Source organism: Moschus berezovskii, chromosome 8 (assembly GCF_049115385.1).
Source record: "Moschus berezovskii isolate FMDL1 chromosome 8, NW_MosBer_1.0, whole genome shotgun sequence".
Taxonomy (NCBI): domain Eukaryota; kingdom Metazoa; phylum Chordata; class Mammalia; order Artiodactyla; family Moschidae; genus Moschus; species Moschus berezovskii.
Window position 1 is genome coordinate 47821143 of NC_142467.1, and position 72089 is coordinate 47893231.

Consider the following 72089-nt stretch of genomic DNA (forward strand, 5'->3'; position numbering starts at 1 on the left):
GAACTGCTGTACACCAAACACTATGCTTAACTATTTATACCCATTTTGCATTTAATCCTCACAACAATGCTCGTGAGTCAGGAATTGTTAATCCCATTTTGGTCTTAACTGGTATCTCAGTGGAAAAGAATCTACCGGTCAAGCAGGAGATGTGGGTTGAATCCTTGAGTTAGGAAGACTCCCTGGAAAAGGAAATGGCAACCCACTCCAGTATTCTTGCCTGGGAAATCCCATGGACAGAGGATACTGGTGGGCTACAGTTCATGGGATCACAAAAGAGTTGGACATGACTTAGCAAATGATCACACATGCAATCCCATTTACTGATATGAAATTGATGTTTAGATAGGGTACATAACTTTCCCAATGTAATATAGATTCAAGCAGCAAAGTTAAATCTAGGTCTGCCTAACCACAGAACCCTGGTTCTTCTCACTATACTACTGACCAGTTCAGTATCATCAATGAAAAAACAAAACCTATGAAAGAAACATGAGACCGGAAGACCAGAAAGAAACTTGGAGAAAACCTGATCATCACAAATAAGACTCTAGTGTCACACAAGCTGAAAGCTTCCTGTCCTTCCAACTTTCTTCCCTCCTCCTTCCTTCCTTCAGGAATGTATCCATCCATTTAACCAGGCTTGACTGAGTGTGCTTTTATGTGGCAATGCTGTCCTAGCCACGGAAGTGGAATAATGAGTAAGAAAGAGTGCCCTGTCATTATTAATCTTAATGTATTTATTGGGAAGACTTACAGCTTCTTTATTACTGAAGTATGTGTGTGTGTGTGTGTGTGTGTTAGTGGCTCGGTCGTGTCCAACTCTTTGTGACTCCATGGACTGTAGACCACCAGGTTCCTCTGTCCATGAAATTCTCCAGGCAAGAATATTGGAGTGGGTTGCCATTTCCTTCTCCAGGGGATCTTCCCAACCCAGGGATCAAACCCAGGTCTCCTGCATTGCAGGCAGATGCTTTACCATCTGAGATACTAGGGAAGCCCCATGGCTGACAAGTAATAAACTACAAAAATCTCTTGGGAGCTACAAAGTATTTTCCCAAAGTATTGTGAGAACTACAAAAGCCTTTTGAATAGGTGATATAGAATAATCCATATTTTTCTGCATAAGGACATGGAAGTCAGTTCAGTTCAGTCGCTCAGTCGTGTCTGACTCTCTGCGACCCCATGAATCACAGCACACCAGGCCTCCCTGTCCATCACCAACTCCCGGAGTTCACTCAAACTCATGTCCACAGAGTTGGTGATGCCATCCAGCCATCTCATTCTCGGTCATCCCCTTCTCTTCCCTCCCTCAACCTTTCCCAGCATCAGAGTCTTTTCCAGTGAGTCAACTCGTCGCATGAGGTGGCCAAAGTATTGCAGCTTAGTACACATATATAAAATAACTTGGCCAAGGACCCATTATGCTAAACCTCCCTGAGATGGTGGAACTGGTATTATATACAGGTCTTCAAGTCACTGGGATTAGGACGGCTAATCAACATTAAACATTCAAACAACTAAGATTATGGCACCCAGTCCCATCACTTCATGGCAAATAGATGGGGAAACAACGGAAACAGTGACAGACTTTATTTTCTTGGCTTCCACCATCACTGCAGATGGTGACTGCAGCCACAAAATAAAAAGATGCCTGCTCCTTGGAAGAAAAGCTATGATATACCTAGACAGTGTATTAAAAAGTAGAGACATCACTGCCAACAGAGGTCCATATAGTCAGAGATATAGTTTTCCAGTAGTCATGTATGGAAGTGAAAATTGGACCATAAAGAAGGCTGAGTGCCAAAGAATTGATGCTTTTGAATTCTAGAGCCAGAGAAGACTCTTGTGAGTCCCTTGGATGGCAAGGAAATCAAACCAGTCAGTCCTAAAGGAAATCAGTGCTGACTATTCACTGGAATGACTGATGCTGAAGCTCCAGTACTTTGGTCATCTGATGGGGAGAGTCAGCTCATTAGAAAAGACCCTGATGCTTGGAAAGAGTGAGAGCAAGAGGACAAGGGAGCAACAGAGGATGACATGGTTACACGTGATCAGTGACTCAATGCACATGGGTTTGAGTGGACTTTGGGAGATAGTGAAGGATAGGAAGGGCGTGCTGCATTCCACGGGGTTGCAAAGAGTTGGACATGACTTAGCAACTGAATAACAACAACTTAACTCTTCCCCATTTTCTTCTCTGGTCTAGATCAAGACTTTTTATTGAAACGAATGGCTGGAGAGCCTGAGGGCAAACTAAGGAAGAGTATAGGTTATGTTGAAAAGTTCTGGCACTCTTAGTTTACATTTCTTTCCATTTGGACTGCTGTTCATACTGCTCTTCACAGCTTGCTCTGTTAAGCCTGGAAAAGACTCCTTCTGTGGTATTACAATCCCCTCTCTCCTTGGTTTTGGTATTTGGCCCTGAGGACAGGCACCAGATTAATTTAAAAAGCAGGTTAATCTGTGAATTGTGTGTATGTTAGAGGTGGAGAGGGAAAGAGATGGAGGAGCAGAGGGATACCAAGACAGGGAGAGAACAAACTTGGTTAGAAGTTGAAGTACAAAGAAACTATCAGTTTTAATTTTAACCTGGGCAAGTGACTCCCCCTTTCTGCCCTTCAGTCATTTCTGCCCTTCAGTCCTTTCTGCATAAAATAAAGCTATGGGGGAAAAAAAAGAAACAACACTATACACAAGATAATCCCCAAGTGTCTTTCACTCTGAGAGTCAACTGTTCAATATTCACTCTGTAAGAAACAACCCACTTCTTCCTGTATCACCACAGGCACTGCTAATCACTTGGTGCAGAAATGCATGGAGAAGTTAGAAGAACCCAACAAGCCCTGCCAGCTCAATGGGACCTCCTCCCCCATCATCATGCCATGCCCAAGATCCTCCTCCAGAGATCATGCCTAAGTTCACAGGATTGTTCCAATGAAAAAAGAACTAGCGAAGTTATTTGGTCTGGTGTTCCTCACACTTTAATATACTCCTGGGAGTCCTGCTGAAATGCACTCTCTGATTGAGGAAGTCTGAGCTGGAACCCGAATTCTGCAAGTCTAATAAGCTCCCATGTGACACTCACGCTGCTGGTCTGTGGAGGACACTCTGAAAAGTAAAAAACTCATTCATCCTTGTCTGATTTATAATCTTTACCAGCACTTCTGAGAGGTCTCTAGGCTACTTTGAATGTCTTCTCTGCTAGGAAAGTCCCTGCCTCTCAGACAGTTTCCTTTATTTGTATTCAGAGAATTCAAAGAACCATTAGAAATCTCTTCATTATTTAACTTACTACATACCTGCTTGTAGCATCATTATTTGGGTCAAAGAAGCACCATGGGAAATGTTTATCTTCCACATGACAATCTTCCAAAGTGCTCTCTCCTCCAGAACCAATCCTCCTGGGGGCTTTGTCACTTTGATGATTTCTAATCTCCTTACTACTTTGGTTGTCCTCATCTGACTCCTCAAAATTCTATTTACTGGAATGTTGCCTTTTAGTCTGTTTCTATGGTATTATCAAAAATCTTCTTTGCTATTTATTACTTATGTTGGGCAAGTTGTGTGAAAAGGTGTTTCAAAGAAAAAAATGGAGACCATTAAACATGAAAAGATAGTCAAATTTAAACTAAAAATTAAATAATACTGTACCCCTAAAAAGGAAACTTTGCTGATGTTTAGTGTTGGCAAGGTTTGGGCGGGGGGGTGGAGCATACAGACTTCCAGTCTCCTCAGTGGGACTATAACTCTGAAGAGCTTTGGGGAAGGATGAAAATGTGAAAGTTAACTCTTTTTTTAGTCTCTCTAACACCAGGTTTACAAAGAAGTCACAAAAGGAAGTTACAAAGATGTATATTTCAGGTCAATTACTTTTAATTCTATCTTTTTGACCCAGGAATTTTACTTATCCAGTTATTGCAAATGTTTTCATCCTACTCAGCTCTTCATCCTACATTTGACAATATGACTATTATTACTGTGATGACTTCTTCTACAACGAATATGAATAACTAAAACTTATTTAGCACTTACCATGTGCCGGGTACCTATGTCAACTCACAATAACTTTGAAGTAGATACTATTATGGTTTGAATTTCTACAGAGGTGTAAACAGTGACTCAGAAAGGTTAAGGATTTTCTTAAGGTCACACAGACAGGAAGAGGTGGCCATTTAGTCCTATTGACATTCTTCTCTATTTATATCTCTCCCGTCATCTCCACTGCCATCATCTAAGTCCTAGTGAATGTGATCTCTTGCTTGTATTACAAGAAACAAGAAAAGTCTGTATCCACTCATATTCCTCATCTCCATCCATTTTCCTAAAACAGTCAAAAGAGATCTTTCTGAAGATCATATCATTCTCCTGCCTAAAACTGCCACTGGCTTCTTCAGTAGCAAACTGAAATAAAATCAAAGAAAGCACTTGGCATGGTCTACACTTGTCCCTGCATGGTCCCATCTCACAGCATGACTCCCCTGATTCAGAGGCCCCCTCAACCCCTCCTCTAAGGAAGTACTAGACTGCTCTCCTCCCACCACAGGATATTTTCACATGCTCTTTGCTTGGCTTGGCATGCTGTTCTCCCAACTCCCACCCTAAACACTTCCTTCTAGTTGTTTTCATCTCTCAGGTCTTAGATCTAGATCACATCTTATAGTATTCTTAATAAAGCACCTCTCTTATGCAACCCATTCAAGCTAGCTTTAGAAAAGGCAGAGGAACCAGAGATCAAATTGCCAACATCCATAGGATCATCGAAAAAGCAAGAGTTCCAGAAAAACATCTATTTCCGCTTTATTGACTATGCCAAAGCCTTTGACTGTGTGGACCACAATAAACTGTGGAACATTCTGAAAGAGATGGGAATACCAGACCACCTTACCTGCCTCCTGAGAAACCTGTATGCAGGTCAGGAAGCAACAGTTAGAACTGGACATGGAACAACAGACTGGTTCCAAATAGGAAAAGCAGTATGTCAAGCCTGCATATTGTCACCCTGCTTATTTAACTTATATGCAGAGTACATCATGAGAAACGCTGGGCTGGAGGAAGCACAAGCTGGAATCAAGATTGCCAGGAGAAATATCAATAACCTCAGATATGCAGATGATACTACCCTTATGGCAGAAAATGAAGAAGAACTAAAGAGCCTCCTGATGAAAGTGAAAGAGTAGAGTGAAAAAGATGACTTAAAGCTCAACATTCAGAAAACTAAGAACATGGCATTCGGTCCCATCACTTCATGGCAAATAGATAGGGAGAAACAGAGGAAAGAGTGGCTGACTTTATTTTTCTGGGTTCCAAAATCACTGCAGATGGTGATTGCAGCCATGAAGTTAAAAGATGCTTACTCCTTGTAAGGAAAGTTATGACCAACCTAGACAGCATGTTGAAAATCAGAGACATTACTTTGCCACCAAAGGTCTGTCTAGTCAGTTCAGTTCAGTTCAGTCACTCATTCATGTCTGACTCTTTGAGACCCCATGAACCGCAGCCTGCCAGGCCTCCCTGTTCATCACCAACTCCCGGAGTCCACCCAAACCCATGTCCATTGAGTCGGTGATGCCATTCAACCATCTCATCCTCTGTCATCCCTTCTCCTCCTGCCATCAATCCTTCCCAGCATCAGGGTCTTTTCCAATGAGTCAGCTCTTCTCATCAGGTGGCCAAAGTATTAGAGTTCCAGCTTCAACATCAGTCCTTGCAATGAACACCCAGGACTGATCTCCTTTAGGATTGACTGGTTGGATCTCCTTGCAGTCCAAGGGACTCTCAAGAGTCTTCTCAAACACCACAGTTCAAAAGCATCAATTCTTCGGCACTCAGCTTTCTTCACAGTCCAACTCTCACATCCATACATGATCACTGGAAAAACCATAGCCTTGACTAGACAGACCTTTGTCGACAAAGTAATGTCTCTGCTTTTTAATATGCTGTCTAGGTTGGTCATAACTTTCCTTCCAAGGAGTAAGTGCCTTTTAATTTCATGGCTGCAGTCACCATCTACTCAAGGTTATGGTTTTTCCAGTGGTCACGTATGGATGTGAGAGTTGGACTGTGAAGAAAGCTGAGTGCCAAAGAATTGATGCTTTTGAACTGTGGTGTTGGAGAAGACTCTTGAGAGTCCCTTGGACTGCAAGGAGCTTCAATCTGTCCATCCTAAAGGAGATCAGTCCTGGGTGTTCATTGGAAGGACTGATACTGAAGCTGAAACTCCAATACTTTGGCCACCTCATGCAACGAGTTGACTCATTGGAAGCAAATCAAAACCACAATGAAATACCATTTCACACCAGTCAGAATGGCTGCTATCCAAAAGTCTACATGCAATAAATGCTGGAGAGGGTGTGGAGAGAAGGGAACCCTCTTACACTGTTGGTGGGAATGCAAACTAGTACAGCCACTATGGAGAACAGTGTGGAGATTCCTCAAAAAACTGGAAATAGAACTGCCATATGATCCAGCAATCGCACTCCTGGGCATACACACCGAGGAAACCAGAATTGAAAGACACACATGTACTCCAATGTTCATTGCAGCACTGTTTATAATAGCCAGGACATGGAAGCAACCTAGATGTCCATCTGCAGACGAATGGATAAGAAAGCATTGGTACATATACACAATGGAGTATTACTCAGCCATTAAAAAGAATGCATTTGAACCAGTTCTAATGAGGTGGATGAAACTAGAGCCTATTATACAGAGTGAAGTAAGCCAGAAAGAAAAACACCAATACAATATACTAACGCATATATATGGAATTTAGAAAGATGCAAACGATAACCATGTATACGAGACAGCAAAAGAGACAGAGATGTATAAAACAGTCTTTGGGACTCTCTGGGAGAGGGTGAGGGCGGGATGGTTTGGGAGAATGGCATTGAAACATGTATATTATTATATGTGAAACGAATCGCCAGTTCAGGGTCGATGCATGTTACAGGATGCTCGGGGCTGGTATGCGAGGATGACCCAGGGAGGATAAGGGGAGGAGGGAGGTAAGAGGGGGGAGGAGGGAGGTGGGAGGGGGGTTCTGGAGGGGGAACTCATGTACACCCGGGGTGGATTCATGTCAGTGTATGGCAAAACCAGCCAATATAATATTGTAAAATAATTAGCCCTCAATAAAAATTAAAAAGAAAAAAAAGCAGAGACATTGCTTTGCCAACAACAACAAAAAGACTCTGATGCTTGGAAAGATTGGGGGCAGGAGGAGAAGGGGACGACAGAGGATGAGATGGTTGGATGGCATCACCGACTCAATGGACGTGGGTTTGGGTGGACTCCGGGAGTTGCTGATGGACAGGGAGGCCTGGTGTGCTGCGGTTCATGGGATCACAGAGCTGGACACAACTGAGCAACTGAACTGAACTGAACTTATGCAACCCTGCAATGATTTTGCACTATTTATGAGATTACTTGATTAGTCTGTCTCTTTAACTAGATCACCAAAAACCCTGTATAGTTTTATTCAAAATACTTCCCACACTGACAAGGACACTGAATGGTGTTATCTACAAGTGCATGCTTACATGTTCAATAGTGTCCAACTCTTCGCAACCCTATGGACTGTGTAGCGCAATTGATTCCTCTGTCCATGGGATTCTCCAGGCAAGAATACTGGACTGGGTTGCCATTTCCTTTTCCAGGGGATCTTCCTGACCCAGGGATCGAACCCATGTCTTCTGCATCTCCTGCATTGGCAGGTGGATTATTTACCACTGATCCACCTGAGAAACTGTATCTACAAGTAGCCCTGTTATACAAAGAGCACTAACATGGAAAATTGCCATTTACTTTAATTTATGGGCCAATTTATAACAGAAAATCTAGGTATTCTCCTACGTGGAAGTTTGACAGGTTCTAATAATGTGAGCGCTTAAAATTTAATGTTTTAACTTAAATCAGAGGTCCTTTAAAATGTGAATCCCAGAACTGAGTACATGTCAGCTATGAACTGACCTCCATGTGACTATGTTGGGTCCATAGGAATACTCTGTTTAAAAGTAGATATCCCAGAAATACATGGCTCAGTAGTTCACATGAGAATAAAATAGCATTTGTTGCATGATAATTCTGACTCATGAATAAGGCAAAAGCAATGGGTTAGGTCCTGTTCAGGTCCTTGCACTAATGATAATTAACTATGTGAATTCATGAGGCATTTAACCTCTCTAAATCCTGGATTTTCTTGCCTGTAAAATGGGAGTAATAAAAGTACCTCTTCATTGGGTTGTCTCAAGGATTGTATTAGAGGATTCAAGTAAAGCTCTTAGCTCAGTTCCTGGCACCTAGTTAACATTCTATCATGGAAGCTGGCAATGCAGCTGATGCTACTGCTGCTCCCCATAAGGAGGATGAGGCTGAGGAGAAGGATATTTTCCCTCAAAAAGATGAGAAATTTAAAGAAATAATATGACTTTAGCAATTTCAGGGCAGGACATTTAGCCAGTAGGGCTTTTCTCTACTTGTGAATCACACCACATAGTCTGAGGTTGACTTCCATTGAGTCCCCTTCTGATCTGCAGAGAAAACTATTCCAGGTGACACCTTCATAAAGAGGTAATTACTAAACCCTCCGTTTGTTAGTGGTTTAAGCACCCTTAGTCATTTTCTCTTTCCAATTAATATAAGTCATTGAGACTGAAGCTGAAACTAACTTTATTTCCATCAGATAGTTTAGAAAGAAATTAACAGCTACCATGATTCTCTTCTGGATACATAGCATCTCCTGCCACAGAAGCCCTCACTGACCTTCTGGGATATTATGAATCCAGAGAAGCCTTTGTGAAAATTAGGATAAATCAAGGTTCTCTTCTTCTTTCTGTCCTATAAAACTACCAAAGTGCAGACCCACTGGGCTTTGTAAACAAAGGACAAGATTAGTCACCAAAGGTAAAAAGGACTACCATATTTGCAAAATGCCATAAGTATTACAGAATATTAAGGCTTTAGGGGTCTTAGCCTTGGTGATAAGGCAACTCATACCTTGAGAGATTTAGTAACTTATTTACAGATAATTGAAGACAGAGTCAAGACCATGATGAAAACATTCAGACATCTAGAAGTAATTATAAAATGGACTACAATGATTATATAAGGCAGCATAGATATGGTAAAAAATGAGATGTCAGGTCACCAGATAGAATCTCAAAATCATTTCTTTTTTTTGTGTGTGTGTGATTTATAATTTTATTTTCATTTAGTTTATGTGAAACATCTGGAATATGTAATAACATAAATTACGATTGTAATAATACATTTACAAAGTAATACATTACAAAATGCAATTGTAATAATAAAATTACAATTGGCTCAAGTGTGAAGGCAGCAGCCAAACAAATCTGTGCAGGTAAAGGAGTGATTGATAGTGTCAAGAACTCCATCCTGAAGAGGAGTAAGCTCACTTTGAGCACCATGTGATTAACTAAGTGAGTATTTACTGAGTGATTAGTCTGTCCACAGCATTATGTTAAATACTAGTAATACTATCATTAGTAAGACCTGGGTCCTGCCCTTTGATATATGCTTGAATATAACACTGTAAACCTGGGGTTTTCTATAAAGAGTCTGTTACAGACTGAGTTTTATCCATTCCAAAATCCACATGTTGTCTAACAACGTGGATGAAAGTGGAGCCTATTATACAGAGTGAAGTCAGAATGAAAAATACCAATACAGTATGCTGATGCATATATATATGGAATTTAGAAAGATGGTAATGATGACCCTATATGTGAGACAGCAAAAGAGGCACAGATGTATAGAACAGTCTTTTGGACTCTTTGGGAGAAGGCGAGATCTTCTGTGGGAAGATCTGAGAGAATAGCATTTAAACATGTATATTATCATATGTGAAACAGATCGCCAGTCCAGGTCTGATGCATGAGACAAGGTGCTCAGGGCTGGTGCACTGGGATGACCCTGAGGGATGGGATGAGGAGGGAGGTGGGGGGGTTTCACGAAGGGGGACGCATGTACACCCATGGTTGATTCATGTTAATGTATGGCAAAAACCACTACAATATTGTAAAGTAATTAGCCTTCAATTAAAATAAATAAATTAGAAAAAAGAAATCTGAAAAATAAAAACAAAATCCACATGTTGAATTCCTAACCCCAGTAACCTCTCAGTGTCATCTTATTTAGAGATGAGGTCTTATAGAAGTAATCAACTTAAAATAAGGTCAACATGGTAGACCCTAATTCAATATGACTGGTGTCCTTATAAAAGGGGGACATTTTGAGACAGAATAGGACACGGGGAAAACACCACATGATCATCAAGACAGGGACTAGGGTGATGTGTCTGCAAGCCAATGAATGCTGAAAATTGCTGGCAAACCATCAGAAAGAAGGAAAAGGCATGGGACAGATTCATTGTCACAACCCTCAGTAGGAGCCTACCCTGCCAATATCTTAATCATGGACCTCAAGCCTCCAGAACTGGGAAAGAATAAATTTCTGTTGCTGAAGTCACACAATCTGTGGTTCTCTGATATGGCAGCCCTATAACATTAATATACAACCCTATAGTAATTATTTGAGGTTTGGTGAACCACTCAGTCTTTTCAACTCTGTCCTTTGTCACACAAAAGCAGCCATAGACAAAGCATAAACAAACAAATGTGGCATTCGAATAATACTTTATTTACCAAAACATGTGACAGGATGTATTTGGTCTCTGGACTGTTTTTCTGACCCTGCTATAAAGTGTTAAGGTGAAGGCATATAAAAGGTAACAGTAACACACAAGGACACCTCACCCAGCCTGGAAATACAGGCGATGTCTTCTCATAAAACGTGTTGAATAAACTGAATTCTATACGATGAAGACATGCTAACAGAGTGAAGGGAGATGAAGAAGGAGGGAAGATGACCTCAAGAAGAGGGAACACACACACAGAGGTCTGATGATCTTTGTGGGGGAACTGCCAGCAGCATACTCTGGCAAGAGCATGTTTATAAAGGAGACTTAGGAACCAGAGTAGCAGAAGGGAAGGAAACAGATGGTGAATGACTTTATGAGTCATGTTAACGCAATGGAGACCCTAGAAGGATTTGAAGTAGAAGAGATATATGGTCATACATGCATTTTATAAACATTATTCTAGCTACAAGGCAAGATGGGACAGGAGATGGAGCAAAGTAGAAGTGGGGGACCAGCTAGAAATCCAGTGGAGAGATGATGGTGGCCTGGAAGAGGGCAGAGGCAGTGAGAATGGAGAATAGTGGATGATACATATATACATATGTGTGTGTGTGTGTGTGTGTGTGTGTGTTCACATGCATATATATTTGAGATAGGAATGTATAATGGACAGGAAAGACTTGCACACAAATCAGATGATAGTGGGTAAATGAGAGGGTGGAGTGAGTACAATACACACCTCTCTAGCTTGGGCAGCTAAGCACATGGTAATTCACTCACTGAACACAGACTATAGGAGAAGCACTTTTTTAAGGTGGCAGATGATGCATAAACTTGGATTCAGACAGGTTAGATTTGAGGGGCACATTAGATACCAAGAGGAGATACTGAGTGAGCAATAGCACATGTGCAGCACAATATGACCGTTCTCAGGGATCTTAAAGGCAAACTAACCTTGATAGTATATTAAAAAGCAGAGACATTACTTTGCCAACCAAGGTCCGTCTAGTCAAGGCAATGGTTTTTCCCGTGGTCATGTATGGATGTGAGAGTTGGACTGTGAAGAAAGCTGATCGCCGAAGAATCGATGCTTTTGAGCTGTGGTGTTGGAGAAGACTCTTTAGAGTCCATTATACTGCAAGGAGATCCAACCAGTCCATTCTAAAGGACATCAATCCTGGATGTTCATTGGAGGGACTGATGCTAAAGCTGAAACTGCAATGCTTTGGCCACCTCATGCGATGAGTTGACTCACTGGAAAAGACTCTGATTCTGGGAAAGGTTGGGGGCGGGAGGAGAAGGGGACGACGGAGAATGAGATGGCTGGATGGCATCACCGACTCTGTGGACATGAGTTTGAGTGTACTCCGGGAGTTGGTGATGGACAGGGAGGCCTGGCGTGCTGTGATTCATGGGGTCGCGGAGAGTCGGACACGACTGAGCAAATGAACTGAACTGAACTGAAAGCTGGCCAGACAGAGCTTCCTGGCCTTTGCCACCAAGTGAGGACACAGAGAGAAATTGCAGTCTGTAAATTGACGCTTTTGAACCATGGTGCTGGAGGGACTCTCAAGAGTCTTCTCCAGCATCACAGTTCAAAAGCATCAATACTTCGGCGATCAGCTTTCTTCACAGTCCAACTCTCACATCCATACATGACCACGGGAAAAACCATAGCCTTGACTAGACGGACCTTGGTTGGCAAAGTAATGTCTCTGCTTTTTAATATGCTATCTAGGTTGGTCATAACTTTACTTCCAAGGAGTAAGCGTCTTTTAATTTCCTGGCTGCAGTCAGCACCTGCAGTGATTTTGGAGCCCAAAAAAATAAAGTCTGACACTGTTTCCACTGTTTCCCCATCTATTTCCCATGAAGTGATGGGACCAGATGCCATGATCTTCATTTTCTGAATGTTGAGCTTCAAACCAACCTTTTCACTCTCCTCTTTCACTTTCATCAAGAGGCTTTTGAGTTCCTCTTCACTTTCTGCCATAAGGGTAGTGTCATCTGCATACCTGAGGTTATTGTTATTTCTCCCAGCAATCTTGATTCCAGCTTGTGCTTCTTCCAGCCCAGCGTTCCTCATGATGTACTCTGCATATAAGTTAAAGAAGCAGGGTGACAAGGATTCAGTTCAGTTCAGTTCATTTCAGTCACTCAGTCATGTCCGACTCTCCGCAACCCCATGAATCACAGCACGCCAGGCCTCCCTGTCCATCACCAACTCCCGGAGTTCACTCAAACTCATGTCCACAGAGTTGGTGATGCCATCCAGCCATCTCATTCTCTGTTGTCCCCTTCTCCTCTCGCCCCCAACCTTTCCCAGCATCAGAGTCTTTTCCAGTGAGTCAACTCGTCGCATGAGGTGGCCAAAGTATTGAAGTTTCAGCTTTAGCATCACTCCTTCCAATGAACACCCAGGATTGATCTCCTTTAGAATGGACTGGTTGGATCTCCTTGCAGTATAAGGGACTCTCAAGAGTCTTCTCCAAAGGATGAAGAAAAGTCCCTCAGAGAGATGGGACTGGGAAGCTACACCCTCAGATCAGGTCTTCCCAATAGTCTTATCACTGTGTTTTGAATGGTAGACTTTTAAATATTATCCTGGATGAAGAGAGTATTTATAAAGTTTTTTCTCCCCAGCCCCATCAATGCATAGCACAAAAAGGAAATCAGCTTTTGTTGTTTAAAGTTACTGAGAGTTTGTGCTGTTTGTTACTGCAGCATACTGAAGTCCAATTTATTAACTCAAAACTGGATGTGGAAGCAGAGCACTACTGTAACAAAAACTCTAAAAATACATGGCATTAAATAAAAACTACAATGAACTACCAAAGAACAAATGCTGGAAAAGGTGTGGAAAAAATGGAACCTTCCTATGCTGCTGGTGGGAATGTAAGTTGGTGCAGTCACTGTGGAAAATAGTATGGAGGTTCCTCAGAAAACTAAAAATAGAATTACCATATGATGCAGCAATCCTGCTCCTGGGCATATATCTGAACAAAATGATAATTCAAAAATATGCATGCACCCTTAAGTTCATAGCAACATTATTCACAGTAGTGAAGACTTATAAACAACCTAAATGTCCATCAGCATAAAGAAGATTTGGTCCATGTATATAATGGAATACTGTTCCGTTCCATTCTGTTCAGTCGCTCAGTCATGTCCGACTCTTTGCGACCCCGTGGACTGTAGCCTACCAGGCTTCTCCGTCCATGGGATTCTCCAGGCAAGAATACTGGAGTGGGTTACCATTTCCTTCTCCAGGGGATCTTCCTGACCCAGGGATCAAACCCAGGTCTCCCGCATTGGAGGCAGACGCTTTAACCTCTGAGCCACCAGGGAAGCCCTACTCAGCCATAAAAAAGAATGAAATAATGCCATTTGCAGCAGCATGGATGTAAGTAGATATTATCATACTAAGTGAAGTAAATCAGAAAGAGAAAAACAAATACCATACGATACCACTAAAATGTGGAGTCCAAATTAGGACACAAATGAACCTATCTATGAAACAGAAACAGAATCATGGACACAGAGAACAGCCTAGTGATTGCCAAGGGGGAGGAGGTTTGTGGAGGGATGGAGTGGGAGTTTGAGGTTAGCAAATGTAAGCTTTTATATATAGAATGGATAAACAACAAGGTCCTCCTGTATAACACAGAACTATATTCGATACCCTATGATGGACCATAATATTTTTAAAAGAATATATGTATATATAACTGAGTCACTGTGCTGTACAGCAGAAATTAACACAACATTGCAAATCAACTATACTTCAATAAAAAAAATTTTTTTTTAATGCATCGCATTAGTGTAAGGATGAGATGGTGACAATGAGAAAGATGTTATTAGAGGCTGGAAGAATCCATAGGGGAGGCTGATAAGTTGTCCTTTAATTTATAGGTCTCTGGAGCCTCTAATAGCAACTTTGTCATTGCCCACTTATCACCCCTAGACGAATGCCATGTATTTTATTTGGCCCATAGCTACAGAGAGTAGCCCTGTGCTTGTTCAGATTTACCTCTGTTGATAGAGGTACACAGTGAATTCATTCTGCATTTCTATTTTCTTACCCATAATATGGAAGCCTATTCAATCCATGGGCAAGAACAGTCTAGAGACATAAGGGAATTATTGCCCCCAGGAGCAACCCTCCTGCTCAAAACTGTCCAAAGATTTCTCTGCGGCTTGAACCAGATCCAAAGTCCCTGCAGTTTAAATAAGATCCAAACTTATTAACAGATCCTAGAAAAATGTATATAATATTGTTGCTTCCAGGCATTTCGATCTCAACTCTCATATTCTCAACACTCATTAGGTTCCAGCTGCACTGGCCTTCTTGATGTTTTTGAAACACATCAAGCTTGTTACTGCCTCAAGACCTTTGTACTTGCTATTACTTTTTCTGGGAATACACTTCCCTTAGCTCTTTTATGATTGACCTTTCATCAGTCAGAACTCAGCCCAAACGACATCTGAGCTAAGTCTTCTTTGACCATTCTTGATTTAAAAAAGGAATGCCTGTAGCCTTATGTTAGTACGGTCCCTTTTCTTCACAGCACAGATTTATCATCTGCAACTCTATTCACTCACTCATTAGTTTGCTTGGACATTTTCAGAAATCTCTACTAGAAGAAAAGTTCACATAGGCAGAGACTTCATCTTGTTTGTTCACTGATGTTTCTTCAAAGCCTAGAATACTCCTTGGTACACAGTAAATCCTCAAGAAGTATTTACTGAATACAAGAACACAATTCTCCAGGTTACAGATAAGAAAAAGTGGATCTGAGAGTTTGAGTTACTTTCCCAAAGTTTTACAGAATTTCTTACAGGTGTGCCTCATTCTAAATCCTACTGCCTTTTGCTTCAGCAAGGTACTGTCAAAAGTGAAGTGCCAGACAGCAGGCAGGGCGAGGTGATGAGCAGGTGTTGGATTCTATCACGGAGGCAATCAAAGCCAAAAAGGCATACTGATCACACTTTCCCCCAGGAGCCCTGAATTTTCAAAGGAACAAGATACTTGAGAAATCTATTGATCTCCCATTTTTGTTATGCTGTACAGGTGACGGGGATCAACGAAGATTTGTACTTCTCTACACACAGCCTTGCAACCTCAATTTGTATTCCCACCCAGATTCCCACAACTTGGCAGCATGCACTGCTCTGAGTGCCCACACCTTACCTAATTTAGTGCCACCGTTTGTGACAATTCTGCTTTCCCAGCTCCTTCCAATTCAGAGAAACGTCTCCCCTCCTCTCCTGCTCCCTTGCTCAGGAAACCAGCGCGCCCCACCCAGCTGTACTCTAACTGAACGTCTGCCAAGTCCATTGGCCCACAGTCCGCGAGGGGGCGGGGCTTCTGTCTGGGGGCTCTTCCAAAGGGATCCGAGGTCTGAGCAGTTTCTGAAGCACTATCCCTCTCTGGGCCTCCTTCCCCAAACCTGTGCTTTCCTGCCTGCTTTCTTTTTCCTTTCTGGCTCAGCTTGGGACAGAGGCTCCTTCCAGAGGAGGCTCAGGTCTTGCATTTTAATAGCAGTGATGGAAAAACATGAGAATGTTTCCTGGATCTACCAACAGGAACTGGAAGATCCCTTCAAGAAATACCTGAACAACACGGATGACTACCTAGCTTTGCTCTGCGGGCCTCGTCGCAGCCACCTCTTCCTCCCGGTGACTGCGGTGTATGCTCTGATTTTTGTGGTGGGGGTCGTTGGCAATCTCCTGGTGTGCCTGGTGATTCTTCGGCACCAGACGATGAAGACCCCCACCAATTACTACCTCTTCAGCTTGGCCGTCTCCGACCTCCTAGTCCTGCTTCTCGGGATGCCCCTGGAAGTCTATGAGATGTGGCGCAACTACCCTTTCCTGTTTGGGCCGGTGGGCTGCTACTTCAAGACGGCCCTCTTCGAGACCGTGTGCTTCGCCTCCATCCTCAGCGTCACCGCCATCAGCGTGGAGCGCTACGTGGCCGTCCTCCACCCGCTCCGCGCCAAGCTGAAGAGCACCCGGCGCAGGGCCCTCCGCATCCTTGGCATCGTCTGGGGCTTCTCTGTTCTCTTTTCTCTGCCCAACACCAGCATCCATGGCATCAAGCTCCACTACTTCCCCAATGGGTCCTTCGTCCCGGGCTCTGCCACCTGCACAGTCATCAAGCCCATGTGGATCTATAATTTCATTATCCAGGTCACCTCCTTCCTCTTCTACATCCTCCCCATGACGGTCATCACTGTCCTCTACTACCTCATGGGGCTCAAGGTGAGTATCCAAGCTGGCTGCAACCCTTAGGGCGGCGTTCCGTCTCTTTACTCTGGCTCCAAGTTCAGAGAAACACTTAGAACTGGAGAAATTCAGAACTGGAAGGGACCTTAGAGAAAAACAGGGTGAACTCAGAGGGGACACTCAGAAGTTAACAGACTGGCTTTCAGTTGGACAGACAGTAACCACAGCTGCAAATCATTTCCTGTAACTCACCTTTCATCATTCTTCCCGCTGCAACTGTGGTTCTCAAACCTAGGTATTCCTACAAATCACCTTGAAACTTTACCATGGGAACTGATGTGTGAGTCCCTTCCTACAGAGAAGTCTGATTCAGTAGGTCTGGGATAGAGCTTCATTTTAAATAGCACAAGGCAGCCACCCCTGGAGAGACCGTTTCATATCCTGTGGTCTCTTTCCTGCCCCCACCTGCTTTGCCTGCATTGAAATTTTCCTCTGCACCAACTTGGTCTGAATATAATATAAACTATCCCTGTGTAGTTTATACTCCAAGACAGATATACAGTTTTAAAGTCAGACACTTCCTTGTGGTGGTTGCTTTGATCCTTTTGTGGAAATATCAGAGTAAAATGCAAAAATATGGCCTGAGTGAAATCAACCTGGACAAGTGGAGTTTGAAGGACAAAGAGATAAACAGAGTGCCTAAAATAAATTAGAAGACAGTGTGAATAAGATATACCTGGAATTAATAGAATATTATTACTTAGTTTGAAACATTTTATATTAGAGTTTACCTTCATGTGCTCATGGTGATAAACTTATTTCTTTTTTTAATTTTTTTCTGGATCTAAATTATCTGAAACTTTTGTTTTGTTTTTAATGAAAGGAGAAGTGAGTCTATATGATTCCTTTCCTGATATATTCTGCACCAAAAATCACAGAGAGGAAAACTAAACATGACAGTTTTATACCCATTTAAGGAGGTAGTTATGTAGGAAATAGTCATGAGACCATTTAGACTCCCAGGTATGAAGCTCACATATAAGATGCCTTTAGGTAATGTTATGCAATTCTCTCCTGGAATTAGTTTTTGTATTTATAAAATGAGAAGTTTACATCAGATCTTATGTATTAGCACCCCTGATCATTAACAGTCTGTGGTTCCTTAAGAAAAGGAAAAGGAAATCTTTGAGTGGGAGCAATGTGAGTTATAAATGAAAGGAAAACAAAACAGGCATCACAGTCTCATCCTATGTTGTAAGATGGCTCTGGTACCATGTATTATGTGATAATTAATATACTCCCATCTCAGTGCTCTCTGAGAAAGTTGTGTGTCAAAAATGAGTGTCCCACAGGTGGTCCTTTCAAATAAATACTGTTCCTAAAGTGAATGGCAAGGTCTAAGGAGGAAGAACAGATTTTAAGTACACAGGAGTAAATCTAATCAGGCAGAGAACTGTGCCAGCCTCCTCCTGGTGGACTGGCCCCTGTAATTCCAGAGACATGTGTCAAACCAGACTAGCTCACAGTCACCTTGTCTTTAGCAAGCCCTGTGCATCGCACTGTGGGGAAATCTGCATGATTCCATGAGCCCTATGAGAAATATCCACCCCAAATGTACCAATACAATCTCTACTAACAGTGAACAATCACTGAACTCAGGTCAATTTGGAGGAACTATCTAACTCTGAATAGGAAACACATGTTTCCCTTTCCAAACAATTACTTTAAGTGTCACTTCGTTGTGTTGTCCGGAATCTACTGTTCCCCGGTTATCAGGAGCTAGGTGATAGATAACAGCTAAGAAACCACCCTAATTTGCTTTGTGTATGCAGTGCAACTTACAGCATCCTATTCTCAGGAAGGATGAGGTGTTACCTAGAGGACACTGGAAAGGAACTATCTGCTCAGAATGTCTCTTCTATAGGAATTTAAAGATTTCTAGACTGGGAGTCAAAAGTAGACCCTAATCTGTGGCATTGGTCTCAAGACCTTTGCACCTTTTGCTGTATTTTTGCTGGAAACATCCCTACTGCCCACCACCACAATCCTTTTTGCCTTTCTAACTCTCACTTATCCTTTAAGTCATATTTTACTCATACTTACTCCAGGAAGTTCTCCCTGATTCCCTAACTGCCTGGTTCCCCTGTAGGTGCTCATAATTCCTAGTGATTTCCCATTATTACATTTATCACAACTTATAATTCTATTCTCTACTTGTGGGTTCCTTAACTTATTCCTCTCCAACTAGACTGTAAGCTCAATGAATGAATGAATGAGCCAAAATCATGTCCTTTATTATTGGACTTCAGCTTCTCTACCTTCAAAATAGGAGACGTGAAAATATTATCTCAGAGGGCCTTTTTGATCTGAAAGGTTTTAAAGAGATTTGATCAACTCTGTTGAGTACTGATTCTCATGGCAAGTTTAAAGATATGACTGAGTCTGGACAAATGCCTTCAGAAGGCAGAAAACCAAGACTGATGAAATCCCAGGAGCAAGAAAGAAAGAAGGGAGCCATATGTGTGTTCAAAATTGACCACTCAGAGCTTCTTCATCATTCCAGGACTCAAGTCTCCAATGAGCTGCTCTCCATGGTTCTAACATGATGGAGATGGAAAATAGCCAATCCCAGGGCAAGTCCCTTCCCATCTCCTGCATGCAGCATTAATTCTTGAACTGAGAGGCTGTGTTACGAATAGTAGCAGAATTCAGCCAGGGCAAACAGGATTGGACTGATTTTTTTTTTTTTAATAAACAGATTTTGTTCAGACTGTGGAGATATTTACACAAAAGCTATAAGTATATCTTGGTATTCTAAAGTTATATAAATGAACTCACAAACTATATAAATGAATCACTGGTAAAATGATTTTAATCAATATAAACAACTGATCGGGATTATCTGATTGATAATCAACCCCATGTCTCCCTTCACCTTTTATCATACATAGCTAAAAGGAGTGGAGTAGCAAGACTGCTGAACTTCCTACAGAGTGATGACAATTTTCCTCTCCTCTTTTTGTAACCTCACTTTTAAAATAAATGTTTAGGCTTGGGTGGGAATAATCAATAGGTAAATATATACTTTGTTAAACATCTGAAGGGAAATGAAATTATTCAACAAGAAATAATGGAGCATTTAATATTGGCTAAACAAACTGTTTGGATTCTATTCTGCTATGTTAACCCCTTCAATTCTGTTGAAACCATGTGTAACATGTATAAATATTCTGTTTCTTACTCTTCTAGTTGAATAGTTGTGTCACTGTAACCTAAGAAAGCCAAAAATGTAAATAATTATTAATACACACATGAATTTTCTTTTCAGTGCAAACTACACTGAAAAAGAAGCCTGTTCCTCAAAGGACTGTGTGAGCCATTTGCCAGCTGTTTGATTTAAGGAAACTGTTCCCTGGAGTAGAAAAATTTCTAATGAGAACTGTTGAATGCACCCAGAGAAGTGACTAATAGATCTTAATAATCTTTCATTGTTCTTGATTATAGACTGGAATCAAATAATGGAATAACTATCTTATAATAAGGACAAATGTTTTAAATGGTATGAAATAATCAGAAACTTTAGTAGATTTAATTGAAGGTGAGTTAGAAAGATTTGTAGTTTGATTTATTGCTCTAACCTTAAACACAAGTGTTTCTCTTCTCAGTGTATCTGGATCCTTATTTGTGTCAACACGAGGACAGCTTGTGGGTGAGTGGTACCATGAGAAGAATTTCTAGAAGGGTCTCCATAATACAGATGAGTGGGCCCACAGCTGTACATAAATATTTCATGAAAATTTATTATGCCTTTTGAGTAAACTCAGGACAATAATCAGAATCACAATATATGATTTTTTTTCTTTTGGCCACACTGCATAGCTTGCAGGATCTCAGTTCCCTAACCAGGGATTGAACCTTGGCCACAGCAGTGAAAGCCCAAGAATCCTAACCACGAGGCCGCCATGGAACTCCCAGAATCACAATATATAATTTACTGAGTATCATGTGCCAGCCATTGAGTGCATTGTTTTCTTTTACTTTTATATTCCTGGGAAGCCCTTATTCTTATATAAATAACATCTTATCATCTTTAGTTCCTTCTCATTTATTCCTAAACTTCACAATATTTCCCCTATTTCTTTCCAAGCTCTAGATGACTGCAAAGGGTCAAATCTCATGTAACCTTAGTCCCCTACTTTCTGAAGACACAGGAATATGTAGAGAACACCAATATATTCAAGATGGCCAGGTTTATTAATCATCCATGCAGATACTTCAGGGCAATGCAGCGTGGAGAGCTACCTGACTTCAAGGAGCATATCCATCTTTTAGGAAGACAGGATATTGATTTGTTGAACTTTGGAGGCAACTTTTAATGATCCCTTCTTCCAAGTCTTATTTAATTTTAAATACCTTCTCTAAAATATTTTGTAAAAACACCATCTAGCCCAGGAAGGTCACTGATTCTTATAGAAGTCTAAGTCTGTTCCATTGTTGCACAGACCACACTGATGGAGCATAGACCTGAAAAATCTAGAGGGAGAGCTGGCTTATGGGGAAGATTAATCTAGTAAGACACACAGTGACAGCAAGGATCTAGCTTTATTTCTGTTTCTTTGCTCTTCTGTCTTGGTGTTGGTTTCAACCTCAAAATCTGCATAGCAGCCCATTAGTGGCTCCAAGCACATTCCTCATGGTGAGGAGGAAAAAAACAAACAAGCAAACAACTCTACCTAGCAGTTCTAATAAAAAAGGAATGAAACTTTCATTCCTAAAATTATAAGGAAGTATCTGAAATCTCATTGGTCTCAATCATCCAACCACTCTGACTGAAGGATGACAGCTAAATTATATAGGGACTAAACGTAGTTCTGGGATTTCCCTGGTGGCTCAGTGGTAAAGAACCTATCTACCAATGTGGGAGACAAGGGTTCTATCCCTGGAGAAATGGTCACCCAATTCAGTATTCTTGCTGGGAAATCCCATGGACAGAGGAGCCTGGCAGGCTACAGTCTATGGGGTCGCAAAAGAGTCTAACATGACTGAGCAACTAAACAACAACAACAAAAACAAATCTGTATCTGGAGATGGGATCATTCAGATCCAAATTAATGACTATGAACTGGAGAATGAATAAATTCCCTAAACGAAAATCAGGGCACTATTTTGAAGAGAAGGGAGAATAAGCGCTATACTATCTTCTAGATATTTGATAGTAGTTTATTATGAGTCCTTAAAGCTTCTTTTATCTGGCTGAACATCCCCACAAAGTTGAAATACATAAAGAGAAAAAAAAAATCACAACTAGATGAATGATATAGATCTTCAGTGCTATTTAAGTTCAGAGGAAGAAGCTGATAATGGTCTCTAGTTGCCACAAGTCTCCCATGAGTAGGTGGCACTTAACTGGGTGAGAGAGGCTATATGTACAGGAAATGTTAATATTTGAAATTATCAGATGCTACTTTACAGATCACAGTGTCTGCCAGTAAGGAGAAGTTATTTTAACATCTAAACTCAGAAATATACGAACCTTTATGGATAGTATTTGTAAAACAGAGTTTTCCAAATTGTGCTTCTCAAGGTGGTTCCAAGTATTCCACTGAAAAGGGTTGGGAAGGGTATTGTTTAGTCTAAGAAGCACTATGCCCTGAAAGGATAGGACATGTGGGATGTGGAAGGTGGAGGTGGAGGAGAGATGATACACTGTCTCCCGTGAAGATGAGTTATACCCATTAGCATTTTAAGGCTCAAAGAAGATCCACAATAAAGACTATAAAGATCATGAAGCAGAAATAATACCTGTTTCTGTTTTCTACTGCCTATCCATCTCATAGCAGAGGGATTTCACTCTAATAGATGTCTAATAATTATATAATAAATGAATGAATGAATGGAAAAGCCTAACTTTTTAACTCTAGGAATATTTTTTTCGTGGAATGTCTATTAATAAGCTACAAAACAATGGTTTTACAGAATAGCATAGGTTAAATGAAAGTGAACGTGTTAGTCACTTAGTCGTGCCCTGCTCTTACAGATCCCATGGACTGTAGTCCACCAGGCTTCTCTGTCCATAGAATTCTCCAGGTAAGAATACTGGGGTGGGTTGCCATTCTCTTCCTCAGGGGATCTTCCCGATCCAGGGATTAAACCCAGGTCACCTGCATTGCAGGCAGATTCTTTACCATCTGAGCCACCAGAGAAGCCCATAGGACAAACGGTTGCCTGTAACTTGGCCCCATCTATACAGTTGAGTTAGGTGACCTGAGTCCAGTTCCACCTCCAACTTATTGTTAAACATTTAGCTAATTCTTACATTTCTCTGGGGCTTCCCTGGTAGCTCAGCTGGTAAAGAATCCACCTGCAATGCCGGAGACCCCCAATTCGATTTCTCGGTCAGGAAGATCCTTTAGAGAAGGAAGGGGTAGGCTGCCCACTCCAGTATTCTTGGGCTGCCCAGGTGGCTCAGACAGTAAAGAATCCACCTGTGATGTGGGAGACCTGGGTTCCATCCCTCGATGGGAAGATGCCCTGGAGAAGGAATAGGCTACCCACCCCAGTATTTTGGCCTGGAGAATTCCATGGACAGAGGAGCCTGGCAGGCTACAGTCCAAGGGGTTGTAAAGAGTCGGACATGACTGAGTGACTTTCACTTTGACTTTACATTTCTCTCTTTTTTTTTTTTTAACTTGCAAAATGAGTGTTAGACTCACACTTCTTAGATCTTAATGGGAGGAAAATCTGTCTCCCTTTCTCTGTATCTCTTTGCATTTCCCTTGCAGCTGAAGAAAGACCGACACCTTGAGGCAGATAAAGTGACTGCGAATATTCAAAGGCCATCCAGAAAATCAGTCACTAAAATGCTATGTGAGTCCTCTACTTTGTAATTGTTTGTTTGTTAAAGGAAAGCAGTTATATTTGGTATGATTAAGTGTCACTAGTATCAGATCAAAATTCTCTTCAAGCAAAATATCATGTCCTGTTCTTCCATGGCTTACTCAAGCATCGAGGGCCTGCCTATTTTGTTCTGTTTTGAAGACCTCAGGACAACACACTAAACTGCATCCGTTATAATACACTCTGTTCAGTTTTTGGTAAATAATACCCACTCTCAGAGCCTTCAAGTATCTCTTTTCCCTTTTAAAATGAGCAGGTGATTCTTAACCTATTTTCTATTATTAGTTTCTTTAAAAGTATTATGGAAACAGTGAATTTTCCACTCAGAAAATACATAAAGGAGCATCCATCAAATGTTTGATAGTCCATTTCAGAGGATCACAAAACCCTCTGATACCAAGCTTGGACTTCCTGAAATCTTTTATTTCCAGAATAAAAACAGCTGGTTAAGAATATTCTAAGCAATCATTCCTCCTATGACATTGCATGATTTTATATAGACAGTACGGTCTTTTGTATAGATAAGATTTTAAAACAAAATCCAGGCATTGATCCACACTCTCCCAAAAGAATGTTATAAAAATACAAGATCCAGCACTAGTCTAACAAGATACTGATCAATTAGAGAAAGGAGATTTGTGATATACTTTCCAACTCAAAATGTGAGGTTTAGAAGAAAAAAAATCTTCCAGGATAATATGCATATGAATACTCACTGCAACTATGTGATACATATAAACAACAACAAAACCTGTGAGGTCACTAAAATATGTCTTTTCAGCTCTACTAATCTTCTTGGAAATTTTTTACAACCTGTTAGCACCTGACCTTCTCTACCAAGCAATCTATTCAGATTTTCAGAATTTCTCTCTGCTCCTTTTTGAACATAATCTTTCACTAAGAGACTTGAAGTGTACTCATATTAAAGTTACGATGATAAAATACACTGTGAACCCTTTGCCTTTTGCAAGCAGAGGGTTTAATTTTAAAAGGAGTTAAAATTTTTAACTAGAGGAAATTGTAGACAGTAGTAAGCAGATTAGCAACATTGTCCGACTGAGCGACTGAACTGAACTGAACTGAACTGATTCAAGGGTAAATTCAGAAGAATCTTCCAAACAGTCCTGAAACCACATAAAGCAGGCAGACAACTTACTCTGAGTATGTTTAGTGCCAATGGGAAACATATGTACTGTTTACCATGAAACACATCAAAAGTGCTCATGAGTTCAGAGAACTGTAAGTAAACACCAAAGTACCCATCATCCAGCTTTAAAAGTTATCAATGCATAGCCAATCTTGCTTCCTCTACATCTCTATCTCTCCTTTAGCCCCTACAAGATTATTTTGAAGCAGATCTCAAAAAAAAAGGAAGGAAAAGTATTTTACGACTCTAGGAGAGAAGAAAAAACATACACATTTATATTCGTGCAGATTAAATGCCCTATAGAGAAACTCTGGTAGCACCAATCTCTGTCTGGGGAACTGAAAATAAGAAACTAGAAGGTGCAACTTCCTGTGAATCTGTAATGATTTAAAAACAAAAAGTAAAAACAAACGTAAAGCAACTGAAAGGAATTCTGTGCCCTAGCAATTTATAATAGACACATCCCCATTCCAATCCAGAGATGCTTATAGTATGTTCATGATTGTTCTTTCTCTTTTCCCTGACTTCTTGCAGAATTTTAAATGATTAAAATCATAAAAGCTTCTATTTTTTCTAGCATAACAATATAAATTCATACTGCACTTCACAGTTTATTAATCTATAACTTCAAAGAACACGGACTCGCTTGAGCACAATCATTTTACTTATATATCCGGTTTATGTGGTTACAACAGTCTACTGGCAATAATTTATGTTCCACAGTAGAATGTTTTCAGAACTTTTAGTGCATTCAATACTATTTTAATACCTTAAAGGAGACTTACATTATACAAGAAACCTTGTACAACCATTTGGGAAACTGATTCTCAGTCCTATAAAATTCATTCTTATGTTTACATATTCTATGTAGAAGTTCTGTAGGATCTAGTGACCTTTGGGAAGTATAACTTAACAAACATGAAGGGCAAATGCTAGCAGGAACTCAGAGGGAGTTGTATACCTCTTCTTGCTTTGACTGCCTTTTACTCTTCCCTTCATCCTCCTTTTCCAGTTGTCTTGGTCTTAGTGTTTGCTGTCTGCTGGGCCCCATTCCACATTGATCGGCTCTTCTTCAGCTTTGTGGAGGAGTGGACTGAACCCCTGGCTGCTGTGTTCAATCTCATCCATGTGGTGTCAGGTAAAAGTGTAGATCCTTTGGGTGCATCACAAGTGTTCAGGTAGTTGCAGCTTTTTCATCTTGCTTAGAGCAAGTGGGTTCTATCTGTATATACCAATTTATCGTGAAGATCTGCCATGCACATATACATAAAATGAAGACATTCGATTTTTATTGTATTTAAATATTAAATATTTAAATATTATTAAGTATTAAATATTGATTAACTAGGTTACTGGCTCAAAAGAAATATACCATATTACTACTTTAGACACTATTTTATGAAAACCCTCAACTCTAAATATGATGGTCACAGCAGGAAAATGGTCTAAGGAATGATTCCTTTGGTTTTTCTGCCAATGGCCATGGGATTTAATTGGCTTTTATTTATTAAACATCCATGTCTCTGAAACCAGGTATTGTCTTCAGCAAGTGTTACATCCTCCTGAAAGCCAGCCAAAGGGCATTCATGGGGCATCAAGTTCTGCCTTTAGGCCACTTTAATGCTGCTCATTAAGGACATCATAGACTATGGTGGAGAGTGGGGGAAAGGTTGCTGAATCAGAGGGCCTGGATTTGCATCTCAGTACCATTAATATTCTTAGCGATATGCAAAACATGGATTCCAAGTTTCCTCAACTATAATATGGCAATAATGCCCATTCTGTACACACCACAGGCTGATGCATGCTAAGTCACTTCAGTCATGTTCGACTCTTTGCAACCCCATGGACTATAGCCTTTCAGGTTCCTCTGTCCATGGAATTTTCCAGGTAAGAAAACTGGAGTGGGTTGCCATTTCCTACTCCGGGGATCTTCCCGATTTAGAGATCAAACTGCATCTCTTACATTTCCTGCATTGACAGATGGGTTCTTAACCACTAGCACCACCTGGAAAGCCCATAGGCTGAAGGTGAGAAGCAAATACAATAATAACTATTAAAGAACTTTTTAAACTATAGTATATCTTTCTATGACTATCACAAATTTGTAAAGTAAACATTATCATCAACATTTTATTAATAAAGAAACAGTTCTACAAAGAAGAAATGACTTGTCCAAAGATAATGGGCAAATAGTAAAATTAAGATTCAGTCTTGAGTCACTTAACTTCAAGTTCAGGGTTCCTTCCTCTCAAATGGAGCAAAGGATGGCCCTCCAACTCTTTCTCAGTTAGTGTAACTGTTAGCCTTAAGTTCAGACCACTTTTATCCCTCTACCTTTGCTAATCACTGGCTGGTTCTACAAGCTCTCTATCAAAGACAAAGACATCATTATGGAGGAAAGATAAGAGCAATTTGTAAAAATTAAAGTCCAGATGTGCACAGAGCAATAACATTCATATGTATACTGAATACTATATATATTCTATATATATTATCTGTTTTCTACCACCTTTTTTTTTTATTTAGCAGGGCTTGTGTACAGCTTATACTTGGACATTAGGACCTTCCTCTGTGTTAAACTATTTATTATTCTGGACAATATCTCAAAAATGTTTATAGCTCTGATCTTTGTGGTTTGTCTGAGAAATGGAAGTGTTTAAATAATATGCACACTACTATATATATACACTCACTGGAAAAGAGTCTGATGCTGGGAGGGATTAGGGGTGGTAGGAGATGGGGACGACAGAGAATGAGATGGCTGGATGGCATCACCGACTCAATGGACATGAGTTTGAGTGAACTCCGGGAGTTGGTGATGGACAGGGAGGCCTGTTGTGCTGTGATTCATGGGGTCACAAAGAGTCGGACAGGACTGAACAACTGAACTGAACTATATATATATAATAGGTAACTAATAAAGACCTACTGTGTAGCACAGGGATTCTATTACATATTCTGTATAGGTGTTTATGGGAATAGAATTTTTTAAAAAGGATATATGCATATGCATAATTGATTCTCTTTGCTGTATACCTGAAACCAATACAACACTGTAAATCAACTATACTTCAATAAAAAAGTATTTTAAATAAGATAAATTATTCTTTAAAAAAATTGGAAAACACACAAGGTCACATGAGGCTTCACTAGTTGATTACACTTATCCAGAGGCATCAAGACAACCATTTTAAGATTCCCAAGCTGTGTCATTTACAACACAATAACATTTTCCTATTAAGATATATTTTTCCCTCCCCAACCCTACCAACCAGATGATATCTAAACCTCTTAAATGTTATGCCCAAAACACCCCCAGCTTGCCTTCCGACCCTGATTATTATATTTTCAATTCATAAGCCATATACTTTCCAAGCTGTTGAATTCGGAGTTTCTGCATGTCCTGCATTATTCTTGCACAATAATTGTTCCTGTCTCAGTACATTGGTGCATGCTGTGCCTTCTACCTCTCTCCCACTCCTCTCTTGAGACCCCCTCCTGTCTTCCCCAATGTCTCCTACCCATTTCATGGTCTGGTTAGAGTCTATTCACCCCCATTATTATGGAGGTGATTTTTCATGATCATTAGAGTTCTTGTGCTCATGTGAATTTCCATAACATGACTGTTAGTATCACATATTTTGCTCTTTTCTTAACAGATATTGTTAGGTATCATCCTCTTGTTAATTGCTGAAATCAGGCATAAATCTTATCTCTGTAATACTATTCTAAATCCTTGGAGAACAAAGTCTAAATCCACTACCTTCCAGTGTGCCTCAAAGTCACATAATAAAAATTCAGTCAGTATTTCTTTATTGAAAAAATTAACAGTGTACAGAAATGTACCCCCTCCTCCACAGGTCCGCAGACATTCCTCTCTGGGTTTCCTAGATGGCTCAGTGGTAAACAATTCCCTGCAATGCAGGAAGATCCTATGGAGGAGGGCATTGCAACCCACTCCAGTATTTTTGCCTGGAAAATCCCATAGACAAGGGAGACTGGCGGGCTGTAGTCCATACAGTCGCAAAAGAGTCAGACAGGACTTTGCGACTAAACAACAACATTCCTCTGTGCCCAAATCTGTCCACAGGCAAATGGCTCTGTATGTGTCCTGAACTATATAAATGAGAATGACAATGAATGTATTGAGGATAGCATCTATCACTTGTTTTATATTCTTATTCTCAACCCTTCTGTAGACAGTACCTCAGCTTTGGCCTCACAATAATCCAGGGAGGTGGGTTAAAATGGTATTATCATCTCCATTTTACAAAGAACAAGAAATTGAAGTGTCAGTTCTGTCCAGGGTCACAGGATAAGCAAGGACCAAGATCAGAAACTTAAGTCCTCTGGTTCTTCAGGCTCCCACGGGCCTTGAGGAAATAAAATAAGATATGGTAATAAATGAAAAGTGTGTATCAACCAAGAAAATGGCAGTGTGTAAGGCATTTTGTGGAGAAAACAAATGGAAAACAATATAAGAATACATTAAGGTTGGAATTAAGGTGGGAAGAGCCATCAAGGGGAAGGAATTGGCAGGAAAAGGACACTGGGGAATGCTTCTTTGAAGAGCTATTTGGCATCATAAGGAGTCTTAATAGAGATTTTGCCTTGACTGATTTACTATTCCTCCATTACTTGCAATTTCAAATGATAGATTGAAGCATAAGATAAAAACATCTCTTTCCTCTGATACTTAAGCATCTCTCGTTAATGCTATGGGAACGTGTTCTTTAATTAAACAAGTGGGGATCAAAGCAAGTTGCTGAACATCTCAGAGAGATCCCATGCCAGCTTAAATTTTTCCAAGACTCTTTAATCTTTCTAGGTTTGGTTCCTAAAGTACATAGGTGGTAGATCTGTTCAGAGCATTTTGTATTCTCAATTAGAGTCTTGTATATATTACCACTTCCAAAAGAGGCGATCAAAGGGATGTGAGCCCTTTATGAAATATCTATACTTCTCCATATGGTGCCTCCCCCTGTTTTTCCTCAGCCTGCCTCTTAATCCTCTGTGTTCCAGGTGTGTTCTTCTACCTGAGCTCAGCCGTCAACCCCATTATCTACAACCTGCTCTCCCACCGCTTCCAAGCAGCATTCCGGACCGTGATCCCTCCTTCCTGCCAACAGCAGCACTCCCATAACCACTCACCGGGGCCATCTGTGCAGCGGAACATCTTCCTGACAGAATGTCACCTTGTGGAGCTGACTGAGGATGCAGGTCCCCAGTTCCCTTGTCAGCTGTCCGTCTTCAGCTCGCACCTTCCCACAGCCCTCTGTACTGGACAGGCACTGAGAAAGGAACTCTCAAAGAGCTGACATCCCTGTGTGGTTCTGTACTCTGGAGGGGTGGGGGGATGTCCCATAATTTATGCCGTCTTATATGATATTAAGGAGGTAAAATGACTCTTGGAACTTACATATCCAATTCTAGTTTTTTCCCCAACAAATGTGAAAATTGCTGCTTAAATCTTGATTTAAAACCCAGAACCTCTTGATTTTTAGTTAGCTTTCCACTGTCTTAACTGCTTCATGTCCTCCACTAGTTCATGAAAAGAGCATGACTAACAAGTCATAGCATCTATACATTGAGTCATTCTCACAATTGGGAATGATTTGTCTTGCTATTCACACTCTGAGTCAGGCTGTCATTCTTACAACCAGTGGTCCCTATGAGTCACAGAGGGAGACATGGAAATGCTCTTAATGTAATTTGAGGGGCCCATGCCAGTTCTTCCACAGCAATCTGTCTACCCTGCTTCATACTGTTCAATTACAATGTGATTCCTTGGAGTCCTGAAGCCTTTGACTTAAAGAGTCCTGATAACATAAGAATGCTCTTCAGAATTATTATTCCTGCCATTCTATTAATGATCCCCAAGTCATTATCAGTCATTCCTCACCAGGGATGAAATCAGATACAAGTTCCACTTGGAGAAGAATGGGAAGAAAGAGAATACGGTGGAAGGTCCAAAGAGTCAACCTACACTATTTATTTGTTTTCATCATTTGGTCTAGACCTGGGTTTCTATTAATTTGTATCATAAATAGATGTATATCTACTGTCTCATAAAAAGGACAAGTCAAGTGATAACTACTGGTCTCAAACTCATGACTTTTCCTACTCAATCCTTCATTGCCTCTATAGCCTGCATCACTCCTATAGTGGCCGCCATTGCATCGTCACAACTTCTGTACATTTCTACTCAAGTTCAATTACTTGCTCTTACAAAGTCACACCCCAGTTTCCCCAGCTGCATATGTTTGCTTACAGAATGCTCTATACCTCCAATCTTCATCAGATGTGATCCTACCCATTCTTAAATATCTAGCTCATTGTGGTACCTCTTCCATGAAGCCTTGCTTGATTTATTCAAATAGGAGTATAATCTGACTTTTCTATCAGTTTATGTATCTTAAGCTATTTCTTCAGCCTGCTTTGTATTTCCATGATTTATATTCTTGCTTTGCTAGAATGTAAATTTGTCAAAGACATGAAGTATCTTGTGTTCCTTTTTGCTGTTACTGGAGTCCTGACAATATATCAATCACAATAAATATGTAGTAAATAAGTTGACCTCACATTCCAATGTACTGAACCAAAAAATGGCTCCACAGGAAACCATGTTAAAGAGCTGAAAGACCAAGATTCTGTTTCTGACGGGGACATCTGACCTTCAGTTGGCCATTTAATCAGCTGTGATTATAATGGCATGCCTGCTGTGCCTGCAGTGTGAGAAGACTCTTCTCTGCCCCAGGCCTTACTGATGCTGAAACATGCAAGCTCCAGCTTTTAGTCTGAATTTTCCCCAAGTTGAATGGACCATTCTACTAATAAATGAGGATATTGGTCTCTGACATTATTTTCTAACTGAACAGTCATCTTCAAAGTAATTCAATATATTTTTTTAATCTCTTAGCTAATTATAAGCCAACTTTAATGAATCTGAATTCTTAGTGATGGTTTATGTTGGTGAGCAAAAATTCTCTGGACATTAAGGGATTAAGTTGAAAAGACTCAACAAAAGAAAAACCTCAAAAAATGGACAATTGAGTTTCTTTCTTGACTTTTGAAGGTCTAGTACAATTACTGTCTTTAACATCAACTCCAAAAGAAACAATACTAAAACTGAAGATAGTAATCTGGTTGCTTGATTAAAACTTTAGTCTGTTTTTTAAAATCCTCATTTTCCTTTCTTCTCTTAAAGAAGTAAAAATTTAAAAAAAAGATTATTAATTCTTTCATTCAACAAATTTTCAGAACCAATCAGGTAATGTGCATTGTGGTGTCACCTGACCTTTAAATTATTTATCTAGTAGAAGAAATTATTATTTTTGAAAATCATTACACAATTGTTTAAATCTAATTGTGAAGTGTGCCACAAAATCCAAATATAAGCACTATGGGACTATATATAAAAAAAAAACAGTGTTTGATCAAGTCAGAGAGCAATGGGTTTAACTAAGCATAACACTAAAAAAGGAGGGGAAAGTGTTAAGGTTTTGTCTATAGAGACATACATACATATGTAAATATATACATACAGGAAGCTTATATTTCCTATAATATAAGGAATATTTCCTTCAATGAAAGTTGAAGTCCTAGAGTTACATAATAGTTGACGCAAAATTAGTAGAATAAAGGGAGAAACTAAAACTTAAATTGTTCAGTGTTACTCAGTAGTGCACCTCATCATCTCTTGAGTTCCTTGTGATCCCTGACTTTTAGGATAAAGATAGAAGAGGCCAGATAGTAAACACAATTAACAAAGTATTGGCAATTCAACTCTACTGCAATGACATAGTGATTTTTGAGCTCTCTAGTGATTTACAAATGTAGTGAACAGAAGCAAAGATATTCAGAATGTTGCTTGCCAAATTAGTTTGGCCCGAAGAGAGAGCAGCGATTATTAATCTGAGACCGTGGAAAAGTTTCAGGAGGTACAAGAATCCCCTGAGATCAGTCATAATTCTTACAGTGTACTTTTTTTTTCTTGTAGAGAAAATTTATAGCTTTGATTTGCTCTTCAAAGTAGTCTATGACTTAAATGATTGTAATCACTGTTTTAAAGGGTCCTTAACAGTCTTACATAAAGCTTCTCTTTTAATGTATGAGTTGCAGTTGAATGAAGGTACTGCAGGATAATTAACAAGTATCATTATTCCAACATAATTGTCCAGTATGTAAGAATTAGCTGTTTATTTGTGTGCTGGCTTGAACTTGCTTACAGAAGTTTATTATTACCTATTTAGAATTTTGAAAGGAAGCTGTCAAAGGATGGGCAGCTTGACATCAGCCACAGTGGAAATATTTATGCCATAGAAACTGGCCAACACTGACCATCAAAGACCTGGCTTATCAGCACAACATTGTCAATATGCTGGCAATCCTTCATCTTGCTACAATATATTGTGATTTGTTTGTAGAATAGATCCCAAATAGTACTGCTATAATTACAGACTAATTAAGGTTGCAGTTAATTCATTGAAAAAAAAAAAAGTCAATGGACCAAATTTTGACCAAAGAGGTAAGAGATAAAAATAAGCTAAAGCATACTAATTATGATATGAAAGACACATCAGCATTTTATAATTAACCTAGAGTGGAAGATTTACCCTTGGATGATATCCATTAAAATTAGTGCAGAAAAAAGCAACAGATCAAATTTTCTTCCCTATACATCTGTTTTTAAATACCCCACAGGATTCATTGCAAAAAGATGCTAAATTTCTGCATTCTCTCTCCTTGGTTTGAGGCCTCATTTTTTAAATATGTGGAAAGTGCAAGCCAAGCAAAGGTTCAGTTCATTTAAACAATCTATTTCCTCTCTTTTCATCCTTTTAAATCATTAAACCATATTTAGATTCTACATTAGATGTGCATATGTTATACTTTGGAAATATTTTCCAGGTTACGTCAATGTTTGAAAATTTTAACTAATATAGCCTAGAAATTGTTGCATATAGCCAAATTACACATGAGAAATATACACACTGTGAAAACATATACATATGAATTTAGTAGGCTAAAATGGTTAGACTGAGCTGGTTAAAATAAAATTAAAAGCCCATTCTAACAGAAAAGCACTTCATTCATTTCAAATACATGAAATTACTGGTATATTAAGAACCCCACATTAATGCATAGATAAGAACATATTGTTAGAAAAAAAAAGTATTTTGAAACTAGATCTTAATAGGGCTTGGGTAAATATTGCTTATTTGAATATTACTATAGTAACACATAGCATAACTTCATACTTCCCTTTATAAACACTGAAAAGTTTAATACTGACCCTAACTTGATTACCAATTCCTTAACAACAGAAACTGAAGTAAGTTTTACTTCATAATATTCATCTGTACTCTTAGCTCAGTAAGTTCTCACAGCTTCACTAAGAGGGAGGTATTGTATTCCCCCTTTACAGTTGACAAAATCTGCCTTAGCCTCACTTTACACTCAGGGAAATAGACAAGCAAGCACAAAAGTGAGTGAGACATACAATGGTAAGTACTTACGTCTCACTCACACACCTAGAGGTTGTAGCTGGGCTGGCTCCACTCCAACTGAGGCGGGACACTGATGAAGACCCAGGGGCCACCTGGAGTACCTGCTTCTCGTGGCCAGCAAGTCACATGGTCAACCCCAAAGTCGGGGGGCCCAGCAGTACACGTCAATCTCTATGAGGCCCTGTCCCCACCAAGGGTGGGAGGTAAGCACTACCACAAGGAGTGAATGATGGATCAAGGACATGCATCCAGTAAGCAGTGAGTTTGAACCCAGAACTATCTGACTCCAGTATCTGCGGTCCCCCACATCACTACACTGATTCCAAGTGAGACTCTTACTTCATCAAAAAGCCTCTCAGTTTAATGTCATCCCCAAATATTACCTCTCCATTGACTTTCCATTAGATCATTAATACAGACAAGACAGCAGACGCAGAATTCAAGTACATGGACACAAGAGTCTGATGCCTGCATTCAAGTTCTGGCTGTGAGATGATTAGTCATGTGACCTTGGGCATGTTACCTAATCTCCCTGTGGCTCAGTTTCCCTGTCTATAAAATGGACACAATGACAGTATCTGTATCTGAGTGATGGCATAAGGATTAAATAAGTTAATATATGATTTGTAGCATTCTTAGGACATTGTCTGACACCTAGGAAGTGCTATAATAAGTGTGGGAAAATGACACATAGGAATGGGAACACTTGTTTCATGAAGATATATTTTTTAACACCATTTTATTTTGTTTACAGTTTTTAGGAACTGTAACTCTTTGACAACATTCAAACATAAGGTGATTTGAACAAGTACTACACCATGAACTGTGTCAGGCCTTTTTGCTTTTGTTTTGTAGCCATTTCTACCACATAAACAAGCTGCCCAAGACGCTATCACCAACTGCCAAGGTTTCATGAATAATGAAGGCACAAATATGTATTAAAGACTGTTTCTCTATTATATAAAAGATTAATCAATATTTTGATATGGCAGTCAGCAGAACTACAAGGTATCAGGCTGCTAAGGAACAGCCATGCATATTAATTGCTTCTGAAGCCCTTCAGCCTGTCTTCATCTAGGGAATTAAATGTCTGATTTTTGGCTTTCCAGGGCTAAGGCTCCAATTAACGTGGTCACTCTAGTTTAAACACCAAGCTCGGAGATGAGTAACAAGGAGAAAAGCCACTGGGGTATTAACTGGTACACTATTTCCAGTACATATAGAAAAGGATATTTAGCTGCATCCCCAAAACTCAGTATCAAGTTTATATCATTTGTGGCTATTTTACTGGACACTTCCTAGGAGGCAGATCCTGGGCCATGTGCTTGACCTCTTCATCAAGTAAATCTTAAAACAATCCCCATTTGACAGACGGGATAACTAAGGCCTGACAAGGATAACTGAGCTGCGAGTCATACAAACAAATAAATGAAAGGGCCAGGAGCCAAAGGCAAGAAGTAGGACTGGAAATTTATTCATTGCTGTGCATCTATATTCTATTCAGTGCCCCACCCTAGCAAGTACTAAATACACATCAAGTAGCAGACATTGAGCTCAATCTAAAGACACAGAGAATGAGGACGTCCCTGGTGGTGCAGTGGCCAAGATTCCATGCTCCCAATACAGAAGGACCACGTTCAACCCCTGATCAGGGAACTAGATCTCTCATGCCACAACTGAGAATTTACATGTTACAACTAAAGATCCCACATGCCATAACTGAGACCTGCTGCTGCTAAGTCGCTTCAGTCGTGTCCAACTCTGTGCGACCCCATAGACGGCAGCCCACCAGGCTTCCCTGTCCCTGGGATTCTCCAGGCAAGAACACTAGAGTGGGTTGCCATTTCCTTCTCCAATGCGTGAAAGTGAAGTCGCTCAGTCGTGTCCAACTCTTAGCGAACCCATGGACTGCAGCCTACCAGGCTCCTCCATCTATGGGATTTTCCAGGCAAGAGTACTGGAGTGGGTTGCCATCACCTTCTCCGGAGACTTGAGACAAGTCAAATAAATAATAAATATTTAAAAAATAAAAACACAGAATGAATAACAAATAAGTCCTTATCCTTAACCTATTGAATCTATGGTTATTCAAATTTACTGATTGAAAGGAAATTTATATTCATTTTTTCATTATGTATTCTTAACTCTGACCCTGACTGAATGGAGACAAGTAACCTGTTTTAAACTCCCATATAACTATGAATTTCATAGAGATTTAGAGAATGGAGTCTTCAAGATCATCTAACCCAACATGTCTTCCATACATCCATAATAGTTATTGATACTTTTCCAGCTACTATACTAAGAGCTTTATATTTACCATCTGATTTAATCTTCCTCAAATCCTAAGAGATGAGCATTATTATAATCCTCATTCCATAGAAGAAAGATACATTTAAACACAGAGGTTATGGAACTCCCCCAAGGTCACAGAGCTAATAATTGTTGAAGATGAAGTTTAAGTCACTGCTAAGTATAGATCTCTAGCTCTGAGTTACAAATCTATACAACACACCTAAAGCACAAAAAAGGAAGGCGCCTTGTCTGAGATAAAACAGTGAGTGTCAAGGCCAGTATCAGGACTGGTTTCCTCCCTCTCTTGTTCATAGTTCCTCTTATATCTCACTACGTCTGAATGAATGGCAAGAAGTGAGGGCCTGGATAGTTCAGAAGATAAAGTATATCTTTAAAAAAAGCATAATTCTTAAACCTATAATATTGGTCTTTGGACCTCATGAAAGAAAATTTCACCAATGGGTTTATGTCTATCTGATTAGCTATAAAATTAGTTTCCATTCCCTACACACAGACCAATTCTTGACAGAAGGTTCCAGCTTTAAAACATGCCTAGGTAACTGTTACATGGTTCACATTAAGAGTTTTAAAAAATCTAAATCATACTTTGACTCAAATTGAAAAAATGTCTGAGAATCTAGGTTTAATCTGTCTACTGAAAATTTTATTTACTGGAGCTGTCATTGCACTGTGGTGTGAAATGAAATAAAAATTGCACCAGACACATTAAAAATAGCAAGGAAAACTTTTTCAAGACTATTTTAATAAGGAATAGAGGCTATTACAATGGAGAGAAGAGATCAACTCATATACAAGAGGACCACATGGGGATTTATGGACATAGGCCTGGGTGAGGAAGTGGATATAAAATTACCGAGAGAAACATGGTTGATTAGATAAAGGATATAAATAGGAAAAGAGCTCGATTGGCTATCAGTGATAACAAGGATGATCTATAAACTGACTTAGCAGGATTCTTTGCTACAACTAGACTCAGACAAAGATGGAGATATATGTATACCTATGGCTGATTCATGTTGAGGTTTGACAGAAAACAACAAAATTCTGTAAAGCAATTATCCTTCAATAAAAAAATAAATAAAAAAAGATGGGTCCAAGGAGAGGCCTCAGTAAAAAGAGGGCTTCAAGGAGGCTGACGGAAGTCTGACCAAAGAGAACATCCTTGTCAATGGCTTTCAGAAGTTGAGAATGGCAACAGGAGGACCCTGTGGTGGACAGAGAAATGTCCCAAGTGCTACATAGTGCTGGGCCCTGGAATATGATGCTTAGAAAAGTCGTGACTTGCCTGAAATTCTTCCATCCATCTTAAGAGAGAGACACAGACAGAAAGAGATTAATCATAAGGAACTGGTTCATGTGATTATGAAGGCAGAGAAGAGCCAGGATCTTAAGCAAGCTGGAGACCCAATCCCAGAGAACTGGTAGTGTAGTCAGAGTCTGCATCTGAAAGCCTGAGAATCAGGAAAGGCCGGTCCATCATATCATTTCCAGCTCAAGGACAGGAGAAGGTCGGTAGCCCAGCTTAATCAGCCAAGCAGGCAAAGTTCCCTCTAACAGCCTTTTTGTCCTATTCAGGTCATTAGTTGACTGGATGAGGTCCACTTGCATTAGAGAGGGCAATTTGCTTTACTCATTCTTCTAATTCAAATGAATTCAAATGTTAACCTCATTCAGAAACACCCTTATAGGAACACCCAGAAAACAGTCTGACCAAATGTTTGGACCCCACCCCATGATTCTGTCAAGTTGACATACATCACCAGCACAGATGTGTTCACACAATCACTTCTCTGGAGCCTGGAAATTATTTTCCAGTAGTTTGATTTCTTTCTGTGGAATATGTATTTTTCATGGTTAATATGAATACTGTCTTATCTCCATCCCACTCCCTGACAGTGTCACTGAAAACAGCCTCTCATCTCTAGGCCTTGAATTTCTGCCTCCAAAGATCCTTTCTCTTTTAAACTACAAATACTTGTTAAGTTAGTAACTCTTGTGTATTTATTAATTTACAGATTTTTCTTAGTGGAAAATATCAAAATATTGCAGAAAGTGACTCAAAATAATGCAGAAATTAACTCTTGTGTATTTGTTAATTCAGAGTTTTTTTTCTTTTCTTAGTGAAGGAAAATCAAAATATTGCAGAAAAAGAAATCATTTTTGTTGCTAGATTAAGTACAGCTCTGCCTAGATTTGTGGTCCTCACAGTCTGGAGACATTTTGATTGTCACAAATTTCTGACATCAAGTGAGACCAGGGATCTGCTCATCACCATACAAGGTCCAAGGCAACCTCCGCCATCCAACAACCACAAAGAATTATCAGCCTCAAATGTCAACAGTGCTGAGGCTGAGAAATTCTTGTCTAAAGGAAAGAGAGTTGAACAGAACAGAACCTTTCTTGTTGGAAAATATCCAAACTAGAATGGATCTTATTAATAAAGAGTGCAACCCCAAACTCCCAATTTGAGATTAACATATACACACAACTATATATAAAATAAATAATCCACAAAGACTTACTGCATAGCACAGGGAACTCTATTCAATATTCTGGGATAACCTATATGAAAAAAGAATCTGAAAAAGAATGGATATACACATACATATAACTGAATCAGTTTGTTGTATACCTGAAACTAACATAACATTGTAAATCAATTATACTCTAATATAAAATAAAAATTAAATTCTAAAAAAGAGTATAATCATATTGCCTCTCTTTGTTGATAAGGAAACCAAGATTCAGGACTTAAACCTGGGGTGATACAGCTGGGCAGCAGAGGAAAGGCCAGAACCCATGTTGGCTGACACCACGGCAAGACAGGTTTTGGTTATTCCACCCGTAAAGTGGAAATCTGATTAAGTGTTGAACACTGTTTTAGCAATAATTCAAAAGAGAAATAACTTAAAATTGCATAACTGTGAAATCTGTCTAGTGTCAGGCAGCCTATAAAATGGCCCCCTGCAATGATCCCTATCCCTTGGAACTCCTGTCTTTTGTAATTCCCTCCCCTTAAATTTGGGCAAGATTATACCAACCTGCTTCTAATGAACAGCGTATGATGGAATGTCACTTTTAAGATTAAATTACAGAAAAGACTGACTTCTCCCCTGGCATGCCCTCCTTTTCCCTCTCTCTTAGCTAGCTTTCTCCAGAGGAGCCAGCTGCCAGTGAGCTTGAAAGCAGATTGTCTCCCAGTCAAGCCCTGAAAAGACAGCAGGCCTGTGGACACCCTGATGGGTGAGAAATTCTGAGAATTTCTGAGCCAGGCTTACCTAGCTAAACTGCACCCAAGCTCCTGACCCACAGAAACTGTGCGATAATAAAGGTTCATTATTTTAAGCCACCAAGTTTCGTAGTAATTTGTTATGTTATTATGGTTAAAAAAAAAATAGTAAAAATTCTGAAACAGTTTAAGAGAAGAATAATTCAAGTGTTGGCTGATCTTTACAACTCAGGAATTTTCAAACCATCTTGGGACTATCTTAGTGAACTGAATATAATGAAATTACCATTATAGAGTCAACTCAAATATCATTCAGTTTCTGGGCATATCTGTTGCTGATAAAAGAATTTTAATCTGTATGTTGTTTTTAAATCTCTGGGCATTACAGGGGGCGGGAAAGGAAATGAAATCTGTGTTTGCCTGTAATTCCTATTGTGTTTGTTTATGCACTAGAAGAAACTGTCACTTATAAAATAAGAAATAACACAACTAGTTGGTGCTATTTTCACTTACATCTAATGTATTTGCAGAGAAAATACTGAAAACTCCCTGGAGATACTGAAAAATACTTTACTACCCCCAAGTGGACATATAAGTTATTTTTACAGAAATAAAGTGCAAAATTGGCATTGTCTTCAAACAACAACAACAACAACAAATGGTATGCAATGCTTATACATCAGACTCAGAATCTCAGAATTGGTTGGGACTATAAAACTTAGAACTTTAAAATTTAGAATCCTAGAATAAGTGAGATATTTTAATTCCCTCTACAATGTATCTCATGCTTGAACTTTTTTTAGTTATGTAAGTTTGCTGCCTACCCAGGCAGCTCATTCTCTTTGCAGACAGCTCCAAATTGTTATTCTAGTAAGTCTTCATCTTCCTTGTGAACTGTCTGCAATCCATGCAAGACCGCTAATGTAGCCTATACTATTCTTAATGCTCTTAGTGATTTCCAGAAAAGAAGATGCCACAACTCTCCAGAAAGCATATTCAAATAAGGCAGAGAACTAGATTTTAACATTTCTGGGGCCTTCGCCTAAAAACCCATTCAAATATTGTTTCCTTTGTGAGAAAGACTCAACATACAAAGGATTCCTGTAAAAAATTAATAAACAGAAATCTTAATTAAATAGAACTGGGATATCAGAAAGGAGAGTTCCCAGGCCCTCCAGTGACAGTAGAACCCTTCAAGAAGAAGAAAAATTCCTCTCCCTTCCTGACAAGGATTCAGCCAATGAAAAATCCATGGACTCTTTGTTAACCACAGCCCTCCCAACTTCCTTTTCCCTTTATAAAAGCTTTCTCGTTCCTTTGTTATATGAGATTCACAAACATCTCACCACAGTTGCAGATCCTGAATTGCAATTCCCTGCTGATCCCGGATAAACCCATTTTGGCTAGAGAAATACCTGGTAATCTACTTATTCTAGGTCAACATTTTGATGCCCCATACAGGAACAAGAGAAGCACCCCCCCCTCCCAAAAGGCTCCACAGCTGGTGAGCAAACAGGTCTGGTACCCAAAATTGAATCCCCTGAGCTCATTGTTTTTCTTGCTGATCCCTGCAGTTTAAATGTGTATCTTTCTCCTGGATCCAAGCTCACACGCTCTTTGCTTTTGAAGCTCCCCAGTCCCTTTAGGGATCTGTTTTAAGATTTCATCTTTCTGGTTAAAGCTTTCTTCTGTATGCAAGTAGTCATTTGACACTTCGGTCTGATTTTGAGATCAGACTGTTTCAGGTGAAGCTGGCTGAAATGCCAGCAGCTTATTCCTTCAGGAACAGGGGCTGCTTCACTGAATCTGTGCCAGTTCAACCATTGGCCCATTCCTTTAAAATAGGGGCTGTCAGAGACTAAGCTGCCTCCTTAGAATTGGCAGGTATTAGGCCTGCAGGCTGTATGAGTTGCAAGCTGTCCACACTGAGCTGTGTGAGCGACTTGAAAACTGCTCTTTTACTCTAAAGAAAAATCTCCAAGAAATGGGATGCCCGTTATCTGAATATCTTGAGGGTGCTTCCCCCCACCCCCACCCCACATGGACTCGGGCAGATTTTGTGTTTAAAAACTGTGTTCCTTCCTCATGTGCATTTTTAACTAAATGCACCAACCTGATCAAAGGTAATTTACAGTATCAATGGTCATTTTGGGGAACTTTTGAAATCCTCGAACATAATTTTCTTAAAACTGAACTAGATTAGAATAGCTCAAAAATGTCCAGATTTAATGGAAAACCTATTTCAACTGGTATCTTGAGGTTTTCTGACCTTTTCAGGAGTCTGAAATCGCCCCTCTGCAAAGCAAGACATTAAAGTATGCAGTTCGGTTCAGTTCAGTCACTCAGTCGTGTCCGACTCTTTGCGACCCCATGAATCACAGCACGCCAGGCCTCCCTGTCCATCACCAACTCCCGGAGTTCACTCAAACCCATGTCCATCGAGTCGGTGATGCCATCCAGCCATCTCATTCTCTGTCGTCCCCTTCTCCTCCCGCCCCCAACCTTTCCTAGCATCAGAGTCTTTTCCAGTGAGTCAACTCGTCGCATGAGGTGGCCAAAGTGTTGGAGTTTCAGCTTCAGCATCAGTCCTTCCCATGAACACCCAGGACTGATCTGGAGACAAACAAATCACTGAAGAAAGAAAAACTGGCTCTTGATGCCTCAGTCTAGCCTTCCTCAGCTCCTTTGTCTCAGGTTTGCGTCTGGCGCCATCTTGTTTCTCTCCCTTAGTTCCTCAAGAATAGACTCCACCTCTGGCACAATCATTTCCATTCCTTTCTATGCCACGATCCCCTGGAGAAGGGAAAGACTACCCACTCCAGTATTCTGGCCTGGAGAATTCCACAGACTGTATAGTCCATGGAGTCACAGAGTCGGACACCACTGAGAGACTTTCACTTCACTGCCACCTACGACCCTTCGGTGACCTCAGTTCCCCCCAGATCGATTCTCCTGCTAAACTTCCCCTTTCCTCTGAAACTCTCCCTACTCCCTTTTCCTCTGAACATCTCAGAACTTTTCCCTTTAAAATTAAGCTTTAAACACCTAATCTCTTATATTCTCTGGACTAAAGCTGATATGTCAGCCATAGTCAGTCTTTCCCAAAGTAACCAAAGATCCTCACAGATTAGCTGAGGAATGTTATATAGTCATTCAGTTTATCATTCTGGTTTCTCTGACTTGTATCAGCTAGCTCACATGCTTGTCAGTGAAGGCAATCCCAGCACTGGATGCAAACTCCTGACTGGGAAAATCCTAAAATGCCTCTAGAATTACAACTGGGAAATCAGCCCTCTAACTTTTTATATGATCAGATAAGGCAACTTCATTGAACAGTTCTTAGGGCTTTACCAAAGCTGGAGCTTTACATGCAAAAAAACATGATGAATCTATTCACGACTATTACAATTGACTTCAGATTAATTTTAAATAAAATTTTAGTTTTCATTCAGATGTTACTTCCAACCAGGTACTTTTAACTCTTTATTAATGGACTGAACTGGAACTGTTCTAATAAAAAGGACCAGGATGGAATAAAAAACTAAGTCTACTCCAGATTCAGTTAATCTGGCAAAACCAGCTCTCTCATACTGTAAATGAGTCATCTCAAAGAAAGGCAGCCAAAATTCTTCAACTCCAACAAATAAAAACTCCTATACAAAAGCAAAACCATCTAGTTTCTGCTAGTATTGCAAACACGGGACATTAGAAGCAATATTCTTATAAATTTAAGCACTTCAGGTGTCTTCAGCCCTCCAAAGCCCTCCCAATTCTCAGTGATGGGGCTCCAAAGAGCTCCAGGTGCTTGTCCCAGTCCCTCCTCTTAACCAGCTTGAAAAACCTTTCCGCAGATTGGGGAAGAATATCTTCCAGTCCTAATTGGCACCAGAACCACACTCTTGGTGCTCAACTCCACTAACATAAAACAGCCTCTGCTCAGAGCAAATTGTTCAAATACTGGCATCTTTAACAGACCTCAAGAGCTTTCAGTCTCTGAACCTAATTCCTTTGTTGAGGCCCTTTGAGAGAGATGAGCGTTTTTCTCCTTAGTTCTTCTATGCCTATCTATCCATTTTATTAGTCAAGACTTCTTAGAGAAACATGCCAGAATTTCTTATTCACAAAAGGGGGAAATAATTCTAAAAATTGACAGTAATGATCAAAGTAACAAACCAGGGAATTTAATGACCCTTTTTTTTGTCTCATCTCTGATGGCACTAGACCTGATTCTGGAAACATCAATCATTTGTCCTTGTTGAATCAGCTACTATCCTCCTTATAAGCAAAAGCTCCAAGTGAGCTAAAATTCACAGTGCACCTCCCATCAAGATTAAAACAGATCTCTCAAAACCTCTACCCAGAATTAATCAGTACCTTATAAGTAAAGAAATCCTTCAAGGCACAGAGTCCATAACAGAATATTACAAGGCACGGTTCAGTTCAGTTCAGTTCAGTCGCTCAGTCGTGTCCGACTCTCCGCGACCCCATGAATCACAGCACGCCAGGCTTCCCTGTCCATCACCAACTCCTGGAGTTCACTCAAACTCATGTCCATCGAGTCAGTGATGCCATCCAGCCATCTCATTCTCTGTCATCCCCTTCTCCTCCTGCCCCCAATCCTTCCCAGCATCAGAGTCTTTTCCAGTGAGTCAACTCTTCGCATGAGGTGGCCAAAGTATTGCAGTTTCAGCTTTAGCATCAGTCCTTCCAATGAACACCCAGGATTGATCTCCTTTAGAATGGACTGGTTGGACTCTCAAGAGTCTTCTCTAGCACCACAGCTCAAAAGCATCAATTCTTCAGCGATCAGCTTTCTTCACAGTCCAACTCTTACATCCATACATGACCACAGGAAAAACCATAGCCTTGACTAGGCGGACCTTGGTTGGCAAAGTAATGTCTCTGCTTATTTAACTTATATGCAGAGTACATCATGAGGAACGCTGGGCTGGAAGAAGCACAAGCTGGAATCAAGATATCCACTCTTACTGGAAGCAAATTCCTTCACAGTAATTGATATATGCAGTGCATTCTTTAGTATTCCAGTTGATGAAGCTAGCCAGTACCTTTTGGCCTTCACTCGGGAAGAACAACAATCCACCTGGACAGTAACACTCCGGGGTTTTACTGAGTCCTTATTTCTCACAAATCCTGGAGGCTGATCCATCTGGATGTTATAAGGTTCCCTAGAGGTTCAACTTTGTTGCAGCATGTGGATGATTTGCTTCTTTGCTCTCCTTCTCAAACCTCTTCATAGGAAGACAGTATCCACTGGCTAAAGCTTTTAACCTTAAAGAAACATAAGGGCACCAAAGAAAAACTGTGGGTTTGCCCAAATCCAGGATTGATATTTAGAGAATTTGATATCAGAACTATAGCTGCAAATAGATCCAGATGTATTTCATAGTGTCTTATGTTTCCAAAACCCAAAACTAAGGACCAACCATGATGATTTCTTAGGCCAGTTGGTTATTGCCTAAACTAGATTCCAGATTTCTCTCTTATGGTCAAATCTCTGTATGCTTTAGAAAACAATAACAACTCCGACCCAATTTTATGGGAAGAACAGAACAATATAGCTTTTAAGTACTTAAAGGAGAGTTTGATGAACCTCCCTGCCCTTGTCATCTCAATTATCAGACTCTTTTTCCTTTTAATGAATAGAAAGGAAGGCATTTCCCTTGGGGTACTCACCCAAGAACATGAGGACCACCATCAGTTCAGAAGATATTATAACCAGCAACTGAATCCTGTGGCATGGGGATGTCCTACTTGCCTGATAGCTAAAACAGCCACTGTTTTTTTTTCCTTTAATACCACCAAGAAATTTTCTTGTCATCTCCTTCAACCAATTTTGGACCTCATGCACTAGGAGCTCTCCTGAATTCTTGTAATACTAAGCATTTCTCATTCAGCCACCTCACCTCCTATGAAGTCCTTTTGTTAGCTGCTTCTCACATAACTCTTTTATGCTGTAATAACTACTCTTCTGCCCTCCATCACTGAGCAAGTCCCTTATGACCACTTAATACTAACTTACCACCTCCTAACTCCTCACTATGATCTACAGGAAACTCCCCTGGGTAACGCTGACTTCTCATGATTCAATGGTAGTTTTTATTTAAGAGATGACAATGGTGAATATTGTCCTGGATATGCTACTGCAACTCATTTTGATGTTGTTGAGGCAGCATCTTTACCTACAGTTACTTCAGCCCAACAAGCTGAATTATACACCCTTACACACACAATTGTACTTTGGTCAAGGGCAAAACTGCCAATATTTAACTGATAGAAGATGCTTTCAGAGTATCTCATAATTTTGGACTGTTGCAGAAGCAACATGGATTCCTTATTTCCAGCATAAATAAAATTTAAAATGGCCCCTATGTTCAAGAATTATTGGATGAAATAATTTTACTTGCCACTTTTGCAGTTATTAAATTCCAGGACAATCTAAACTTGACTCTCTGGAAGCTAAAGGAAATCATGTTGCTGATATTTCTGCAAGAAATTCTGTCCTTAAAGAGATCAAGAGCAGTCAAATTGCTGCCATGATCTAAAGGGATATTTCCCCAAATGATAATTCAGAAAACATGGCAAGAGAAACCTACAATTGGCCTCAGAAAAAGAAAAATAAGACTGGAAATTCAACAAATGTCAGTTTGATAAAAAGAGAAAGCTCTGTCTTGGAACAAAAACAACCCAGTCCTACTAAAAACTCTAAAATCTCCACTCCTCTCCATTGTATGTGGGTTAAACTATCAGTCTGCTGACAAAGTGACAGCATTCATGAATCAACATTGGTTGTTCAAGCATGAACAAGGCTACAAAAAGTACCTATCTCACTTATCCTGCTTGTCCCAAACACAACACAGGGAAACTTATTTGAACTGCTGCTGGACATTTAAAATTGCCTAATAGACCATTTGAGTTCTGGCAAATGGGTTTCATACAACAACTTCTTCTTCTGATGATGATGAACACAAATAAGTTTCAGTCATAGATTGCATGTTTTCTCACTGGACTGAACCTTCCCTTACAGATGGGTCACCGCCTCTTACCGGCTAAAATCCTTTTGGGGAAGACTGTCCCTACCTTGGGGAATTCCTGTCAAACTTCACAGTGACCAAGGAACCCATTTTACAGGTGAGGTAATTCAACAAGAGTGTGCTGTTGGACTGGCTTTATTTACACTTTCACTGTGCTTATCACTCTCAATTGTCTGATTTAGTTGAATGCATCAAAGATATCATTAAGACTTAGTGTACAAAATTTGTAGACACCCTTCAAATACCTTAGCCAAAACCATTGCCCTTGGTCCTTCTAAGTCTCAGATTCACCCCGTTTACAATTTATACCCCTCACCCTTTGAAATAGTCACAGGATGCCCTATGCACTTGCCTCCTGTTTGCTTTGACCCATGGTGATAAAAGGAAAGATGGAGACTCCAATATGCAAAAGGCCAATTGTTTCTATTAAAAATAACCCTATTTTGGAAGAAAAATCTTTTCACAGTGTAGTCTTAGGAGACAAAGACCTGAAGCATCACAGATTGCAACTTGAGGATTCCATCTATTGGATAAGTCACCTCCAGCATAACTCTTTTCAGCCTTGCTAGAAATGCCCCCACAACCAAATTCCAAGAAATACACTATTGGATTCACACCTAGAGAAGGCACCAAACCCTGCTGGACCTGCATATTATCTTGTGACCTGACCATAAACATGAGTGTATGACTATTCACAAAGATGTTAATTTTGGCATTACTGATTAAAGCAAATGTGTGTGGGGGAAAAAAAGATTTCCCAGAATTGAAGCAGACATCTGACGAGATGGTTTTCCCAATATATCCAGACAAGGCTTGTTGGAATTTATTGCCAAACCTTTGATGATAATATAATGGCTTCTGATGCCCTCCAATGTCTATGATATTGATAACATATGGACTTTAGATAAAAAGTACCTGAGAGTTCTCCCGTGTTACTCATATGTGACCTCAATAAGTTTCTAATCTGCACATTCCTGCCAACACTACACCCAGGAAAGTTTCTTCCTAGCATTGCGGGACCAAAAAACAAACAAACAAACAAAAACACTGAAACTGACAACTCTACTCTTGAAAAGCGATGCTTTCAAAGAAAGATCTTGATCAAATGGGGAAGAATGCAAAATAAAATTAATTAATAAATCTTAATTACTGAATAAGGGGAAAAAAGGCTAGAAATGGTATGGTTTAACAGAAGCAGAAGATACTAAAGAGCAGGTGGCAAGAATACACAGAAGAACTATACAAAAAATATCTTTATGACCCAGATAACCACGATGGTGTGATCACTCTCCTAGAGCCAGACATCCTGGAATGTGAAGTCAAGTGGGCCTTAGAAAGCATCACTATGAACAAAGCTAGTGGAGGTGAGGGAATTCCAGTTGAGCTATTTCAAATCCTGAAAGTTGATGCTGTGAAAGTGCTGCACTCAATATGCCAGCAAATTTGGAAAACTCAGCAGTGGCCACAGGACTGGAAAGGTCAGTTTTCATTCCAATCCCAAAGAAAGTCATTGCCAAAGAACGTTCAAACTACTGCACAATTGCACTCATCTCACATGCTAGCAAAGTAATGCACAAACTTCTCAAAGTTAGGCTTCAATAGTACGTGAACTGTGAATTTCCAGATGTTCAAGCTGGATTTAAAAAGGTAGAGGAACCAGAGGTCAAATTGCCAACATCTGTTGGATCATCTAAAAAGCCTTCAGAATGGGAGAAAATAATAGCAAATGAAACAACAGACAAAGAATTAATCTCCAAAATATACAAGCAGCTCCTGCAGCTCAATTCCAGAAAAATAAATGACCCAATCAAAAAATGGGCCAAAGAACTAAACAGACATTTCTCCAAGGAAGACATAAAGATGGCTAACAAACACATGAAAAAATGCTCAACATCCCTCATAATCAGAGAAATGCAAATCAAAACCACAATGAGATACCATTTCACACCAGTCAGAATGGCTGCTATCCAAAAGTCTACATGCAATAAATGCTGGAGAGGGTGTGGAGAGAAGGGAACCCTCTTACACTGTTGGTGGGAATGCAAACTAGTACAGCCACTATGGAGAACAGTGTGGAGATTCCTCAAAAAACTGGAAATAGAACTGCCATATGATCCAGCAATCGCACTCCTGGGCATACACACCGAGGAAACCAGAATTGAAAGAGACACATGTAGTCCAATGTTCATTGCAGCACTGTTTATAATAGCCAGGACATGGAAGCAACCTAGACGTCCATCTGCAGACAACTGGATAATAAACTTTGATACATATACACAATGGAGTATTATTCAGCCATCAAAAAGAATACATTTGAATCAGTTCTAATGAGGTGGATGAAATTGGAGCCTATTATACAGGGGTCGCTAAGGGTCGGACAAAACTGGGCAACTTCACTTTCACTTTTCACTTTCACACATTGGAGAAGGAAATGGCAACCCACTCCAGTGTTCTTGCCTGGAGAATCCCAGGGACGGGGGAGCCCGGTGGGCTTCCGTCTATGGGGTCGCACAGAGTCAGACACGATTGAAGTGACTTAGCAGCAGCATACAGAGTGAAGTAAGCCAAAAAGAAAAACACCAATACAGTATACTAACGCATATACATGGAACTTAGAAAGATGGTAACCTTAACCCTGTATATGAGACGGCAAAAGAGACACAGGTGTATAGAACAGTCTTTGGGACTCTGTGGGATAGGGTGAGGGTGGGATGATTTGTGAGAATGATATCTAAACATGTATATTATCACATGTGAAACGAATCAGCAGTCCAGGTTCCACGCATGATACAGGATGCTCAGGGCTGGTGCACAGGGATGACCCGGAGGGAGGATATAGGGAGGAGGGAGGTGGGATGGGGTTCAAGAAGGGGAACACATGTACACCCAGGGCAGATTCATGTCAATGTATGGCAAAACCAACCAATATAAAATTGTAAAGTAATTAGCCTCCAGTTAAAAAAAAAAAAAGAAATAGCAAACTGAAAAAAAAAAAAGGAAAATGCATAGGAAGATTGCTTTCATTATGTTTCCTTTTTACAATAGTTAAAACTTGGAAACAAACTAAATGGTCAACAGTGGCAGGTGATTGGCAAAACATGTGTGCTCCATGGAACACTGCACAACAATCAAAATTTATAACAAAAATTTGTAATAGTAAATTCAAATGTAAGAGTGAAAAAAAAAAACAAAAAAGTAAAAGAATTTCAGAAAAACAACAACTTCTGCTTTACTGACTACACCAAAGCCTTTGACTGTGTAGATCACAACAAACTGGAAAATTCTAGAGACGGTAATACCAGACCATGTTACCTGCCTCCTGAGAAATCTGCATGCAGATCAAGAAGCAACAGTTAGAACTGGACATGAACAACAGACTGGTTCCAAATTGGGAAAGGAGTACGTCAAGGTTGTATATTGTGACCCTGCTTATTTAACTTATACACAGAGTACATCATGCAAAATGCTGGGCTGTATGAAGCACAGGCTGGAATCAAGATTGCCAGGAGAAACATCAATAACTTCAGATATGCGGGTGACACCACCCTTGTGGCAGAAAGCAAAGAAGAACTAAAGAGCCCCTTGATGAAAGTGAAAGAGGAGGGTGAAAAGGTTGGCTTAAAGCTGAACATTCAGAAGACTAAGATTATGGCATCTGGTCCCATTCAGTTCAGTTCAGTTCAGTTCAGTCACTCAGTCATGTCCAACTCTCCGCGACCCCATGAATCACAGCACGCCAGGCCTCCCTGTCCATCACCAACTCCCGGAGCTCACTCAAACTCATGTCCACAGAGTCGGTGATGCCATCCAGCCATCTCATTCTCTGTCGTCCCCTTCTCCTCCCGCCCCCAACCTTTCCCAGCATCAGAGTCTCACTGGAAAACCAGTGAGTCAATTCGTCGCGTGAGGTGGCCAAAGTATTGCAGTTACTTCATGGCAAATAGATGGGGAAACAATGGAAACAGTGAGAGACTTTATTTTGGGGGGCTCCAAAATCACAGCAGATGGTGTCTGCAACCATGAAATTAAAAGAGAGTTGCTCCGTGGAAGAAAACCTATGACTGACCTAGGCAGCATATTAAAAAGGAGAGACATTACTTTGCCAACAAATGTCCATCTAGTCAAAGCTATGGTTTTTCCAGCAGTCATGTACGGATGTGAGAGTTGGACTATAAAGAAAGCTGAGCACCGAAGAACTGATGCTTTTGAACTGTGGTGTTGGAGAAGACTCTTGAGAGTCCCTTGGACTGCAAGGAGATCCAACCAGTCCATCCTAAAGGAAATCAGTCCTGAATATTCACTGGAAGGACTGATGCTGAAGCTGAAACTCCAATACTTTTGCCACCTGATGTGAAGAACTGACTCATTGGAAAAGACCCTGAAGCTGGGAAGGATTGAGGCAGGAGGAGAAGGGGATGACAGAGGATGAGATGGTTGGATGGCATCACTAACTCAATGGACATGAGTTTGGGTAAACTCCAGGAGTTGGTGATGGACAGGGAAGCCTGGTGTGCTGCAGACCATAGGGTCGCAAAAAGTTGGACAGGACTGTGACTGAACTGAACTGAATAAGAACTTGAAGACCAGAAGGGGGAGCTCTCATGCCCTGTAAGAAAGCAGAGCCCGGGGGAGAAAAAAATCTCCTTTACTGGCAAGGACTGGAAGCCATGAACATTTTTTAACATATAGCCCTGCCAACTTGCTTTTCTCTCTTTCTTTCCTTGTTTCCCTTGCTTCATGGGGACTTATACGTGGCTCACCACAATTGTAGACCTCAAATTTTGATTCTCTACTGATCTGGAATAAACCTATCTTGGCTACAAAAATACCTGGCATGTAACTTTCCGTTCATTCCCTTCAACTTCCTTTATCCATAGCTTGACATGAGACAGTAATATTACAAGATTTATATCAGGAGGCGGATAGGAAGTCTCTTGTGTGGTCTTAAATTATAAATTGTGTGTTTTACTATGGCTCTTTACAGGAGTACTGGTGTTTTGGACACTTGAGTAGCTACTGATAAAGTGGCAGTTTGTTCTCTCTTCAGTTTTCCTTAGAGATATTGCTTGTCAAGGGAATTTATGGAAAGAAGAGGCATCTTTCAGCCAAGAATTTGGGCATTTTAGGAATCAGAACCATCATACCATCCTATTAATAATAATCCTAAAACTTCATTCTTAAACCTGCAAAGCACACTTTATCCCCCTTTTAGGGACATAGTGGTATTTTAGGGTCATAGTGGTATTTTACGGAGAAGGCAATGGCAAGCCACTCCAGTACTCTTGCCTAGAAAATCCCATGGATGGAGGAGCCTGGTAGGCTGCAGTCCATGGGGTCCCTAAGGGTCGGACATGACTGAGTGACTTCACTTTCACTTTTCACTTTCACACATTAGAGAAGGAAATGGCAACCCACTCCAGTGTTCTTGCCTGGAGAATCCCAGGGATGGGGGAGCCTGGTGGGCTTCCGTCTATGGGGTCACACAGAGTCGGACACGACTGAAGTGACTTAGCAGCAGCAGCAGTGGTATTTTAAGGCTCTGAGAAGTCCTGCAGTAAAAGATTTGTTTCACCTTATTTACCTTGGAGTCTTCATGCCTGTGTGTTCACTCTATCCCACTGTGGCAACGTCACTGAGAGCACAATTTGGGAAACAGGAGTACAGACTTGTGGGTCAGCAAACTTTTTCTATAACAGGTCATGTAGTAAGCATCAGATTCGTAGAGCCATCCACTCTCTTTCATAACTACTCAGTACTGTGGTTGTAGCATAAAAGGAATCACTGACAACATGTAAATCAATTAGCACAGCTGTGATTCAGAAAAACTTTATTTACAGAAAATAGGTAATAAGCCAGATTCGGTCTATGGATTATGGTTTGCTGATCCTAGTATAGACTAAAAATAAGCAAATTTTTTTTTGGGGGGGGCATTTTCTCCTAGGTTCACAACCTAATGCTATTTTTTGAGGTCTTATTTCTTTGATGGAAAAAAATATTGGAAGAAAAAGAAAAAAATCGATTCATCATTTTGAGCTAAACCAATTAGTTTTTGCTTTGAATTTTACTGTTTTGATTTTTCTGTTGTTCTCTCTCTTTTTTTAATCTGCAATTAAGAGTTCTGGCCAGGACAACTTGCTTTCTGGAAAGGGAAATTCAAAAGCACTGGGCAGAAACCCAAAACAGGGAAAAAGAGTATCATGGACAAGAAAAAATGAGAACAAGCGGGAGAGATCCTAAAAGGGACAAGAGAGCCTTTGCCCAGGACAGAGCAGCAGTTTCCCCCTTTATGTTTTCCTCTAGAACCTTTGCCACTAGCAAGGTGGCCTGGCTGGTCCTCAGAGTCCATTTCATCCCCGATCCATAGGCAGTCTTTCTCCTCCCTGGGGATAGTGAGAGGTGAAAGGAGTAAACAGAGCAGACAGTCTTGTGTGAGTAAGTATTACTGTAGGAATTAGGCAGTTTCAAGGGTCCATCTAAGATTATAGTAAAAGCCCAATAATTATAAATAAATCCTTTCCCCTTCCTTCACTGTATTTTTTAAAATTTTGATCCTGTAAGCAAGCATTTTTATGCACACTATATACTTTCCCTCCATTTATTTGCTTCTCTTTTATAGCAAAATTCCATCAGTCTATATTCTCTGTCTCTACTTTCTCAGCTTCCACCTTTTCTTGAAATCACTATAGTAAGGCCTTTTTTCTCCACTACTCCAAGGAAATCACATTTATTAAGCCCACCAGTGACTCCATGGGTCAATTACCAAGGCTCTTTTTGCTCATCTTTGCCACAGAATTGGTTGAATTCAACTTCTTCCCTATTGAATTCTTTCTTTACTTGGCTCTGTGGACACTACACTCACCCTCCGTCTACTTCTCAAACATTTCTTCACTACCACTTTCATCCAAGCCTTCCTCCCTTACCTTATCAAAAACTTTTTAGCTACTTTTCTTGATTCCACTTTTGTTTCCCATACACAGGAGATGGAATGCTAGTTGATTGCATGCTTTAAGAAGTCTCAATCTGTTCTAAATCTACTAAGGACATGCCAACACACTTAGAACAAAACCCAAAACTACGTCATGGCTACAGAGGCCATAGAATGCACAGAATGTGATCCTAACCGCTCTCTGGCTTGCACTCAGTTGCACTCCACCCGCATGGAGAAACAAAAACTTATACTATATCCATGCAGAAATAAATCTAACTACTACTATCCGTTCTTTATAGATCAGCAGAGGGGCTCTGTTTATGCAATTACTCAGGGACCTAGGATGATGAAGTGACCATCATTCCCACCAACAAATGTCAGTTATTCTCACAGTTATTCTCAGCTCATTCCCATCTCATGGCATGTGTGCTTGCTGTCCTATCTTTCTGTAACACACTTCTCCCAGATGTTTTGCCAGCTTGCATATTACTTTATGTTGATGTCTATTCAAATACCACATCTAGGAAAAGCTTTCCCTAACCAATACTCCCTCTTCATTGTCTATCCTCCTTATCTTACTTTAATTTTATGTGAAATACTTGTCACATCTTAATTATGTCATATATTTATTTCTTGGGATGTCTGTCTGTCCCTTTAGAAAATGAACTCCATGAGAACAGAGACTCTATGCTGTTCATAATTCTATTTACAGCGCTTAGAATATTGCCTGGAATAGAGATGTTCACTAAATATATGTTGACTGAGTTGGGCACTAGAATATAAAATACTTATAATACTTGGCCTTAAAAAGACTCTGTAAGTTAAGTATGGATTAGGAAGCAAAGTAGAATCATACATACAACTGGAAACATACAAGGCAGACTGTTAGCTATTTAAAAAGTTAAATTTTATGAAAGTGTGGTTGAGCTAGACATTACCTCTAACTAAGGGAAGACTCTACAGAGCAGAAGACATTAAGATGAACATTCAGTTCAGTTCAGTTCAGTCGCTCAGTCGTGTCCAACTCTTTGCGACCCCATGGACCACAACACACCAGGCCTCCCTGTCCATCACCAACTCCTGGAGTTTACCCAAACTCTTGCCATTTGACTCAGTGATGCAATCCAACCCCATCTCATCCTGTCATCTACTTCTCCTCCTGCCTTCAATCTTTCCCAGCATCAGGGTCTTTTCAAATGAATTGGCTCTTCCTGTCAGGTGGTCAAAGTATTGGAGTTTCAACTTCAGCATCACTCCTTCCAATGAACACTCAGGACTGATCTCCTTTAGAATGGACTGGTTGGATCTCCTTGCAGTCCAAGAGACTCTCAAGAGTCTTCTCCAAAACCACAGTTCAAAAGCATCAATTCTTCGGCGATCAGCTTTCTTCACAGTCCAACTCTCACATCCATACATGACCACTGGAAAAACCATAGCCTTGACTAGATGGACCTTTGTTGGCAAAGTAATGTCTCTGCTTTTTGATATGCTGTCTAGGTTGGCCATAAATTTCCTTGCAAGGAGTGTTTTTTTAATTTCATGGCTGCAGTCACCATCTGCAGTGATTTTGGAGCCCAAAAAATCAAAGTTACCCACTGTTTCCCCATCTATTTGCCATGAAGTGATGGGACTGGATGCCTTGATCTTAGTTTTCTGAATGTTGAGCTTTAAGCCAACTTTTTCACTCTCCTCTTTCACTTTCATCAAGAGGCTCTTTAGTTCTTCAATTTCTGCCATAAGGGTGGTGTCATCTGCATATCCGAGGTTATTGATATTTCTCCCAGTAATCTTGATTCCAGCTTGTGCTTCAGCCCAGCATTTCTCATGATGTTCTCTGCATATAAGTTAAATAAGCGGGGTGACAATATACAGCCTTGACGTACTGCTTTTCCTATTTGGAACCAGTCTGTTGTTCCATGTCCAGTTCTAACTGTTGCTTCCTGACCTGAATACAGATTTCTCAAGAGGCAGGTGGTCTGGTATTCTTATCTCTTTCAGAATTTTCCACAGTTTATTGTGATCCACACAGTCAAAGGCTTTGGCGTAGTCAATGAAGCAGAAATAGATGTTTTTCTGGAACTCTCTTGCTTTTTTGATGATCCATTGGATGTTAGCAATATGATCTCTGCTTCCTCTGCCCTTTCTAAATCCAGCTTGAACATCTGCAAGTTCATGTCTCACGTACTGTTGAAGCCTGGCTTGGAGAATTTTAAGCGTTATTTTACTAGCATGTGAGATGAGTGCAACTGTGTCGTAGTTTGAGCATTCTTTGGCATTGCCTTTCTTTGGGATTGGAATGAAAAGGGACCTTTTCCAGCCCTGTGGCCACTACTGAGCTTTCCACATTTGCTGGCATATTGGGTGTAGCACTTTCACAGCATCATCTTTTAGGATTTGAAATAGCTCAACTGGAATTTCATCACCTCCACTAGCTTAGTTCGCAGTGATGCTTCCTAAGGCCCATTTGACTTCACATTCCAGGGTGTCTGCCTCTAGGTGATGAGTGATCACACTATTGTGATCATCTAGGTCATGAAGATCTTTTTTTTTACAGTTCTTCTGTGTATTCTTGCCACCTCTTCTTAATATCTTCCCCTTCTGTTAGGTCCATACCATTTCTGTCCTTTATTGAGCCCATCTTTGCATGACACGTTCCTTTGATATCTCTCATTTTCTTGAAGAGATCTCTAGTCTTTCCCATTCTATTGTTTTCCTCTATTTCTTTGCACAGATCACTGTGGAAGGCTTTCTTATCTCTCCCTACTATTCTTTGGAACTGTGCATTCAAATGGGTTTATCTTTCCTTTTCTCATTTGCTTTTTGCTTCTCTCCTTTTCACAGTCATTTGTAAGGCCTCCTCAGACAGCCATTTTGTTTTTTTGCATTTCTTATTCTTGGACTTTTTGCATTTCTTTTGCATTTTTTTCTTGGATTTTTTGCATTTCTTTTTATTTTCTTTTGCATTTCTTTTTCTTTCTAATCACATGGAACACAGCCTTGTCTAACTCAATGAAACTAAGCCATGCCGTGTAGGGCCACCCAAGATGGAAGGGTCATGGTGGAGAATTCTGACAAAATGTGGTCCACTGGTGAAGGGAATGGCAAATCACTTCAGTATTCTTGTCTTAACAACTCCATGAACAGTATGAAAAGGCAAAAAGATAGGACACTGAACGATAAACTCCCCAGGTCAGTAGATGCCCAATGTGCTACTGGAGATCAGTGGAGAAATAACTCCAGAAAGAATGAAGAGATGGAGCCAAAGCAGAAACAATACCCAGTTGTGGTTGTGACTGGTGATAGTAGCAAGGTCCGATGCTGTAAAGAGCAATATTGCATAGGAACCTGGAATGTTAGGTCCATGAATCAAGGCAAATTGGAAGTGGTCAAACAGGAGATGGCAAGGGTGAATGTTGACATAGGAATCAGCAAACTAAAATGGACTGGAATGGGTGAATTTAACTCAGATGACCATTATACCTACTACTGTGAGCAAAAATTCCTTAGAAGAAATGGAGTAGCCATCATAGTCAACCAAAAGGGTCTGAAATGCAGTACTTGGATGCAATCTCAAAAATGACAGAATGATCTCTGTTTGTTTCCAAGGCAAACCATTCAATATCACAGTAATCCAAGTCTATGCCCTGACCAGTAATGCTGAAGAATCTGAAGTTGAACGGTTCTATGAAGACCTACAAGACCTTTTAGAACTAACACCCAAAAAAGATGTCCTTTTCATTATAGGGGACTGGAATGCAAAAGTAGGAAGTCAAGAAACACCTGGAGTAACAGGCAAATTTGGCCTTGCAGTACAGAATGAAGCAGGACAAAGGCTAATAGAGTTTTGTCAAGAGAACACACTGGTCAGAGCAAACACCCTCTTCCAACAACTCAAGAGAAGACCCTACACATGGACATCAAGAGATGTCTAACACCGAAATCAGATTGATTATATTCTTTGCAGCCAAAGATGGAGAAGCTCTATACAGTCAGTAAAAACAGGACCGAGAACTGACTGTGGCTCAGATCTTGAATTCCTTATTGCCAAATTTAGACTTAAATTGAAGAAAGTAGGGAAAACCACTAGACCATTCAGGTATGACCTAAGTCAAATCCCTTACAATTATACAGTGGACATGAGAAACAGATTTAATAGACTAGATCTGATAGACAGAGTGCCTGATGAACTATAGACGGAGATTCATGACATTGTACAGGAAACAGGGATCAAGACAATCCCCAAGAAAAAAGATGAACATTAGAGAATATATAGTGTTTTGCTTGAAAGAAGAGTAAGAAGGAATAGCATGAAAAAATGCTAGGGAAGCAGGAAAGGATGTCCATTCATTTATTTAATGAATATTTATTGATTTTTCTATTACAAGTTTGCTAAGCATTGTTCTAAATGCTGGGGATTTGGGAATGAATAAAACAGAGAATAATACAAATTATAGCCTCAAAAATTTATGTTCAAGTGGGAAGAGTTAGTCAAATAGGAAAATAAGCACAGAAATATACCCAACGATTTCAGATCATGAAATAAGCAGGGTCATAAAACATTAGAAGATGGTATAAACAGCTTGAAAGGATTGTGCAAGAGATAGAGAGATGCTTGGGACAGACTTTTCATAGAAGTTCTCTCAGGGAAGTCCTGCAAGCTAAAATGTGAGAAGGACCCAGTTCTGCACATAAATAAAGGAAAATCATATCAAGTCAAGGAAACAGCAAGGACTCAGGCAAAGAAGTTATTAGTATGCTTGCTGATGAATTCTGGTTCTTCACCTCCCAGACACATGCAGAATTGCATTTCCTTGTGTTGTATTAGGTGGGGTCTCATGGTTAATTCCAGCCTCTAAATTGTGAACAGAAGTAATCTGTATAACTTAATTGCTGATGTGAGATCTGCCAGAGTTATGTTTTCCTTCTAGACTAGCAACTAACAACTGCTGGTAAGAATCCTGGCCACTTCATCATCCTAGGTCCTCAAGTAACTTCAATAAGTAGAGTCCCTCTGCTGATCTATAGTGAAGAGATAATATTAGTTAGTTCATATTTTGTGGGGGCAAATGTGTTCATTTCTCTTGGGTAGATAAATCTAGGAATGGAATTGCTTGGTCATATCATAATTCAATATTTAATATTTAAAATAGTTGGCAAACAGTTTTCCAAAGCAGGTGTACCATTTAACATCAATGTATGAGGGTTCCCATTTCTCTGCATCCTCACTGACACTTGTTATTGTCTGTCTTTTTAATCATAATTACAGCCATTCCAATGTGTATGAAAAGGTATGCTGTGGTTTGGACTTAATGATTTCCTTAATGATTAAAGAACAGCTGATTTAATTGACACAAGGCAAGGAATTATACAAGGAAATCACTGAAGAAGCTCTTTCAAAAGTCCAATAATAAATGACAGTCAAGGTGTTAACAGTAAGGAGGCTGTGAACACTGAACTCCAGGGCACAAACACTGTGCTGAGGGAACTGACTTAACTATAGATTGTTTTCCATCTGCACTAGGTCATGTCCCTAAAGGTGACTCCAGCCCAGTGCTGAGTTTTTGTTCAAGAAAATGCAATGCTGCCAAGCTGCACAATGTTCATTGTTCCAACTCTCACTGCCAAACCATTTTCGGTAATTCTTTACTTATTCCTCTCTGTAATTTTCCATTTTCCTATAGTCCCTAATTCCTTTGTGTCCCCCTCTTTTCTCTCTCCCATAGCCCCTTTGTGATTTCTCTCTGTTTTCCCTTGAAAAATCTCAGTTATCTTTGTCTTATTTGGAGTTGGGTTCATTTTATACTAGAGTCTCTATCCCTGACTACATCAGTCTGAATAAAATTTGTCTGGCCACCTTTAACAAGTTTTTGGAGCTGCTGCTGTTTGACCAGGTAAAGAAAACATATTTCAGAACTAGAATGAAACATTGTGATGAAGGATTATAAATAGGAAATGAAAGTAAGGAACAAATCAAGGTTGACTCCTGGGATTTCAGCCTGAAGAGTCTCTGAGTGGGCTCTTAGATAGATGAAGGAGCCGTTTAATGATACAAAATTGTCTTGGTGGAAGTGGGGAGCATGGAAGAAGAGGGAGAAAAATTTTTTAATTCTGTTTTGAAAATGATAGTTTGACATGTCTATCATATATTCAGTTATAAATAGTAAATAGATGGATATATAAACCTGGAACACAGGAAAGAATACAGGATGCAGATACACACTTGGGAGACGTTTTCATCCATTTGGTATTTAAAGCCATGAAGTAGATGAGATCACTGTGGGAAAATGTGCAGACTGAGAACTGATCTGGGACCAGTTAGTGGAGGACTCAAACAATTATAGGCAGGATTGTGAAGGAAAAATGTGGGGGTGTGGAAGAAAGGAGGACATAAAAAGGCAAGTAAAATATTATGAGAGGATGGTATCCTAGATACCAAGATGAGGATTTGAAGGAGTAAAGCGTAGTCAACATAATGAGTAAGAAGTTTGAAGGTGTGTTCATTAGTTTTGGCAATATGATGATCATGGATAGGAAAGGCTTTAGAGAAGTAATGATAGGGAAAGCTAGACTGAAGCAGATTAAAGAAATAGTGAAAGATAAGGACAAGGATCCAGTGAGTGTAGACTGATGACTTAAAGATTTACTGTGGAGGAGAATAGAGAAATATGGTAGTAGAAGTAGAATTTGGATCACAAGAAGGTAAACTGTGAGCAACTGCAGTATATTTATATGCAGTGGGAATAATTTGGATAAAAGGAAACAGTTGTGAGGCAGGAGATGGGGAAACTACAGAAACAAACACATAAGGATGCTATAAGGGCTGAGACAGACAGCACAGGGGGAGACTGGCCCTTGATAGAAGCAGAGAAAGAATGACAAATAGAAAATATGGGTCTAAATACGGATATGTTCTCATTTGATAATGTAAATACAAGAGATCCCTCTGTTTCTATTTTTAAGCAAAGTTATCAGATAAGAGAGAGGGCATGAACATGGTAAGACATCTGAAGGAGGGAAGTGTAGAAGAGTTATCCGAGAGGAAGCAAGCAAAGAAATAAATCCAGACAGTGTGAGTGCTTATTTGGGGTTTGTAATCTTCAACTTAAACTGCAGTGGATTAGTCATAATGCTGTATGTGTCTTTTCCATTGAGGTGCAGATGACTTACAGATGGCTCTGTATCTACATCTAAACAGATTAACATCTGCACCTCAATGGAAAAGACACATACAGCATTATGACTAATCCACTGCAGTTCCCTGGTGGCTCAGAGGTTAAAGCGTCCGCCTCCAATGCGGGAGACCCGGGTTCGATCCCTGGGTCGGGAAGATCCCCTGGAGAAGGAAACGGTAACCCACTCCAGTATTCTTGCCTGGAGAATCCCATGGACGGAGAAGCCTGGTAGGCTACAGTCCATGGGGTCGCAAAGAGTTGGACACGACTGAGTGACGGAACGGAACGGAACGGAACAGATGGCTCAGTGGTAAAGAATTCGCCTGCCAATGCAGGAGACCCAGGTTCGATCCCTGGGTCAGAAAGATCTACTGCAGGAGGAAATGGCAACCCACTCCAATATTCTTGCATGGGAAACCCCAAGGACAGAGGACTCTGGTGGGTTATAGTCCACAGGGCTGCAAATGAGTCAGACACAACTTAGTTATTGAACAACACCACCACCACAGACAAGGGAAGTAATAAGATTCAATCTGCTGCCTTAGATTTAACAAGGAAAACACATCATGGGGTTAGAAAGGCAAGATTATGGAGGGTTTTTATAAGAGAATAACTTCTATGGTGGACAAGAGAGCCTGAACTGAATAAACAGGTAAACAGAGATAAGAGGGAATAGTCAGTGGTGCAAATGGGTGAGGTCAATGCATTGGAGACCTGCTGCTGCTGCTGCTAAGTCACTTCAGTCGTGTCCGACTCTGTGTGACCCCATAGATGGAAGCCCACCAGGCTTCCCCATCCCTGGGATTCTCCAGGCAAGAACACTGGAGTGGGTTGCCATTTCCTTCTCCAATGTGTGAAAGTGAAAAGTGAAAGTGAAGTCGCTCAGTCGTGTCCGACCCTTAGCGACCCCATGGACTGCAGCCTACCAGGCTCCTCCATCCATGGGATTTTCCAGGCAAGAGTACTGGAGTGGCTTGCCATTGCCTTCTCCAATTGGAGACCTAGTTGGGGTCAAAATATTGTTGGGAGGGCTAAATGATTAATCAAGTCAGAAGCACAGAGGTAGGTGATCAGAGAGAAAGATACTTGAAGATTTCAGAGGTGAAAGTGAATGATAAAAAGGTTTAGGATGAGGTGGGGCAGAAGATAAGAATAATACTGGAGATGAACATGACCAATGGACCATCTTCTTGGCACTGAAGTCATTGGATACTCTGATAAGTACAGGGCTTCTGTGAATCATTCACTTCATATTTAGCCTACAATGGTTCAATATTAAAGGTCAAAAACACATTTTGCAGATATTATCAAAATCTGCAGTAAGTTGTCCCAAGCATTATTGAAGTCTACAAGAAGGGTGCACCATGAAATTGTTATTGCACAACTTGTGTAGCTGCAGCGAAGTGCTGTGGACATATTGAGCCTGACCAATGGTCTAGTCCAGTTGTTCTTAAATGGGGAGTCACCTGGAGATGATCTGCTCCGTTTCTCCCCCAGGGATAATTGGCAATATCTGGAATTGCACTCATCTTACACGCTAGCAAAGTCATGCTCAAAATTCTCCAAGCCAGGCTTCAGCAATATGTGAACCGTGAAATTCCAGATGTTCAAGCAGGTTTTAGAAAAGGCAGAGGCACCAGAGATCAAATTGCCAACATCCGCTGGATCATGGAGAAAGCAAGAGAGTTCCAGAAAAACATCTATTTCTGTTTCATTGACTATGCCAAAGCCTTTGATTGTGTGGATCACAATAAACTGTGGAACATTCTGAAAGACATGGTAATCCCAGACCACCTGACCTGCCTCTTGAGAAACCTGTATGCAGGTCAGGAAGCAACAGTTCGAACTGGACATGGAACAACAGACTGGTTCCAAATAGGAAAAGGAGTACGTCAAGGTTGTATATTGTCACCCTGCTTATTTAACTTATATGCAGAGTACATCATGAGGAACGCTGGTCTGGAAGAAGCACAAGCTGGAATCAAGAGTGCTGGGAGAAATATCAATAACCTCAGATATGCAGATGACACCACCCTTATGGCAGAAAGTGAAGAGGAGCTAAAAAGCCTCTTGAGGAAAGTGAAAGAGGAGAGTGAAAAGGTTGGCATGAAGCTCAACATTCAGAAAACAAAGATCATGGCATCTGGTCCCATCACTACATGGGAAATAGATGGAAAAACAGTGGAAACAGTGTCAGACTTTATTTTGGGGGGCTCCAAAATCACTGCAGATGCTGATTGCAGCCATGAAATTAAAAGACACTTACTCCTTGGAAGGAAAGTTAAGACCAACCTAGATAGCATATTAAAAAGCAAAGACATTACTTTGCCAACCAAGGTCCATCTAGTCAAGGCTATGGTTTTTCCCGTGGTCATGTATGGATGTGAGAGTTGGACTGTGAAGAAAGCTGATCACCGAAGAATTGATGCTTTTGAACTGTGGTGCTGGAGAAGACTCTTGAGAATCCCTTGTACTGCAAGGAGATCCAACCAGTCCATTCTAAAGGAGATCAATCCTGGGTGTTCATTGGAAGGACTGATGCTAAAGTTGAAACTCCAATACTTTGGCCACCTCATGCGACGAGTTGACTCACTGGAAAAGACTCTGATCCTGGGAGGGATTGCGGGCGGGAGGAGAAGGGGATGACAGAGAATGAGATGGCTGGATGGCATCACCGACTCGATGGACATGAGTTTGAGTGAACTCCAGGAGTTGGTGATGGACAGGGAGGCCTGGCGTGCTGTGGGTCGCAAAGAGTCGGACATGGGGTCGCAAAGAGTCGGACATGACTGAGCGACTGAACTGAACTAGAGACACTTCGGATTGTTATAACTTCAGGGGATGCTGATGGTGTGTTTGTTAGTTGCTCAGATGTGTCATGGCTGACTCTTTGCAAACCCATATATAGCCCACAGGTTCCTCTGTCCATAGAATGCTCCAGGCAAGGATACTGGAAAGGGTTGCCATTCCCTTCCCCAAGGTATCTTCCCAAACCAGGGATAGAAACTGGATCTCCCACATACAGGCAGATTCCTTAACATCTGAGCCACCAGGGAACATCCTTTAATGGAAAGGATGTTTCTCTACGATAAAGAATTATATGGCTCAAAACATCAATAGTGACAAAGTTGAGAAATACCAATCTAGTCCTAGAAGCTTTTTGGAGGGAGGGGGGCATTTCCTGTATTTTTCTTCTGTGAGCAACAAATACATTGTGTGTGGGGGCGCATGTGTACGGGCGTGTGCATGCTTAGTCTCTCAGTCATATCCAACTCTCTTCAACCCCATGGACTGTAGCCCACCAGGCTCCTTTGTCCAAGGGATTTCCCAGGCAAGAATGCTGGAGTGGGATTCCATTTCCTGCTCCAGGGGTCTCCATTGCTCAAATATAAAAAACTATGGTGATTTATTTGTAACATGGGGTTCATGTAGACTCTTAACAAGTTAACAAGTGGTCCTTGTCCTAATCTCTCCTCCTTTTCCCACTGATGCTCCTTATATAACTTATTCTCATTCCTGGCTGGAGATAGAGAAAGCGTTTGTAATCACTAAGTCATTCAATTAATTACCTGATGCATAAAATTAAGGTAATTAAATAGGAAGAATTAGGTCAATCCTTCTCAATTGGCCACACTCTAGTTATCCTATAAGCTATTAGTCTAATTGTGGAGGCTCCCTGGACTCTGAGAAATGCCCCAGAGGTACTTCTTGCCTACTCACAGACACTTGCAACTTGCCAAAGTGCTTGTAATGGGAGTTCTCTGTTAAGTATCCAATACCTGGGGTGGCAAGTTCTGAATAAAGTGCTACTTGCCCTAAGACCATTACTTGATGTTGTGCAACACAATAGGTATTTATTTCAGAAACCAGTTCCTCTTCTCAGCTCTGCCACCAACTTGCCGTGTACCAAGGAGAAGTCACTTTCCCTTGCAGGATTCAATTCTTTGCCTAAAACTTGCAGGGGAGGGACAAATGAGGTTCTGTCCAAAGCTAGAGTTTTAAGAATCTCAGATTCATTTTGATAGGTACCAATATACTTAATGGGGCTTCCCAGGTGGCGCTAGCGGTAAAGAACGCCTTTGCCAATTCAGGAGACATAAGAGATACAGGTTCAATCTCTGGGTCAGGAAGATCCCCTGGAGGAAGGCATGGAAACCCACTCCAGTAATCTTGCCTGGAAAATTCCATGGACAGAGAAGCCTGGAGAGCGACAGTCCATGAGGTCACAAAGAGTCAGACATGACTGAAGCAACTCAGCATAACACAGCACACACAATAGACATAACAGTGAACCTGACAGATCTGATACGGTCCTCTGAGACATACTCAGACAGTTACTAAACACATAACACTGAAAGGTGATGAGTGCATACAGGAGATGGCCACAATACTGTCAGGGCCTTACATTCAAAGTATGGTTCTAGTACCCACTTTATTGGCCTTACTTATAAGGCAAAACCCAGATTCCTACTTCAGACTTAATGAACCAGAATCTGCACTGTATCAAGATCCCCCAAGTGACTCATGCAAGCTTTAAAGTTTGAGCAGCACTGGCCTAGTGATCAGGAGGATGTTTATACATTTTTAACAAGTGGGCGGTGGTGGGAATAAAGCTTGAAAGATTGACTAGGGCCAGGTTAAGCAGCCTGGGCTTTCCACATTGAAATGTGAAGGCAGAATAAAACATTTAAGTGGGGAAAACAGAATCAAAGTTGAGATTTAGGAAGATGCAATTGTCCATATGTAGGAAAGGTTGCATGAATTAGGAAAGGGGAGACAGTTACTAGGTTACTGCAACAATGCAATAATGGTATCACAAAGATAAAGCAATGAATAAAACCTGATGTACTTTTATATTTCATATAAACCACAAGGTTATCCTATGATTTTAGAGTTTGTTTTCAGCTTCTGAGATGCTGAAGATCAGAAAGGGATTTTAAGTCTCCAAAGTGCCAAGGGTAAAAATTTAAAATTATAGCAATACATAAAATAATATATACATTTCATGCGTGCTGTCATGCTAAGTCACTTCAGTCATATCCAACTCTTTGCAATCCTATGAACCATAGCCTGTCAGGCTCCTCTGTCCATGGGATTCTCCAGACAAGAATATTGGAGTGGGTTGCCACGCCCTCCTCCAGGGGATCTTCCCAACTCAGGGATTGAACCTGCATCTCCTGCGTCTCCAGCATTGGTAGGCAGGTTTTTTACCATTAGCACCACCTGGGAAGCCCCTAAACATTTCATATATATAAGTAAAATCAATCAGTCTTGTATAGACATAGGTATTTTATTACCCATGGGTTGCTCTCCATTGCCAAAAATAATCAAGTTTTAAAAAATAAGTAAATAAACCCATGTATTGGGAAACATGAATAAATAATGTAAAAATATATAGGTAAGACACTTCCCTTTTCTGGAGCTCTTTCATCAGCCAGCTGTGACAGTTAGGTTTGTCTCCTAGGGCTGTTAAACTCTGACATCCTAGAATTCAACCATTCGATGGTATCCATTCACTCAATAAAATTTACTGAGAACCTATCAAATAGGTCTTGGTATTAGTGCCAATGTTGGGGGCAGGCGTGGGGAAGGGAAGACAGTCCCACATCAATCAGCAATTCTCGGCACCCAAACTGGGTGTCCTACAATTCCATTCAACTGTGACACTCTCTACCTAGGCACAGGTTTCGCTGGTGGCACAGAGTAAAAGAATCTGCCTGCAATGTAGGAAATGCAGGTTTGGTCCCTAGGTTGGGAAGATCCCCTGAAGAAGGAAATGGCAACCCATTCCAGTACTCTTGCCTGGGAAATTCCACAGACAGAGGAGCCTGGAGGGCTACAGTCCATGGGGTCGCAAAAGAGTTGGACCAACTTGGAGACTAAACAACAAAATAACTACCCAGACAGCATCAGATTCCACCAGTTAAGGGTCAATCCTACTACCATCACACTTAAAACATCTGCCACAAACCTAAATTGTTTCCTGTACTTCTGAAAAATTGGCTATAAATCATAGATTCCCAAGACCCCTTCCTCTGATTTAACTGATTTCCCAGAGCAGCTCACAGAACTTAGAGAAATAGTTTACTCACTAGATTGCAGGACTGTCATAAAAGGATGTAACTCAGGAACAACCAGACAGAAAGAGGTACAGAGAAGGGCAGGGAAGGTGTAGGGGAAGGACAGGCAGCTTTAAAGCCTTCTCCAGGGGTGTCATTAGCCATCTTCCCAGCACCTCCCAAATACACACGACCTAAAAAGTGAAAGTTATATTTTGTTCAGTGGTAATTTTTAGGACTTTCAGCCCAGAATACAGCATCTCAAATAACCCTGGGAGAACTGCTCCGATGAGGCGAGCGGAGGAGCCAGGTTTTATAAAAGTTTTACAACAAAGGGCAAGTAGCCTGAATATCAAGAAATTATTGCAAATTAAAGGAAACCAGTTATCCCAAGTTAAGGAATTCAGTGCTTTTCTGTATGGGAGTTTGCAAGAGTCTGGTCTTACTGAAATCATTCCTTTCATATGCACCTCACTATCTGGGGCCAGTATCCTGTGTATTAAAAAGAGGTAGTAAGAATACACACAGAGCAACACGAAAAAGATCTTCATGACCCAGATAACCACAATAGTGTGGTCACTCACGTAGAGCCAGACATCCTGGAATGCAAAGTCAAGTGAACCTTAGGAAGCATCACCACGAACAAAGCTAGTGGAGGTGATGGAATTCCAGTTGACCTATTTCAAACCCTGAAAGATGACACTGTAAAAGTGCTGCACTCAATGTGCCAGCAAACTTGGAAATGTCAGCAGTGGCCACAGGACTGGAAAAGGTCAGTTTTAATTCCAACCCCAAAGAAAGGCAATGCCAAAGAATGCTCAAACTACTGCACAATTGCACTCATCTCACAAGCTAGTAAGTCAGTCAGTTCAGTCGCTCAGTCGTGTCCGACTCTCCGCGACCCCATGAATCACAGCACGCCAGGCCTCCCTGTCCATCACCAACTCCCGGAGTACACTCAAACTCATGTCCACAGAGTCGGTGATGCCATCCAGCCATCTCATTCTCCGTCGTCCCCTTCTCCTCCCGCCCCCAACCTTTCCCAGCATCAGAGTCTTTTCCAGTGAGTCAACTCGTCGCATGAGGTGGCCAAAGTATTGGAGTTTCAGCTTTAGCATCAGTCCCTCCAATGAACATCCAGGATTGATCTCCTTTAGAATGGACTGGTTGGATCTCCTTGCAGTATAAGGGACTCTCAAGAGTCTTCTCCAACACCACAGTTCAAAAGCATCGATTCTTCAGCGATCAGCTTTCTTCACAGTCCAACTCTCACATCCATACATGACCACGGGAAAAACCATTGCCTTGACTAGACGGACCTTGGTCGGCAAAGTAATGTCTCTGCTTTTTAAGATACTATCAAGGTTGGTCATAACTTTCCTTCCAAGGAGCAAGCGTCTTTTAATTTCATGGCTGCAATCAGCATCTGCAGTGATTTTGGAGCCCCAAAAAACAAAGTCTGACACTGTTTCCACTGTTTTTCCATCTATTTCCCATGAAGTGATGGGACCAGATGCCATGATCTTTGTTTTCTGAATGTGGAGCTTCAAGCCAACCTTTTCACTCTCCTCTTTCACTTTCATCAAGAGGCTTTTGAGTTCCTCTTCACTTTCTGCCACAAGGGTAGTGTCATCTGCATATCTGAGGTGATTGATATTTCTCCCAGCAATCTTGATTCCAGCTTGTGCTTCTTCCAGCCCAGCGTTCCTCATGATGCACTCTGCATATAAGTTAAATAAGCAAGGTGACAATATACAACCTTGACGCACTCCTTTTCCTATTTGGAACCAGTCTGTTGTTCCATGACCGGTTCTAACTGTTGCTTCCTGACCTGCATACAGGTTTCTCAAGAGGCAGGTCAGGTGGTCTGGGATTCCCATCTCTTTCAGAATGTTCCACAGTTTATTGTGATCCACACAGTCAAAGGCTTTGGCATAGTCAATGAAGCAGAAATAGATGTTTTTCTGAAACTCTCTTGCTTTCTCCATGATCCAGCGGATGTTGGCAATTTGATCTCTGGTGCCTCTGCCTTTTCTAAAACCTGCTTGAACATCTGGGAGTTCACGGTTTACATACTGCTGAAGCCTGGCTTGGAGAATTTTGAGCATGACTTTACTAGCGTGTGAGATGAGTGCAATTGTGCGGTAGTTTGAGCATTCTTTGGCATTGCCTTTCTTTGGGATTGGAATGAAGACTGACCTCTTCCAGTCCTGTGGCCACTGCTGAGTTTTCCAAATCTGCTGGCATATTGAGTGCAGCACTTTCACAGCATCATCTTTCAAGACTTGAAATAGCTCAACTGGAATTCCATCACCACCACTAGCTTTGTTCGTAGTGATGCTTTCTAAGGCCCACTTGACTTCACATTCCAAGATGTCTGGCTCTAGGTCAGTGATCACATTAAGTCATGCTCAAAATTATCCAAACCAGGCTCCAGCAATACATGAACTGTGAACTCCTAGATGTTCAAGCTGGTTTTAGAAAAGGCAGAGGAGCCAGAGATCAAATTGCCAACATCCACTGAATCATAGAAAAAGTAATATAATTCCAAAAGAACATCTACTTCTGCTTCATTGACTACTCTAAAGGATCACAACAAACTGTGGAAAATTCTGAAAGAGATGGGAAGAACAGAACAACTTACCTACCTCCTGGGAAATCTGTATGCAGGTCAAGAAGCAACAGTTAGAACTGCACATGAAACAACAGACTGGTTCCAATTTGGGAAAGGAATACATCAAGGCCGTATATCATCACCTTGCTTATTTAACTTATATGCAGAGTACGTCATGTGAAATGCCAGATTGGATGAAGCACAATCTGGAATCAAGCTTGTAGGGAGAAATATCAATAACCACCATTATGGCAGAAAGGGAAGAGGAACTGAAGAGCCTCTTGATAAAGGTGAAAGAAGAGAGTGAAAAACCTGGCTTAAAACTCAACATTCAAAAAACTAAGATCACAGCATCCAGTCTCATCATTTCATGGGGAAGTAGATGGGGAAACAATGGAAATAGCAACAAACTTTATTTTCTTAGGCTTAAAAATCACTGCAGATGATAACTTCAGCCATGAAATTAAAAGTTACTTGCTCCTTGGAAGAAAAGTTATGACAAATCTAGACAGCATATTAAAAAGCAGAGACATTACTTTGCTTCCAAAGGTCCATATAGTCAAAGCTATGGTTTTTCCAGTAGTAATGTATGAATGCGAGAGTTGAACCATAATGAAAGCTGAGCACCAAAGAATTGGTGCTTTTGAACTGTGGTGCTGGAGGAGACACTTGAGAGTCCCTTGGACTGCAAGGAGATCCAACCAGTCCATCCTAAAGGAAATCAGTCCTGAGCATTCATTGGAAGGACTGATGCTGAAACAGAAGCTCCAATACTTTGGTCATCTGATGAGAAGAACCTGACTCATTGGAAAAGATCCTGATACTGGGAAAGATAGATGGCAGGAGAAGGGTAGAACAAAGGATGGGATGGCTGGATGGCATCACCAACCCAATAGACATGAGTTTGAGTAGGCTCCAGGAGTTGGTGATGGACAGGGAAACCTGCCATGCTGCAGTACATGGGGTCGCCAAGAGTTGAACATGACTGAGGGTCTGAACTGAACTGGACTGATCCTGTGTTCTCACATCCTGAACCTCCTTAGGGCTCTATGTAGGGAGCAGCTGCAGCCTCATGGCTGCCAGATCACCAGGTATTCTGCTCCTTCCTGAGTGCCCTGGAGGGCTGGAATCACTGATGACTGTAACACCCTTGTCTATTGATATGGTAGAAAATACTCCATTTCTCATCACCAACCCAAAAGCTTTCCAAACCCTGTCTTTGATGGTTCATTTCAGACGCATGAATGATCAACCATTAAAGTCTCTAGCTCCACCCAACCCTCTAATCACAAAGTTTGTTCTTCTGGCAACCAGTGCCTCATCCTTAGGTTAAGGAAGGGTTTTCAACAAGTCACCTCATTAACATAACACAATATGCCTTCATTTTGTCGCAGTGAAAAGGAAAAGAGAGGAATGAGTTTTTCTCTTTCCCTCTCCTGAGAACAAAGAAGACAGAACAGTGAGCAGGCCTGAACATTCCAATTGTTTTTGTTCTTTTTTTTAACTGTTAACTACTCCTAACTCTGTATGTCTGTAACTAAATTTGCTTTTCTGCCCCCTAACCCTGCAGGAGCTACAATTTACATTTTTTCCTTTGACTCTACGCTAAACATATCCTGTATCTGGCATTTACCCTTACAAACACATGCCCCTTCTAGTGACATGCAGAAAGAAGGCCACAGAGCAATCCAACTGCCAGACTCAATTTCTAGGTCAATGATGACAGTCTATGACTGTCTTTGAAATGACACAAGAGGAAGAAATGAAGATCTTATCACTGTTGTTCCTCGTCACCAACTCCTGACTGTAAGCCCCTGCCTTATACAAGCCCTTAGACTCCTCAAGGATTCGGGGGGCACAGTTGTTGAGGCATGAGCCTACTGTGTTCCCCTCTCTGCCAGCTGAGAATTAAAGCCAGAATTTTATTTCCTCTAAACTCTGTATCTGTATTTTTCATTCAGCTTTGATGGGCAGAGAAGGCCAAGATTTTGGCTAGCAACAGGCACTGTTAACCTGGTTATATAACTAAAGCTACAAGTCCACTGAGAGAACCAACCATTGGTACTGTTCGCCCAAGTTGCCCCAACTTAAATAAAAAGCACTTATTCTGTAAAACAGCACTTATTCTAGGGCTCTTGAGGATGACTTCAATGACCCTTCAGAAGTGCTTGAATAAACTGATAGAGTTTCAGGAAAGCAGCATTACTGAGGGACTGCTGTTGCTGCTGCTGCTGCTGCTAAGTCACTTCAGTCGTGTCCGACTCTGTGTGACCCC

General features: G+C 40.6%; 1 protein-coding gene across 1 annotated transcript; it reads left to right on the top strand.

Annotated features, from left to right (window-relative positions):
• The first annotated feature begins 16204 nt into the window (after positions 1 to 16204).
• Positions 16205 to 30253, top strand: NMUR2 (neuromedin U receptor 2). The gene is made up of 4 exons (XM_055431346.2): positions 16205 to 16924; positions 23671 to 23755; positions 25945 to 26070; positions 29958 to 30253. The coding sequence occupies exons 1-4, from the start codon at positions 16208 to 16210 to the stop codon at positions 30251 to 30253; spliced, it is 1224 nt and encodes a 407-aa protein (XP_055287321.2). The 5' UTR covers positions 16205 to 16207.
• The last annotated feature ends 41836 nt before the right edge of the window (positions 30254 to 72089 follow it).

What these genes read in the sequence shown, in the direction of transcription:
- NMUR2 (XM_055431346.2), top strand. Translation starts at nt 16,208, where the DNA reads ATGGAAAAACATGAGAATGTTTCCTGGATCTACCAACAGGAACTGGAA. An exon ending in ATCAGTCACTAAAATGCTAT is followed by an intron (nt 23,756 to 25,944) that starts GTGAGTCCTCTA and finishes CTCCTTTTCCAG; the next exon opens with TTGTCTTGGTCTTAGTGTTT. An exon ending in TCTCATCCATGTGGTGTCAG is followed by an intron (nt 26,071 to 29,957) that starts GTAAAAGTGTAG and finishes TCTGTGTTCCAG; the next exon opens with GTGTGTTCTTCTACCTGAGC.